Source organism: Rutidosis leptorrhynchoides, chromosome 9 (genome assembly GCF_046630445.1).
Source record: "Rutidosis leptorrhynchoides isolate AG116_Rl617_1_P2 chromosome 9, CSIRO_AGI_Rlap_v1, whole genome shotgun sequence".
In the NCBI taxonomy this organism is placed as follows: Eukaryota; Viridiplantae; Streptophyta; class Magnoliopsida; order Asterales; family Asteraceae; genus Rutidosis; species Rutidosis leptorrhynchoides.
In genome coordinates this window covers 76,399,317-76,471,405 of record NC_092341.1, presented here as the reverse complement: position 1 = coordinate 76,471,405, position 72,089 = coordinate 76,399,317, and the positions used below count along the sequence as shown (strand labels likewise).

At 35.6% G+C, this 72,089-nt stretch overlaps 5 protein-coding genes across 6 annotated transcripts in view; 3 read left to right on the top strand and 2 right to left on the bottom strand.

The window, feature by feature from the left end:
* Window positions 1–18,436: 18,436 nt before the first annotated feature.
* LOC139867025 (DUF21 domain-containing protein At1g47330) lies at window positions 18,437–22,327 on the bottom strand. Of its 2 annotated transcripts, none has more exons than XM_071855337.1 (12): window positions 21,970–22,327; window positions 21,548–21,624; window positions 21,374–21,457; window positions 21,151–21,264; window positions 20,944–21,030; window positions 20,556–20,695; window positions 20,380–20,467; window positions 20,105–20,178; window positions 19,877–20,004; window positions 19,530–19,744; window positions 18,740–18,786; window positions 18,437–18,650 (listed from the first exon to the last, which is right to left on the bottom strand). In XM_071855337.1, the coding sequence occupies exons 1-12, from the start codon at window positions 22,142–22,144 to the stop codon at window positions 18,578–18,580; spliced, it is 1,302 nt and encodes a 433-aa protein (XP_071711438.1). In that variant the 5' UTR covers window positions 22,145–22,327; the 3' UTR covers window positions 18,437–18,577. The 2 variants fall into 2 exon arrangements, with proteins under 2 accessions (XP_071711438.1, XP_071711437.1); XM_071855336.1 differs by having other exon boundaries at window positions 19,530–19,771; window positions 21,970–22,320.
* Window positions 22,328–25,268: 2,941 nt separating this feature from the next.
* LOC139866544 (uncharacterized) lies at window positions 25,269–27,618 on the top strand. The gene is made up of 2 exons (XM_071854799.1): window positions 25,269–25,741; window positions 26,855–27,618. The coding sequence occupies exons 1-2, from the start codon at window positions 25,294–25,296 to the stop codon at window positions 27,496–27,498; spliced, it is 1,092 nt and encodes a 363-aa protein (XP_071710900.1). The 5' UTR covers window positions 25,269–25,293; the 3' UTR covers window positions 27,499–27,618.
* An 18,269-nt stretch (window positions 27,619–45,887) lies between these two features.
* Window positions 45,888–46,646, top strand: LOC139868179 (uncharacterized). Its single transcript, XM_071856510.1, has one exon. It carries the CDS (start codon window positions 45,888–45,890, stop codon window positions 46,644–46,646), a length of 759 nt encoding a protein of 252 aa, XP_071712611.1.
* Window positions 46,647–47,477: 831 nt separating this feature from the next.
* On the top strand, window positions 47,478–50,944 carry LOC139868178 (uncharacterized). Its single transcript, XM_071856509.1, has 5 exons — window positions 47,478–47,742; window positions 47,817–48,016; window positions 48,132–50,202; window positions 50,300–50,520; window positions 50,621–50,944. Exons 1-5 carry the CDS (start codon window positions 47,478–47,480, stop codon window positions 50,882–50,884), a joined length of 3,021 nt encoding a protein of 1,006 aa, XP_071712610.1. The 3' UTR covers window positions 50,885–50,944.
* Window positions 50,945–71,073: 20,129 nt separating this feature from the next.
* The window catches only part of LOC139865954 (probable LRR receptor-like serine/threonine-protein kinase At2g16250), a 3,960-nt gene continuing 2,944 nt past the window's right edge, over window positions 71,074–72,089 (bottom strand). The window contains exon 4 of the mRNA XM_071854075.1: window positions 71,074–72,089. This exon is cut by the window's right edge and continues 166 nt beyond it. Coding sequence (XP_071710176.1) covers window positions 71,666–72,089 — 424 coding nt within the window. The 3' untranslated portion in view covers window positions 71,074–71,665.

Here is a 72,089-nt window from a genome sequence, read left to right as displayed (position 1 = left end):
TCTAACGGTAAACCAAATGAGTTTAATATCATATTAACTCATTAAATCCATGATTATATCTGAAGAAAATATATATGTATATATGTTTTTATAAAGATTGTAATTAAAAATTCTTTTGTACACACTGTTAATGATGAAAATATTTTAACGGGTAGGTAATACCCGAGGAATATTTAAGATTTCACATTAATAAGTTACACTGTACATTTTTCGAATCTGATTCGATGGTCATTTACTATCCTACTTACATCCACAGATATACGAATCTGTTAACCGCAGAATAACCATTTTCATTCAATTTCATGATTGGATTTTGACCTATCAAAATCCAACAAGTGGCATAATGAAGAAAACATTAGAAAAATAAAATTTGTTAGAAATAAACAATTTAACTATGAAAAGAATTTTGTTAAGAATCCACGCTAACTGTTCCTAGCTAACTGGTTACATTTTATTTATCGCAATTTAATTATCGCAATTTACATTCTCGCAATTTACATTCTCGCAATTTTATTTATTGTCATTTAATTTCTGTATTTATTTTACGCACTTTAAATATCGGGACACGTATACAAGGTTTTGACATATCATATCGACGCATATATATATATATATATATATTATTTGGAATAACCATAGACACTCTATATGCAGTAATGATCGAGTTCTCTATACAGGGTTGAGGTTGATTCTATAATAATATATATACTTTGAGTTGTGATCGAGTCTGGGACATGTACACTGGTCACGATACGTATTAATTAATTCGAATATTATATATTAAATTATATATGAATTATTGGACTGTCAACTGTGGACTATCGACTGTGGATTAATAACATTGGACAATTAAAATGAATTAAAATATTGAATATAACATATGAAAATAAACATTTCTTCAAGTTTGCCACTTGACTTCATCTTAAACTTCATTTGTATCTTGACGATTACAATATGCTTTCAAACCTTTCACGAATCTTGAAAACACCTCAATCGAGAGGATGATCCAACTACACGTATCTGTGTCAGATCTTTAACATTGTTATTATCGAAAATAACTTTGCAATCCCTTCCCAAATTAGCCAATTTTGTCACAACTCCAACAAGTCAACTTCGACTTTTCATTCGAAACAATCTTATTATCACCTTAATATATATGTGTGTTCTTTTATTGTTATCGGAGAAACCTTTTATATTCCACCATATTACCAACAGATGTACCAACAACCTCATTGCTCTTCGTCTTAAATCTCTCTGATAAATCACTATATCTATTCATTGAAACCCTGATATATAATTTGCCTTTCGTCATCGATACCGAAAAACCGTTTATATCTCACTACATTAGCAGTAAACTTACCAGCAACATCATTGATCTTTGACTTTATGAAAAGTTATTATATTCATTGAATTCCTATCATCTACTCATCTGCATCTGATAACGAGAATTGCCGTACCAAACACCGAGAATCAGCAAGCAATATTTTGAAATCTCGCAGCATGTCTACATCAACAGTTATATGTAAACATATAACATTTATCTCTTAGAATTACGATCTTCCATTCTGAAATTCTGAAGAAAAAAAAAACACCCAGTCTACAAATCAATACCACAAATTCTGAAAAAAGCTGAATACAGCAGCAAAAACTGTACACGACCTTAACCGTCGAAAGTTTGATGATAAAGGATGGAGTATTGGAAACATTCATTAGAAAATTTAGTACCGAGAAGCGGATTATGCGAAACTATGAAGGAAGCCGTGGACAAAACACAAAGAATAAGTTTGACTTCAAAGAATCCAAATGATTCAATGTCTGCTAAAGTCTTTAGGGAATATCTTGCTCTTTACTCTAAACCCTTGCGGAAAATAGTTTCTATCATCCTCTAATCTTAGATATTCCGAGATATTATCGTATCTTTCATTACAAATATCCTCGATATTTCTGAATATATTTTCATAACTAATCTTATCTGAAATCATTAATCTCTTCGTGCTATCAGTGTTACATCATATAGAAACTGTTAGTTTCTATATCCTGTAAACTTTCGAGCTTAAAATATAAATGTTATTGAAGTAATGTTGGGAACTGAAGCATGAGTTAGTATAATATAATGACACTTGATCAACGTGATTATATTACAGTAAGTCATGCTGAGTTTCTAAATGGAACATGATGATTCACAGATTATAACGTCATCATGTGTCATGTTACATAACTCTTTCATTCTGCTTAACTTCTGAACACATCAAGATAGTATATTCTTGATAGTTCTATTCTCAGTAATTCTGGTAATTTGACAAATCAAACCGTGCCATTACATTCTTTATTGATTGGAACATTAAGTTCATTCGAAGCCCCATACTTACGAATCCTGGACCGTTACTCGCTTTACTAGAGATCGAGAAGATAATATGAAGGCAAAGAGTTCCAAAATATAAGAGAAAATATAAAGCCCAATAACAACATGGAGGTTATAAACCGTGGATATTAATACGAATAGCAATATAAAGACACGGTACAATTAAGAATAGTATCACCCCAAGGTAATAGCAGAAGTAAACAGATTTTCTGGTGGAAGATTTAAAAGAAGGATGACAGAAGTGATAATTAGAAAAATATTAAGGATTAGAACGGGATTAAGCATTTTCAAAAATCTTTTGGATGTATGAACTAAGAAAGAAAGTATAGGAATGGTGAGAATAATGGAACGGAAGAGTTTAATTTATAATGAAAATATCAGACATGGTAATCGAGACAGATCATCGTATTTAATTATAGAGATCTTAACTTCCTTACTCGACAAAGAATCAAATCTTTTAGATTTTGAAGATTTCCTTTAAATCCATTGAATTTCGGAATTCAACCAAGACAACCTCAAAAGTTAAGACGAAACTTTATTTCTTCAATTCCCTCTTTTGTGAAAACTTCACTCATACGCTTCGAATAATAGGATTGTTTTATCTGTATTACTCAATAACGATAAAACTCTGTTTATCAATTAATATTCGTCATGAAAACATTGTTATTGTTAGTTATGACGACTCCACCCAAATTTCGGGACGAAATTTCTTTAACGGGTAGGTACTGTGACGACCCGAGAATTTCCGACCAAATTTAAACTTAATCTTTATTAGATCTCGACATGATAAGCAAAGTCTGTAAAACTGAGTCTCAAAAATTTTAGAATAGATTACATGAATGTATTTAACCTTCGACTGCTCTCGATGATTCACGAACAATTGTGTATAAATAAATATGTAAATAAATATGTATTATTAATATTATTACATAATATTGGTAATTATAATTATAAGAGTAATAATATTAATAATAATAATATTAATCATGATAACCACTATCATCAAACAATCATCATCAAACAATCATCATTTCTTCTGCCTCATTTTGTTTTCTTAAGTTCACCAACACAACCGAAAACCCACAAGCTTGATTTTTCTGTTTCTTGGTCGATCTAGTTTATACAACCATAACCGCCACCTTTTGGCAATACTAAAACTACTTCCAAAAACCATTGTTGTCACCCTACATCACCACAATCACCATAATCAAAACCCTTTACCCATCATGGGCACCATTGATTGTAGCCCATCGAACTACTTAATATTCATAATTCCTTTCTTTAATTAAACAACCCTAATCATCACCCACAACCAGGAAACTAGAAACCCTCGTTCATTTTTATTTCTCAAGTTAGTTTCCTTTATCATTATATATAATCATATATAATACTCCTTTCTCTTCTTATTGGACCAAAAACTATACAAACCGAACCCACTATGGAAAATTGCTACTACTTTATTTTTCTTGGTGGTTTGTAGGGCCAAATTTTAATACACTCTTTATAGAAAAAGGATTTGCGGAACTATGTGATTGATAATCAAGGTGAAACAGACATCGTGTCCCTACATTGTTGTTGTTGTTGTTCTTCATAGCCGACATAACCCATTTCCAGCTGGGATTCACAAAAGCATAGATCAAATCAAAAACCAAAACCCTTTTGTTGTTTTCTTTTTTCGTGACTCAATACCCACCCCTTTCCTGTCAATTTCAGAAACCCCACAAATCCCTTTTATTCATTAGTGGGTTTTGTAAAGATTAAATATCTTATACAGCCAATCCTAAAGACAAATGTTAGTGTATGTGGGGCACTGTAAAGATTTATGGTCAACAAAAGGAATCCTTTTAAATAAAATGGTACACGATCATCATCAACACATTCCTTGCTTATCCATTCGGGCTCAACTTAAACCAAACATGCCACTTTTCTTTTGGATTTGTTAAGTACTAACGGACTTGATTTTGTTTCTGATGGGCTGTTATTGGGCCAACACCCTCATCTGATCGTGGTTGCTGCTATACACCCTTTCTGTTGAAGCCTTATTCGCTTTTTATATTACAGCCGTAAATTTCTGTTTCTTGTAACTTTGAACGAATACATGATGATAATAAAACACAATGATGTGAAGGAGTTGAAGATCACGTGAAGTATGGTGATGATAGAAGAAAATGAAGACGATGAACGATGATAATGATATGTTGGTGAATTCGGTTTATATGTTTATGATGATAAAATGAAAGGATTAAGTAAATTCCATAATGATCGCATGATAATTTACCTACTAATGATAACGTTAAAATGAAAATGAAAATAATAGAAGACGTTAATCATGATGAAGATGATTCGTGATTTTATGAGATGATCAAGATGATGTATGTTGAAACCAAGATTTTAATATTGATTGTTATTGATGAAGAAGAAAGGGGAAACAGAAATGTCAGATTATATAGTTTTAGATAGGAATTACTTCAGCAAAACACACATGGAGTAATGGTTTAGGAGTGTTGGTTTAACCGAGAGGTCTCGGCTTCGAGTCCGGTCTGGGGCATTTATTTTTGGGAAAACTCCTTAAGGTAGTATTACTTTTCTTAATATTATTATTATTATTATTATTATTATTATTATTATTATTATTATTATTATTATTATTATTATTATTATTATTATTATTACTATTATTATTATTATTATTATTATTATTATTATTATTAAGTATTATTACTATAAATAAATATTATGATTATTATAATTATTATGATTATTAACATGTCAATAATATAAACACATTTATTTTATGAAATTAATAAAAGATGAGATGGTAAAGATTATGGAAAAAGATTACAATTATGTTAATACGTGCGATTATGATTATGATTATGAGTTAAAAGCTTAGAAGTTATAATTATAAGTTTAGGAATTTAACACGGAGATTATTATGACTATTAATGTTATTATTAGTATTATCATTAACAGTATTATTAAAAATTATCATTTTTAAAAGTATCATTTTACTATTACTATTATTATTATTAATATTACTATAATTATTATTATTATTATCACTATTATTATTATTATTATTATTATTATGATTATTAATATTTCATATATATATTTTATATAAAAACACATTACAATCATATTGATATTACATATTACTATATTTTATCAATAGAATATCATTAATTAAACTATAATAAAATTTAATATGATAAATATTAATTATATACAATATATGAATTAAATATATTAAATTTATCTATATAACATATAATACAACAAGTATATTATTAATAATAAACTTGTTTGATTACGACTATGTGTGTTAATATATATACTTGATATAGGTTCGTGAATCCGAGGCCAACCTTGCATTGTTCAGTTCCGTCGTATGCATATTTTTACTACAAAATATCGTATTGTGAGTTTATTTGCTCCCTTTTACTCTTTATATTTTTGGGACTGAGAATACATGCGCTGTTTTTACAACTGCTTTATTAAATGCTTTTGAAATATATTTTAAACTGCGAATACATGAAATGCTTTTATAAATGTTTGACGAGATAGACACAAGCAAAACATTCCTCGAATGAATTATTATGCAGACAGAAGTTCTGCGGATTATTATTGAATTATGTGGACATGATAATTGCCACCAGTGAATTATGTGGACATGATAATTGCCACCATTGAATTATGTGGACATGATAATTACCACCAGTTGATGTGAATGTTATATATCTAGAGAATGATTTTATACACAGGTTATGTGTATGTTATTTTTGTGCTCAAGATATGTGTACGGTTACTATGATTTATGAAAATAATTTCGTACACGAGAAAGATGTAATGTATTTAAAAGATATAGCATGTACATTACAGGTGGGTATAGGATTCGGGCCCATTTGTACCATGCATCATTTAAATTTTGTAGTCTATCAAAATGATGAATTTTATTGTTTTAAGATAAACCTATGAACTCACCAACCTTTTGTTTGACACTTGAAAGCATGTTTATTCTCAGGTATGAAAGAAATCTTCCGCTGTGCATTTGCTCATTTTAAGGACATTACTTGGAGTCGATCATCGCTCTGGGATCAAATGTTGATGACTTCGTCCAGATGGATTAGGACGGGGCATTTCAGAAATTGCCCGAATCAGGGGAATACTAATGGGCAGGGTCGCGGAAGAGTTTTCAATATTAATACGGCAGAAGCGCAGGAAGACCCGGAGCTTGTTACGGGTACGTTTCTTATTGACAATAAATCTGCTTATGTTTTATTTGATTCGGGTGCGGATAGAAGCTATATGATTAGAGATTTTTGTGCTAAACTAAGTTGCCTACCGACGCCCTTGGATAATAAATTTTTTACTCGAATTAGCAAACGGTAAATTAATTACAGCAGATAATATATGTCGGAATCGAGAAATTAAATTGGTTAGCGAAATATTTAAGATTGACTTGATACCAGTAGAGTTAGGGAGTTTTGATGTGATAATCGGTATGGACTGGTTAAAAGAAGTGAAAGCAGAGATTGTTTGTTACAAAAATGCAATTCGCATTATACGAGAAAAAGGAAAACCCTTAATGGTGTACGGAGAAAAGAGCAACGTGAAGTTAAATATTATTAGTAACCTGAAGGCACAAAAACTAATAAGAAAAGGTTGCTATGCTGTGCTAGCACACGTCGAGAAAGTCAATTCAGAAGAAAAGAACATCAATGATGTTCCCGTCACAAAAGAATTTCCCGATGTATTTCCGAAAGAATTACCGGGACTACCTCCACACCGATCCGTTGAATTTCAAATAGACCTTGTACCGAGAGCTGCACCAATAGCTCGTGCTCCATACTGACTCGCACCCAGCAAAATGAAGGAACTTCATAGCCAATTACAAGAACTTTTAGAGCATGGTTTCATTCGACCAAGCACATCACCGTGGGGAGCTCCTGTTTTGTTTGTCAAAAAGAAAGATGGTACATTTAGATTATGTATCGACTATAGAGAGTTGAACAAACTTACCATCAAGAACCGTTATCCACTACCGAGAATTGACGATTTATTTGATCAGTTGCAAGGTTCGTCAGTGTACTCGAAGATTGATTTACGTTCTGGATATCATCAAATGCGGGTGAAGGAGGATGACATTCCAAAAACTGCTTTTAGGACGCGTTACGGTCATTACGAGTTTATGGTTATGCCGTTTGGTTTGACTAACGCACCAGCTGTGTTCATGGACCTTATGAATCGAGTGTGTGGACCATACCTTGACAAGTTTGTCATTGTTTTCATCGATGACATGCTTATTTACTCAAAGAATGATCAAGAACACGAAGAACATTTGAGAAAAGTGCGAGATTTGTTGAGGAAAGAAAAATTGTACGCTAAGTTTTCAAAGTGTGCATTTTGGTTGGAAGAAGTTCAATTCCTCGGACACATAGAGAACAAAGAAGGTATTCAGGTGGATCCAGCAAAGATTGAAACCGTTGAAAAGTGGGAAACCCCAAAAACACTGAAGCATATACGCCAATTTTTGGGACTGGCTGGTTACTACAGAAGGTTCATCCAAGATTTTTCCAAAATAGCAAAACCTTTGGCTGCATTAACGCATAAAGGGAAGAAATTTGAATGGAAGGATGAGCAGGAGAAATTGTTGAAGAAAAAGTTAACTACGGCACCTATATTGTCATTTCCTGAAGGGAATGATGATTTTGTGATATATTGTGACGCCTCAAAGTAAGGTCTCGGCTGTGTATTAATGCAACGAATGAAGGTAATTGCTTATGCGTCCAGACAATTGAACATTCACGAGCAAAATTATACGACTCACGATTTGGAATTGGGCGCTGTTGTTTTTGCATTAAAGACTTGGAGGCACTACTTATATGGGGTCAAAAGTATTATATATACCGACCACAAAATTCTCCAACATATATTTAATCAGAAACAACTGAACATGAGACAACGTAGGTGGATTGAACTGTTGAATGATTACGACTTTGAGATTCGTTACCACCCGGGGAAGGCAAATGTGGTAGCCGACGCCTTGAGCAGAAAGGATTGAGAACCTATACGAGTAAAAGCTATGAATATAATTATTCATACTAACCTTACTACTCAAATAAAGGAGGCGCAACAGGGAGTTTTAAGAGAGGAAAATTTGAAGAATGAAATACCCAAAGGATCGAAGAAATATCTTAATATTCGGAAAGATGGAACCCGATATAGGGCTGAAAGAATTTGGGTACCAAAGTTTGGAGATGTGAGAGAAATGGTACTTAAGGAAGCACATAAAACTAGATACTCAATACATCTCAGAGTGGGAAAGATGTACAAAGATCTCAAAAAGCACTTTTGGTGGCCGGGTATGAAAGCCGATATTGCTAGATATGTGGAAGAATGTTTGACGTGTTCTATGGTCAAAGTAGAACATCAAAAACCATCAGGTCTACTTCAACAACCTGAAATTCCGGAATGGAAATGGGAAAACATTACCATGGATTTTATTACTAAATTGCCAAGGACTGCAAGTGGTTATGATACTATTTGGGTAATAGTCGATCGTCTCACCAAGTCAGCACACTTTCTGCCAATGAGAGAAGATGATAAAATGGAGAAGTTGGCGAGATTATACTTGAAGGAAGTTGTCTCTAGACATGGAATACCAATCTCTATTATCTCTGATAGAGATGGCAGATTTGTTTCAAGGTTTTGGCAGACATTACAACAAGCATTGAGAACTCGTCTAGACATGAGTACTGCATATCATTCACAAACCGATGGGCAGAGCGAAAGGAAGATACAGACTCTTGAAGACATGCTACGAGCATGTGTTATTGATTTTGGAAACGGTTGGGATCGACATCTACCATTAGCAGAATTTTTCTACAACAACAGTTACCACTCGAGTATCGAAATGGCACCGTTCGAAGCACTTTATGGTAGAAAGTGCAGATCTCCAATTTGTTGGAATGAACTGGGGGATAGATAGATTACGGGTCCGAAGATAATCCAAGAAACTACAGAGAAAATCATCCAAATTCAACAACGGTTGAAAACCGCTCAGAGTCGACAAAAGAGCTACGCGGACCTTAAAAGGAAAGATATAGAATTTGAAATTGGAGAGATGGTCATGCTTAAGGTTTTGCCTTGGAAAGGTGTTGTTCGATTTGGTAAACGGGGGAAATTAAATCTAAGATACATTGGACCATTCAAGAATTTAGATCGTGTCGGACCAGTAGCCTACCGACTTGAATTACCTCAACAACTCGCCAATGTACATAATATCTTTCACATCTCGAATCTAAAGAAGTGCTTAGCTAAATAAGATCTCACTATTCCTTTAGACGAAATTAAAATCAATGAAAAACTACAATTCATTGAAGAACCCGCCGAGATAATGGATCGTGATGTTAAAAGGCTCAAGCAAAACAAGATACCAATCGTCAAGGTTCGATGGAATGCTCGTAGGGGACCCGAGTTCACCTGGGAGCGTGAAGATCAAATGAAGTTGAAATACCCGTACCTATTTCCAGAAGATTCGTCAACACCTTCAACAGCTTAAAATTTCGGGACGAAATTTATTTAACGGGTAGGTACTGTAGCAACCCGAAATTTTCCATGTTTATATATATATAATGAAATTGGTATATTTACATGATTAAATGTTTTCAACATGTTAAGCAATCAAACTTGTTAAGACTTGATTATTTGAAATGAGTTTCATGTAGACAATTGACCACCCAAGTTGACCGGCGATTCACGAACGTTAAAACTTGTAAAAGCTATATGTTGATATATATATATATATATATATATATATATATATATATATATATATATATATATATATATATATATATATATATATATATATATATATATATGGACATATATATATAGTTAACATGATTTTATGATAGGTAAGTATCTCACTAGGTATATTAACAATGAGTTATATACATAAAATGAGACTATTATATTAAGAAACTCGAAACGGTATATATAACGATTATCGTTATGACAACGTCTTACCAAGTACATATGTATCATATTAAGATATTGTTACACTATATTTAACATGATAAAATGAAAATTATTTATATCATTAAGTATTTTAACAATCAACTACATATGTAAAATAATACTACTAACTTAAGGATTTCAAAACGAGTTATATATATAACGATTATCGTTGTAACGACATTTTAATATATATCGTATTAAGATATATTCATACACCATGTTATCATGATAATATGATAATTTAACATCTCACTAAATATAATAAACAATGGGTTAACTACATTAAATAAGATCGTTATCTTAAAGGTTTCAAAAACAACACTTACATGTAACGACTAACGATGACTTAACGACTCAGTTAAAATGTATATACATGTAGTGTATTAAGATGTATTAATACACTTTTGGAAGACTTCAAGACACATATCAAAACACTCATACTTATCAAAGTTGGTCACAATTACACTCTCATTCGTTTTCATCAACAATTCTACTCGTATGCACCTGTATTCGTACTCGTACAATATACAGCTTCTAAATGTATTTACTATTGGTATATACACTCCAATGATCAGCTCTTAACAGCCCTTGTGAGTCACCAACACATGTAGGAACCATCATTTGACAACTAGCATGACTTATGAGCAAGGAAACAAAACAAGAACTCCTTTTAACCCCACTCACCCTTCACCACTCACCACCCACTCCATTTCACTTCCAATTCTCTTTCTAAATCTCTCTCAACACCTACACACACTTATGAAGGAATTTTTCCAGTAACTAATCATCATCTTCATCAAAAATTACTTCAAGAATCAAGCTATAATCATCATAGGAAGAACACTTCAAGAACACTTCAAAAATCCTTTCAAGTTTACTAGTTTACTTCCAAGCTTTCTAATCCATTCCAAGTAATCATCTAAGAACAAGAAACCTTTGTTATTTACAGTAGGTTATCTTTCTTATTCAAGAATATTCATATTCAAACTTTGATTCGATTTCTATAACTATAAACTATCTTAATTCGAGTAAAAATCTTACTTGAACTTGTTTTTGTGTCATGATCCTACTTCAAGAACTTTCAAGCCATCCAAGATCCTTTGAAGCTAGATCATTTCTTGTCACTTCCAGTAGGTTTACCTACTAAACTTGAGGTAGTAACGATGTTCATAACATCATTCGATTCATATATATATATATATATATATATATATATATATATATATATATATATATATATATATATATATATATATATATATATATATATATAACTATCTTATTCGAAGATTTAAACTTGTAATTACTAGAACATAGTTTAGTATATTCTAAACTTGTTCGCAAACAAAGTTAATCCTTCTAACTTAAATTTTAAAATCAACTAAACACATGTTCTATATCTATATGATATGCTAACTTAATGATTTAAAACCTGAAAACACGAAGAACATCGTAAAACCGGATATACGCCGTCGTAGTAAAATCGGGGGCTGTTTTGGTTTGGATAATTAAAAACTATGATAAACTTTGATTTAAAAGCTATTCTTCTGGGAGAATGATTTTTCTTGTGAACATGAAACTATATCCAACAATCATGATTAAACTCAAAGTGGAAGTATGTTTTCCAAAATGGTCATCTAGACGTCGTTCTTTCGACTGAAATGACTACCTTTACAAAAACAACTTGTAACTTGTATTTCCGACTATAAACTTATACTTTTTCTATTTAGATTCATAAAATTAAGTTCAATATGAAACCATAGCAACTTGAATAACTCAAAACGGATTTAAAACGAAGAAGTTATAGGTAAAACAAGATTGGATAATTTTGCTTGTTGTAGCTACGTGAAAATTGTAACAAATCTATACAAATCATAACTTAATTAACTTGTATTGTATTATACATGTATTCTAACATATATTATGTAATCTTGAGATACCATAGACACGAATACAATGTTTTGACATATCATATCGACCCATATATATATATTATTTGGAACAACCATAGACACTCTATATGCAGTAATGCTGGAGTTAGCTATACATGGTTGAGGTTGATTCCAAATTAATATATATACTTTGAGTTGTGATCGAGTCTGAGACTTGTAGACACTGGGTCGTGGATTGATTCGAGATAATATATATTGCTTTATTTCTGTACATCTAACTGTGGACAACTAGTTGTAGGTTACTAACGAGGACTGCTGACTTAACAAACTCAAATCATTAAAATGCAATAAAAATGTTGTAAATATATTTTGATCATACTTTGATATATATGTACATATTTGTTATAGGTTCGTGAATCAACCCGTGGTCAAGTCTTACTTCCCGACAAAGTAAAAATCTGTGAAAGTGAGTTATAGTCCCACTTTTAAAATCTAATATTTTTGTGATGAGAATACATGCAGCTTTATAAATGTTTTACAAAATAGACACAAGTACATGAAACTACTTTCTATGGTTGAATGATCGAAGCCGAATATGCCCCTTTTTGCTTGGTAACCTAAGAATTAGTAAACCAGTCTACTAATTGACGCGAATCCTAAAGATAGATCTATTGGGCCTAACAAACCCCATCCGTTGTAGCGGATGCTTTAGTACTTCGAGTTTTTATATCATGTCCGATGGATGTCCCGGAATGATGGGGATATTCTTATATGCATCTTGTTAATGTCGGTTACCAAGTGTTCACCATATGAATGATTTTTATCTCTATGTATGGGATGATGTTTACGAAAAATGGAAATATGAAATCTTGTGGTCTATTATTACGATTGATAAATATATATGTTAAACCTATAACTCACCAACATTTTTGTTGACGTTATAAGCATGTTTATTCTCGGGTAATTGTTAAGAGCTTCCGCTGTTGCATACTACATTAAGGACAAGATTTGGAGTCCATGCTTGTATAATATTGTTTGAAAACTGCATTCGAAGACATATATTGTTGTGTAATATTATTGTAAACCATTATGTAATGGTCGTGTGTGAACGCTATATTTTGATTATCATTATTTGATAATCGTCGTAATATTTTAAACCTTTATCGATAAAATAAAGATTATGGGTGTTTTAAAAATCGAATGCAGTCTTTGAAAAACGTCTCATATAGAGGTCAAAACCTCGCAACGAAATCAATTAATATGGAACGTTTATTATCAATATGAACGGGGCATTTCACTTTCTATTACTTCCTTTTTTCCTTCTATATTTCCTTCCTTTTTTACCGTTTAATTATCCGGCCGTTAACCTTTTTTTAGACGTTAAATTAATCGACCTTTAAACGACAAAAATAACCCTGCAACGAAGCTTAGGTAATAATACCTCGTTTATATTCTACTAGTGAAATGACCCGTGAAATCACGGGTTTGTTTAAACGAAACAATTTGATGACATATTTTACGTATTAAGTGACTGTAAATGCTAACGTCATTTATTTTAATGACCCGTTTGACTAAGAAATTTGACGTTGTTTTTACAAATATATAGAGAAATGTATTTTCGCATACATATGTAACGTAATTAATTTCGTAAAAGGAATCCATATTTGAATATTAATAATATAATAATTATAATTATAATTACTATATTAAAAGTAAATAATAATAATAAAGTTCACTCAAAGTTGAGTATTTTTATTTTTAATAATAATAATTATTATTATTAATAATAAATGTCTTTTAAAGTTTTTTAGAAAACTAAAATTACAATTTAGGAGAGATTAGTATTTCTTTTTATAAAAGATTTCGCATTATTTTTTTTAATTAAATTAATATATAATTATGATATCATCATTATGAAAATTAAAGGGTAATTACCTTAATGATGACATCATCATTTTAGAGCTTTATATGACTATATAGAAGAAGATAGATATATAGATAGATAGATAAATTCTATTTTTTAATGAAAGAAAAAAAAAAAAGATGTTTTGGATAATGCGGAGTATCACATGCGAATTTGTTGGGCAACGGTATTTTTGGTGTAGATAACAGAACAAGTGGGACTGGCGAATGTAAAAGTTAACCAAAGAAACAAATAATAAAATCAGACTTAATTCGGTATGGTGAACATAGTACAAACTAGTTCGGACCGGCCCGTGCGTTGCGGCGGGGGCTTTCGGCCTGCGTATTCATATTTAATATAGCGTTGTGTATTTACAGAGGGAAAATGGGTCATGTATTAAGCGCCGTTGTGGTCTTCGGTGTTTTTTAAAAAGTATCCGTTTCTAACGTAGTTAGTTTCGTTGATAAAATTATTTCGAGTATAACGGTGCTGTCGGAAAAATTTAACTCGCGTCGAGGAGGAAGATACGGGATGTCGTTGTGTTTAGCGTTTTTTAAAAAGTGCCTGTTTCGAACGTGGTTAGTTTCGTTTTGTTCATAAAATTATTTCGAGTCTGGCGCTGCCGTCAAAAAAATTTAACTCGTGCCGAGCGGGAAGATACGGACTGTCGTTGTGTTTAGCATTTTTTTGAGAAGTGGCCGTTTCGCGTATAGTTAGTCCCGTTGGGTTCGTAAGATTTTTTCGAGTTGAACGGTGGTCTCTGAAAAATTTAACTCGCACCCAGCGAGAAGATAGAGCCCGTTATAAATTCGGGTGGAATTAGTGTCTTATATTTTAATTAAATTATATATTTACACTTTTAACCCCTAAAAAGGTGTAAACTTGAGGAATCGTTGCGAAAATATAGGCGAAGTTGATGGACCGTTTGTAATTTGAACGCAAAGGAAAAACTACAATTAAATAGAGCTAAAACTACAACATTTTGCACCACTTTTAGCATATAAGGTTAAGGTTAATAATTAATAATTAATAATAATGTACACTTATGCAATTGTAGTTGTTGTTTTTTTTTTTTTTTTTTTTTTGGCAAAAATAACGAATACTATATAAATGGAATCTTCATCGAAAGATGAAGATCCAAACCAATACAATGAAGGATAAAAACCGAATGGCTCGAAACAAGTAATCAAATACAGTAAAGGAATGTGTAATAAATAAATAAATGAATGTATAAATTTGTTGCAATGCAACTAAAAAAAATGCATATACGAGTATATAGATGAATTGATTATATCATGTTCATAAAATGGCGAGCCGTCTCAACAATTTAGAAGGTCCTGGACGTAAATAAAAATGAGCCTTTATGCACCTTAAATTTTTTAATATAGATAAAAGAGGAATATTTAAAATGAATTCAACTTTTAAGTTGAGATTCAAGGACCAATCAGAGTTCGACATGTGGCGCGACAATAACATGTGATTGAAAAAAACTTTTTTTTTTTTTTTTTGCAAAAAATATTTTTTTTCCCGAAAACTTTTTTTTTCAATTTTTTTATGTGATTGAATTTAACATGCAGTAAATCACATGTGATTCTGAATGTCAATCACATTGATTGTAAAACTCAATCATATGTGATTGCAAAAAAAAAAAAAAAATTTGAAATTTTTTTTTTTTAAATGAAATTTTTTTTTTTCAATTACATGTGATTGAATTTGACATGTAGAATCACATATGATTGAGTTTTACAATCACATGTGATTAGATTTGACATGCTAAAATATAAAAAAATTAAAAATAATATTTTTTTTTAATATATATATTTTTTCAATCACATATGATTGTCGCGCTCTGATTAGTCCGTTGAATTTCAAACAAATTGTTGGATTCAAAGGATTACAACTCAGAAAAGATTACACTAAATTTGATCAATACGAAAAAAGTTTTTAAGACTACTGCATCAAATTGTTTATTATCATATATTTATTCGACAATTTTTTATTTCATTTACGTAACTGTTCATCAATTGTTTATTATCAAATAAAAATTCAAAATCTTGAGCCTTTTTAAATTTTTGGACCTGTGCGGTTGCGTATGTTACCTATACTCGAAGACGCCTCTGTAAAACGGAAAAGGGTTTTCATAATCAGACTACCCATCAAAATATACTTCGTATTTTACTAGTGAGGTAAACTTGAGATCTCTTTTGAATAAATATCAAGACCCCAACCCCAACCCCCAAGATATCTTGTTCATATCATCCTTTTACATACAAATCACTTTACTTTTCAAATGCTTTAGTTTAAGACGTTCCAAGAATATTATTGTTGTTATATCTCAAAATCAAACCTCACTAGCAATACATCTTGAAATGCTAAAAAAAAGTTGGTCAAGGATTAACCAATTAAGACGTATAAATTTGAGTACATAACTCTTCTCGAATAACATGTGAACATGGATACATCCGTTTTTACCCATATAAAAGACCATTAACTTAATAGTAGGTAAATAGCTTATCAAATTGGGCGTGCTTGGTTGAAGAGGGGAATGGGAATGGTAATGACTAATGAGAAAGAGAATGATAATGGGAATGAAATGAGCATTCCCATTGAATTGTTATTGCCTGTTTAATGCTTTATTATAATACTAGTGAAATGACCCGTGAAAATACGGATTTGTTTGAACGAAACAGTTTAATGATATGTTTTATGTATTAAGTGAATATAAATGTTAAATTCATTTAGTTTATTGCCCCGTGGAACCACGGATTCCGACTAAGAAACTTGTCGTTGATTTTACAAACATAAAGTTTGCTCAAAGTTGAATATTTATATTTATATTTTTAATAATAATAATAATTATTATTATTATTATTAATAAATGCCTTTTATATTTTTTTGGAAAAATAAAATTACAATTTAGGAGAGATTAATATTTCCTTTTATAAAAGATTTTGTATTATTATTTTTAATTAAATTAATATATAATTATGACATCATCATTATGAAAATTAAAGGATATTTAACTTAATGATGATGTCATCATTTTAGAGGTTTATTAGACTATATATATATAGATAAATAATAATAATGATAAGTTGTAATTTAGATAATGATAATAATATTAATAAAAGTAATATAAAAATAATAATAAGAATATGAATTAAAACACCATGGTTAGAAGAATGAAATTTTATAAAAGTTAGTAACATTATTTGAAATGCTATAATTAATCTTGACGTAATATCCTTTTAAACTAGTTTACGTATACCACCATTGTTAATTTATAGAATAATAATATATTTATGATTAAAATTATACAATTACAATAAAATATGTAAAGCATGGAAGTTATAGAACTACATGGAAGTTATAAAATTACGTCCGTAAATTTAGGATTTAAGTTAGATACATAATGATTACCATTCCTTAATTAGTTTAAGGTAATGCCAATTCCTATTATAAATTAACAAGCACCTTCAATCATTATCATACTCATTCCTTATGGTCCAATACCCCCAACCAAGCATGCCCTTAGACTCAAACCTTGTGGAAGGTGAATAGATATAATGTGTGTGTGTGTGTGTGTCTATATATATATATATATATATATATATATATACACACACACACACACGTGAGGGGGTTTTACCGTCCATGCCCCGTATGGGATTGGTGCGGGTTTCTTCCTGGTCACGCAGTTGGGGGGCAGGTATAACTGTGTAGGAGATGAACGCGTGGGTGGTTAAGTCCTCCCTAGGTGATCCTAACAGCTGTCCCAAAAAAAAAAAAAAAAAAAAAAAAAAACACGTTGTAGGTTTGTCTTTCTTTGAAAGAAGAAAAACAATAAAAAAATCTGTATCAGAAGTGGTCTACTTCTGTTTAATGAATATTTATATTTATATGTATGTATTTCTATCCAAACTAGAATAAGCTGCATAGGGTCCTATCCAGTCGGGTCTAACCAGTAGTTTTCCATATTTGGAGTAGATCGAGCCATTATCCGATGCAATGTGAACCAACCACATCGCACAAATTTGTCAACTTACAACGAGCGAACCAAGGTTACAAACTTGCAATATATATATATTTTTAATATGAAGAAAGAATTCAACCTCCAAACGAGTTCAATACTAAACAATATACAGTAATAGACATCTAGACTTGTACAGTATATATATATATATATAAATATATATATATATATATATATATATATATATATATATATATATATATATATATATATATATATATATATATATATATATATATATATATATATATACTCAGCTCTTATTGCATAAAGTACAATTTAATAGATTCTGTAGAAGGATTTACCTAAACGAAAACTCATTCAACTGAGCATAGAAGATGTATGTAGAGCTACAGACCTTGTTATTTTGCTGTACCACCTGAACTATAGGGATCAAGAAGGTTCTCTTGTGAGGCATTCATGTTGATCCTTATTCTACATAAACGACATACTTTTAATGTTGGTCAAGAAGCAAACAAATATAATTTTAAAGGCTATTTCCAATACGAAACATGTGATCTAACCTGTTGTGGATGTTTACATATTCATCGGTTTCGTCCAATATCTCCTCCTGAAAGTTGAGTACGTTAAATTCAATATTATATATGTATACATGTTTGTATATATAATTTGTATTTCAACAGTAGGGGTCTCCTTTTTTGTCTCTCTTCTGGCGAAAGTTGCCGGCTTCTTAGGAGGTATATATGTATATTGTTGTCTGCAGATGTAAATGGGCATGGACAATGATATAGCAAACAATAACCAAATGCAGTTTAGGCCAACTACCCCTATAACTATAAGATTGATTCGATAAAACGTTCAATAATAAATCATCATTATATTTGCGCAAATAAAGTGAACCTATTACGCGTGAAAACTTTATAACAAAATCCATATTTAGTTTATAAGTTATATATGGGGGTGTTTGGATTTGCGTTTTGAAAATTGATTATGTGTTTTACATAATTATAAATCAAATAATCACGTCTAATCATGCTTGGTAATCCCTTACTGCTTGGCATGATTATCGCGTTTTGCTGCAGTAAGGGATTACCTGCTTTTTAATTTTCACGTTTTGAGTCTCTCAAATCACAATTAATTGATGATTTTTATGCTTCGCTTGCCAAGCATGATTAACTAGTTATTTACGGTTTGAAAATGTGATAATCAAACAATCTAACTCTAAACGCTAAGACAAACACCCCATATAATCAAACTCAAAAGAAAAAAAGAAAAAAAAAGCTGACTCTTCTTTTCGAATGGCTTTTGAGTTTTAATGAGCACAGTGATAGAAGTATTTGACGTTTTGTATACCTGAAGAAGCTCTTCAATTACATCTTCCATAGTAATCACCCCAACAACGATTTCATTCGACGGATATTTAGGAATAGGATTGTTGTCCAAATCCAGTATACAGAAGGAGCAACCTCTATGCCTCTTCTTGAAAGCAGGAGTTGAAGGTGGACTTCTTTTTGCCTGTTGATCTCCTTCACTCTTCATATCATTATCATTATCAGTGTCATGCAAATCTGATTTGTTTTCTACATCATGAGTATCTAAACATAATAAAAGTCAATAAAATGCGAATGCCACTTTCGATATAAAATATGTACGAACTAATTTAATATAGTCAGAGATGTCAAGGTAATAACGTCTCTTACTCTCGCTATCCTTGGACTTTTTCAGAGGATCGCTCTTTTTATTCAGATCTTTGTACACAACAGCGATATGACTATGCCCTTTCTGGAATTCATTTAGGATATCATAAAGGGGCATGCTGTCCCTGACCCTGAAAAATTAGATTAACACAGTTTAGCATACTTTCAGACATTGGTCCACAATTATCTCTTGCTACATTAACGAATAAAATGAGATTTTAGAATCTGTACCTAGGAACCTTCCTTAATAACATCTTCCTGAGAGGAACTGCATCGTCTGGGTCAACTGCTAACAGATTCTTAACCTGCATGTAATAATCATAGACAAAAGCTCAAACAGTAGCAATGTTATGCAAATTAATTACCCTTGTTAATATTTGAAATACATAATTCTAAAATTCATATATAGTTGGTTTGATAAATGTCTCCAAGTCAGCACATGAATTCAAATTATTGTGATAGTACGGAACATGGGATCCATCTCACTAATTAAATAACATATATACCAGGATAATTCCAATAATATTTGTGCGGTCTCCAGAATAAACAGGAATTCTGCTATGACCCATTGTCATAATTGCATTTAAAGTGTCCCTGTGCAACGCATAAGAAAATTGAGTTAATGCACAAAGAATGTGCGTCAACCAAACATTATAATATAATCATCAGGAAATAAACCTACAAAGTAAGAGTTCCATCCAGATCAAGGGAAAACGCCTTCGATATAGGGGTCATGGCATCTTTTGCTGTTTTTTCAGTTAACTCGAGCGCTCCGGCAATTATAGTAGTCTCATCATGGGTCAGATCTCCTCCTTTTCCAGCCTAAACAACAAAAAAGCAGAAAATAACTATTTTCCTGGAGTAATTTTTTAAGAATTTTTCTAAAGACAGCCCTTAGGTTGTCGTTAACATGCATATATGTATTGTACATAGCGGTTAATATTGAGTTTTAGGCGACAGTTATTCAAATGTACAAGATATTTAAGCATCTTAAAGACAGCCCTGAGGGCTATCGTTAGAAAAAATTCATGATTTCTTAATAGTTCACTAGTTGTTAAGACTTGGACTACCTCATTGCCATGAAAATCGACAAAAGTTTTTAGCTCTGCTCTCCTCAGAAGGGCGGCATGTCCCTTACCCAACATCCAATCGAGTACCTACACAAAAGGACAAAAACATGTTCATAAAAAAAAGGAGAAAAACATGTATCGCATTATTAGTAGAAATAGAATGATGGTATAACTACACACAACTACTCGATAACAGAATAGAACTACCTTGCTGATAGGGTAAGCAATAGGGAAGAAAAACCATAAAAGGAGACGGACAAAAGGTGCCACTGTTGCTCCAACAGTCAAACCATAACGCGTACAAACTGCTTGTGGTAATATCTGTTGAAAGAAAGTTGCATTCAAGCATATTCATTCAATTAAGGTGCAACACAAAATCAAATCTCATTAAGAAACAACATAACTCTATTAAATCTCAAATATTGTCAACCTCTCCAAACATCAAGATCAGAGTTACAGATATCAGAACCGCAGCCCATGGTGGAACAAGTTTATCCAAAAATATCGGAAGAGACTACATTAAACACAAACAAAATCATCAAGATTATTCAGTCAAAGCAAATAATAAACACTATCAAGAAACTGAAAAACAAGCTTCACACACCTCCATTGCTAACGCGTTGCCAATCAAAAGCGTACATAGTAGTAGATGTTGATTCTTTACCACAGGGAATATTTTAGCTGCCACCAACATATTTCATCAACCACTAATCCAGTATATCAGTATACAACAAAAATCATACACAACATATAGATATTATTTTCATAAGTTCAATGAAGTACACAGTTCAATTACGCAAGGTTCGATTAACTGATCATTTAAACTTCTATTCATAAGTTCAATTGAGCTTCAGCAGTGATCTACACTTTCAAGCATCATTTTCTCAAAATTGACAAATTCAATCACACATACATATACAAATACATACATACAGATATTCAATTGATGAGCAGAAAGCAGTAATCAGCTGAACTGACGTAATTAAACCTAAATTTGAAACGAAATTGAAATGAAACAAAACTTACAAGCATGAATGCGATCTTTAGGGCGGCCAGACTGAATTAGGACTTCGAGGTCAACAAGCCCTAGCGACATGAGTCCAAGCGTAAGACCTGCCATTAAACCTGCAAATACTACTAGACCTACGATTACTAACAGATACAGAAAAAAATTCGATTCACAGCACGTCACATCAGGCATCTTTGATTAAATCAATATAACTATATATCTGTATGTATATGAATTGAGTAAGGGGATAGAGTTTGTGTGTAATCTATGGAAGTAATTTGTGGTTTGTTAAAAAGCCGTTAATTTGACGGAAATAAATAATGGAAAGGGGAGTTTATTGCTTTGGAGTAGAGAGGCAACTTTCAACAAGAATATTTGTAGAAAATACTCGTTGTTTTCGAGAAAAAGATTTTATGATTGTGCAGATTAAAAATAATATAATAAAAATAATGTAATCTCCACTTCGAAACAAAAGTATTAAAATGACTTCAAACAATGTCCAACTTCAATAATAATTATATATTAGTTGTACTCATTGTTTGAATCAGATTTTCATCTCACTTGATTGAATTTTACATTTACATGTGATTGTCATGAAAAATCACATGTGATTAAATTGCACGTGTGATTGACTTTTACAATCACGTGTGATTATCATCAGCTTCTTCTTCTTCGTCTGATTACACAGCAGATGATGAACACAACTTTTATCAAAACTTAGACTCGATCAAATTAACAATTAAAATCGATTGAAACATCTTCTATAAGCAGCGATTTACACAATTCTCGACCAATCTTCAAGCAAACCGCAACATAATTCAAAATCAGATGAAGAACTGATGAGTATTTCACCACAAACACTTGAAAATCAAACTTGCAATCTATTGTGTTTTAGAGGATGAAATCTTCATGAAATGTACTCCAAATTCTTTATCAAATGCTCGAAAATCATCAAATCAATATGAATCATAACATAGATCTCGAATTTAATGATAAACAATTATGTTGACTTTTTATTACGAATATTGACCACGAAATTCATGCTCAATTCTTCATATTTGGATCTGAAAATTTGCAGGTAGCTTCACGAGATGAAATGCAACGCTTCTACAATTTTACTTTTCCTCAAATCATTCTGAAATGATCCAGAGGCAAAAACAGTTCATGTTTTCAAACAACGAAGAACACGAGACCGATCTTCCTAAATATGTTGTTGTTAATTCGAGCTGAGCAATCATGAAGCTTAGGATTCGTATATAGAACATATTTCTGAGCAATCACATGAGAAGAATTCACAGTTTGAAGAATTCACAATTTGAAGATGATGAAGAAAACATGAAGGACTGTTGAATATATTGAATTATGTAAATCTAAGATGGCTGTGATTTATCCCTTAGATCTCAACTTAAATAAAGAATGTACATGAATATATAAAATATTTTTTAATATATATACTAGTTTTACGAGCTCGTGCGTTATAATTATATAAATTAGTCTCGATAACGTTAGTATTAATACTGATCAAAATGTATTTATAATTGATAACAATAGTACTAATGAAAAAACCTTCCATAGTTAGTTTTATAGTTTTAGGGATGTGATCTTTTACACTATCTCATTTTTCCATACATCAGTAATCTTATTTTTTGATCATGTTACCCTTGATGAAATAATTTACTTCATGAAAATAGTTTTATAGTAAGTGTAAATGGTCCATAAAGTTATTTTGATGTATGACAAAAGGGAGATAGCCAGATAGGTATAAAAATTCTCTCATACAACAACAACAACAATACCCAATCCCACATAAGTATGGTATGGGGAAGGTAGGGTGTAGACAATCATTCCTCGTACCCTAGATTAGAAGGAAGTCACTACTCCGCCCTCGGGTATAGAACCCGCGACTAGATCAGGTCTTCCCTCCCTCTACTCTAGAAGCAAAAGAGATTGCTTCCTAAAGGACCTCCGGCCAGAAATGCTCATACAAACAAAAAGTGAGGGCAAATGATACGTACCTGTAAGAGTTAAGTTCGCCTAGGAAGATGCAACCATACAAAGTAGCCATAAAAAGAGGATACATATAGCAAGTAAAGCATAACAATAGAACAAATAGCATAGATAATATAGTGCGTAGAGCCATGTAAAAATACTCTCATACCTTTAATGTTATTTCATTCTCTCTTTTTTTTCCACGAGTATTTCAACGAGCCCATAATAGACCATGCCCAAGGCCCATCTATTTCATATTTCTTCAATCTATCCAGGATATTTTACCTTGATAGGCTCTGATTTGTTTAACGTTCCTGTCCACATTAAATTCAAGTAGAAGTCCATCCCATCTTAACAACCACCTGAATCTCTGCCCACACATGGTTCGAACCATGCCAAAAAGGCTGGCTTTATGCCATCGCTACCCAAAAAAACAAAACAGTACTTGGTGGTCTACAATGACTAACCCCCCAATGCAAACGTCACCTCCATCCAAGTACAGCATTTAATTTCATCCTTAATTCTTGAAAAATCTCATAATTAATTTGCTCTATACAAATATTATCCATCAACTATATCACCTTATGGAAACTTATATTGGTCAGGGAAAAATATCGAAAACGATAACAGGATACTCAGATAACTTGTATACATTTACATGGATAAAAAATACTTTCTTTAATTTTGAACTGAAAAATCTTACGTGTTTACCCGTTTTTACTTATCAACGCGGGTCATGTAAAACTTTCTTTCATCTATCTCGAATTTCTTATCGACATTGTCGATTGTAAACATACTATTACAAATAATTGTTTATTCAATGTATCAAAATTCAACACGTAATTAGTAATACGAGTTGGTAGATAAAGGGTCAAAAATCTCACGTAATAATAATATCCTAGTTAGGCTGCGTACATCTGAATAATAATAGTCACCCTCCCCAAGTATGTACAATTTTCTTAATAAACCTATAATAATTCCTACATGTACATCGTGCATAAAGAGTTGTACTTTATTAAACTCAAAATGAAACACTAATGATAACCATAATACACAAACTTATATTTAAAAGTTTATAGTTGTGTACCAATGCTTAAATGGGATTGTAACATGGGTCCACCCTTTTGTCACCTCAAGAAGAATAGCAAAAGGTAGCAGAACATATGAAAGCAAATTGGGTGGCAGTCGTGGACTCGTTCACAACCCTATGCAAAGAACATGGATACGATTTAACAACATTTTTATGAGACGTTGGTTTTGTGTGTGGTTCTCTTTACCCTTATCCCTTAACAATAAACTTATAATAATTTCATACAAAAAAAAAAAAATAAACCCCACTTTATTTCATTTCAATGCATTGCTCTCTTCCTTCAAGTACTCCTTCAATTTACTCCTTTAAAACCCAACCAAATATTAGCATCCACGTCACCCTAACCATGGAAAATGGCGGTTTACCTGATCACCAAAACTGGCCACAACCAGGGTTGCTATATAGTGACGCGATCAGGGAGCTTCATGCTACGATCGAAAGTGATTGGGATTCGGTTAAGCAATCGGCTTGTCAGACTGCAGCTGGAAGAGCATTATGGAAACATGTGGTACATGATCCGTTAGCTGAGTTGTTTGCAGGTGAATCGTATTTGAAAAATCTTTATGAGAAGATCAGGAAAGATCGGTTGAACAATGCGAGAGAAGTTTCAGGGGTGATTCTTGCGGTTAGGACTTTGTGGTTCGAATCGAAGCTCGAAGCTGCGGTTAAGTCGTTTGGTGGTGGAGCTCAAGTGGTTCTTCTTGGTGCAGGTTGGTGATCCAATTTGTTGTGTAGTATAAATTGCATTAGAATTGATAATCTAGCTCATTACCAGAACAAACCAGGGTAAATTTATGAGAATGTATGCAAATTAACCAATTTTCTATCGTGTTGGCGTATTTGTGGTGACCTGACTTTCTATTAGAGAGGTCAGGATCGACTCCCATGAGATGCAAAAAATATTTCACTTGTGGTTACTCCCTCTTTCATGTGCCTCAAAGGTCTCGGATGTCTATGCGTTCGAGTCTCACCCGAAAGAGTTTACCACACGCGATGACCGTCTGGATTCGTCGTGGGGTTTCCTCCTGAGAGGCGGTAGTATTGTAATGATTCCTCAAGAAAATGATCGGATGAGAGGGTTCTGAAATCACGTTCGAACTTCGTCAATAACATTTAACCAACATTAAAAAAAAAAGACCATTTTTCTATTGTATGTATCCGGTGATTTATTACAAAGACCGGATTTTTTAAGGAAGTGGCAGTCATATATCACACGTATCAGTGGTGATTATAGGGAGTTTTAGTGGGGTCATGGGACCCACCAAACATGTATAGAGTAATAGTTTGGAATTTTTTTCTTTTCAGCTTAAATCAAAATAATTTGTGCACTAAATATGTATAAATCGGGATTTTTATAGTATTGGACCCTATTAGATATTGATCTAGATTCGGCGGTAGACACCATATAATCATGTTTACATGTTTTAGGAGGTAAAATACATATACGATAGCAAATTGTTATCTAATCGTACAAAATACTACTCACTTGGTCTCAATTTAATTGCTCATAGAAAAAAAAAAAAAAAACACATAAATTTAATGAGAATTTCATTATTATCTATAATGTTGTCTTACCTGCGTAAATTAAGAGTATAAAAAATTTAACTCTTTATTTATTTTTATCTATTTATATGGAATATGAAATTTGAGACAATCTAAAAGTAATATTAGACTATAAATATGGAATGGAGGGAGTATAAAACTTGCTTTAGTAACTTTGTACAATAAGAAAGTTAAGTTAGTTAGATAGGTACATTATGGGCAAAAATCCGTTGGTAAACGAGTGTGGTTTCTATGTGCATAAAGAGTTTGTTTACTTGCAGGAATGGATACAAGGGCATATAGGTTGGAGTGCTTAAAAGATAGTGATGTTTATGAGATAGATTTTCCAGAAGTTATGCAAATGAAAGACACATTACTTCAAGCCGCAATTGACTCGTTAAACGAACCTAGTCAACTAACGCTGACAGCAAAATCACTTAGACGAATCGCAGCAGATATTCGAGACGACGACTGGTTCAAGAAGCTTCAAGGGTCAGGGTTCATACGCGAAAAGGACACAGTGTGGATTCTTGAAGGAATCATCTATTATCTACCTCATTCACAAGCCATGGGTGTTTTGAAGACAATAGCCGATAACTGCAACGTTACGCAGACAGTTTTATTGGCTGATTTCATGAATAAACAGTCAACGACACTGTCGAAATCGAATTTCCATTTCTATAGTGATTGGCCTGATCATTTGCTTCCGTCGCTTGGGTTTTCGGATGTGAAACTTTCACAAATTGGTGATCCGGATGCGGATTATGGTCTGTTACATGATCCGCTTAATCTGTTTAATAAGCTGCGTGGTTTGCCGAGGTCGGTTCAAACGCACCCGGATGATGGAACGCCGTGTTGTCGGTTGTATTTGGTGCAGGCTTCTGGTGCACCCAATCAAACTATTTCGAGAATTGGTTCTTCATGAGGAGAAATAACTTTTATTATACAGTCAATTATATGTAGGTTTGTTGGCATTAATATTGATATTTGATATGATTCTTTAAAGAAGCTATAAAAATAAGAATATATAGTACTATCACAAGCAATACACAAGTCAATTACTTTACTGCACAATTATATCAAAAGAAAAGGTCAAACAGATAGAGAACATTTGCTTTCAACTTTGTTAGATCCTTGTCATCATACAATGAAGCTGCAGTTTTTTAAACAAACTTGAATGTGCAAACTTGGAAGTTAATATAATCTAGACAGGCCAATGTAATACAATGCATTGTGCTGCAAAAATCAATTTATGCATATAAGTAAATGATCTATTTGCCATAACTACACTTGAAAATCAAGCACTTAGCAAGCACTGTCGGAGATAATCGGTTAATAGTTGCAAATATTGTCCCACATCAGAAGTTGAAGGAAACAAATGTATGCTTATAAGCATATAAGGATCTCTTTTTACTGTCAATTGATTTTAGCTTAGTAAAGTTCTAAAGTTCTTATATGTAATAAATGTTGTTGGGCCTAAAATGCATGATTCACTCTTCCAAATCCTACTCTACTTCACATTTATGAAATCGCTTTAACCTCAATCGTAAACCGTAATCGAATATGATGAATTGTTTTTGCGAAAGACGAGTCGTACTTCCAACATTCGGACATCTAAAACCCAGGTCGAGAGTCGTACTTCCAACATTCGGACATCTAAAACCCAGGTCGTTGTTTTATGGGTGTTCAAATAAGGTACCTATTTTCAAGGTTGTCGATTGAAATTAATTTAGTTTGTCCGTAATTATCTTTAAATTTGGAAGTTTTTTTTTTTTTTTTTTTTTTTTTTTTAAGGCTGTCGATTATAGATTTTCTAATGGATAGATCCACCAATTTATGCTCATTTAGTAAATAGCGATGATCTAGGATGGATGATGACGAAGACTATCCTTGAAGATAAAGTTCGAATAGCTAAATTAAAAGTCAGGAAATTCAAGCTGAATGCTGAGTTGGGTTACATTTGTTTTGTATCATTATGTATTTTAGTTTTGATGGATTTGTTATATTATGAGACCGGTTTGTGATGTCAACTTTTATCAATGAAAATTGAATCTTGTTTTATGAAACTTGTTTTACAGAGTTGTTCTAAAGAGTGATTTGTAATGTCAATATTATCAAGTGCAATTGTAAGTGGTAAAGTGAACCCAAAACGTGGGTTAAAGCAGTCAAATGAAACTAACATGTGTATTGCCTATTATGAAACCTAAAACAGTCAAATGAATATGTGTGAATGCAACAATCACTTGAAATCAAGCAAAATCATATTCAAATGACGAAAATAACCTCACATGACTCGCACATGTTGTGAATTGGCGTTAAAAGTTAACAGACGTTAGTGAAAAGTACCGTCAACGCCAAAACTGAATGGACTGTTGGCGCAATTTTGTCGTAAATTAGTTCACGGTGGTTGTTAACGCAATTTTATCTTAAACTAGTAAAGAGGTCCGCGCTACGCCGCGGATCGCAAATTTTTTTGTTTGTAATTTCAAATTATTTATGCATTTTATAATAGTGTACACAATTTCAAATAATGAAAATACAATATCAATATGAAATTTTAAATAATAACAATGCAATTTTATATAATAACAATGCAATTTCGAATATGTAACGACCCTGGATTTTCCAACGTTTATTTATTAATAATTATTATTATTAATACTTGTGATTAAACGAATGTATGTTATTACATTTACTTGATGCCATGATTAACCGTACTTGACTTTAATTGCCCGAAACGTCTTTGTGACACCCGAAACTTACACGAATAATATTTTCAGATATTATTTACATTCATGATTAGTTTTATTAATCATTTTAATTAACTAAGGTTATTAGTTAGTTACATGGGCTTTAAATGGATTAATTTGTTAATTAATTGAACTTGGGCCTTGTTAATGTTAATGGACTCTTGAATGAGGACTTATAAGCCCAACCTACTTCTTAATGGACCTTTTAGCCCAACCTACCATGTGTAAGTATTACTTGTAAATGGAAACTAGTTAGTTAAGAACATTGGAATCTAGTTAACATATAATCCCCATGTAAACTCATCTTTTATCCACACTTTTAAGGCTTTACATACAAAGAACCATTGAACTCTTGCCTCCCTCTTTTTTTTCTGCTGCAGCCGTGGGCTTCCAAGGAGTAGAGGGAGTTCAAATTCTTTTTTTTTTTTGTATTACTTCTACTTGCATTTTGCTCTCTTTTTCTCACACACAAAACACTCTCATACTTGCAACTCTTTTACTCTCTTTTTCTCTCTATACTTAGTAAGTAACTTGAACTTTCTTTCTTTCTTCTTTTCTTGTTAAAGCCGAAATCAAGAACACCCTTAATCATCATCATTCTTTGTTTGTTTCAATCTTTTGTTACTTGTGTTGATTACTAGTAGTTGTTTGTTACTTACTTACTTGGTTTCAAGAATCAAACTTACTAGTTTCATTCTTCTTTTATCTTGTTTTTACAAGAACACTCAAGAACATAAACTTACTAGTTTATGTTCTACACTTAATGTATCAAAAGATTGTAAGTTCATAGTTGTTAAACTCATACTTGTAATTCATGTTAGTAAACTTTAAAGTTTACTTTCTTAAAGATCAAACTTTGGTTTGAATCTTTAAAGTATGAACAACAATGAACTAGTTACTTGTTTACTTAGTTTATGTCTTCATTTTATGCACTTTAATTTTGTGATTTTGATTGTTGTTGGTCAAGTACTACAAGTTAGTCTTGATCTCATTTCTCTTGAACTAAAAGTTAACTTTACTAGTTCAAGAACATGTAAATGAAACTTTTTAATTATAACTTTGTACACTTATGTTTGATCTAGACTTTTGAGTCTTGGATCTTCAAGATCAAACTAAGAACTATGTTCTACAACTCAAGATCTTGATTTCATAAGTTTACTTTCAAGTTTGTAACTTATTACTAGTTTTAAAGTTCATGTATGTGTTAGATCTAAGACCTTGATGTAACTTTGGCTCATCAAACTTCATACAACTCTTAAGTGAGTTATGCTACATGTCTTAGACCTACACTTGTGTCATAATAGTCAAAACTTGGTTAATATTACTTTTACATTTCATGTATGTGTTGAATCTAAGACTTTGATGTAACTTTGGTTCATCAAAACACTTGCAACACTTAAGTGAGTTGTGCTTCATGTCTTAGACTTACACTTGGGTTATGATGGTCAAACCTTGGTGAAAATGATGCAAACACATCAACGAGTTGTACACTTGAAGCTATATGCATCAAGGATGAGAACCATGATAAGCATCGAGCACCAAGACCACCGGAACCCACTATTTTTCTGTTTTCTGTCTTCTGCCTACTGTTTTCTGGTTTCTGTAACAGACCAGTACACCTGGGCTACTGTAACCTTGTTTTCAGATGGATCTTTTTGAGTATATAATTATTCATATAGGACTCGTCTTAATCCGAGTTACGGTTTAGGATTTATGGCCCTCCGATCGTCACTATGTCCTTTTAACGTTGTGCAGAAATTTCTGACCTACTCGCACTTAGACCGTCGCCAAGGTCAAACGAAGACGAGTTTGCTTCTGTAAATTTTACCACACTTAAAGGACTCATATACGGAGCCATGGCCACTGGTCTCACCTTAATTCAGTAAGGGTAGAGGCCGTGGTGACTGATAGAAGTCAGCCTTTGTTTTAAACTACTTTCATGAACGAAACTTACTTTACGCCTTTTGTTTGATGATGAATGATGATGACCCTTAAGACCTTATTTACATACTTTTAAACCTATTCGGACAATTTACTGACTTAGTACTATTTGACTTAGGTTGAGGACCCGTTTGGACAACCTTCATTACTTGCTTACTTTCCGAGTCATACTTTACCGCTACTTTATCATTGTGAGTTATAGCATTCCCTTTTTTACTTTAACTTATTTTGAGAACTGAGAATACATGCGGATTTTATGTTTTACATACTAGGAACGAGTACTTAAACTTATATATGTGTGGGTTATATAACGGCAGAAACATTCCCTTTAGCTCGGTAACGTTTAGTCATTGGTTTTTGAACCGGTGAACGCGAATCTTAGATATGGATCCATAGGGTTTGACATCCCCACTCGGGCTAGTAGCGCTAGCATTTAACGAGTGTTTAATACTTCGTAGACATACGCGCTTGCCAAGTGTACTTTCAGGGGGTATAAAAGTTAAGTTAGTTACCAAGCGCCCACGGTTAACATATACTTTATCATACTGTTTTGAAACGCTCTTTGTAGCACTGAAATCTCGTGGCCTACCTTACATACTGTTATAATTAAACTATAGCTCACCAACCTTTGTGTTGACGTTTTTAAGCATGTTTTTCTCAGGTGCTTAAGGTTATTTGCTTCCGCTGTCGTGCTAGTCTTGCCGTAGACACCCGCTGCTCTAGTGTTATCAACGCATGAACTGTTTACCTTGCATTCAAACTTTAATACATTTGAAACTATGTTTTATAATGACCTAAGGGTCACATACATTTATTCATGCTTGCTATTCGTAGAAGCATACTATTGGTGTAAAACAATTGACGTCGGTTATGACGTCATCTTTTTATCGTGAATGCAACTTCTTTTATTACAGCATATAGTACTTAACCTTGTAATGATCCTGTTGTTGATGATTCGTACACGATGGTTTTGTATGGGGCATCACATTTGGTATCAGAGCATTGGTTGTAGGGAATTAGGTTGCATTAGTGAGTCTAAGACCGACCCGAGTAGGATTCACTAATAGGACTAATCTACAACTTGCTAGTTTACTTGTTTCCGCTGACTTACTGCATGCTGCTGCTTACTTTTACTGCTATATGCCATATGCTACTACATGATTTCACTATTGTATGATATTACTTGCTTTCAATTGCATGCTACTTCTGTACGATTCGTTATTATTGCCATGCTACTTGTTGTTATACATGATTTAAACTGTTGGCCTAATACGTGCTTGCTTTATGACTTACTGACATGGAAAAATTTATTTTTCCTTGTTCAGATGTCGGATACTCCACCTGCTATCATTTTGGGCAGTCCACACTCGTCAGCCACCCCACCTGCTGCTGCTGCCGACCCACCGATCCCGATACGCACCAGTGGCCCCGGCGCTTCGTCTTCCAGAGCTAGTAGTAGTGCGCCGGCACCAGTGGCTACTATTGACGGACACGTGGATCCTACGGAGATTCCAGCTCCATCTGCTCCCGGACCCTCGGAGCCACAGCCTCGCATCGGTGGTGTTGTGATTCCCGCGGAGTTCGGGGAAGGGCCATTCCGTAACCATATGCGCATGCCGTGCCGACGCGCTCCTAATGGACGTTTAGTGACGATTCCGCCAGGCAGATACAGACAGATGATGGCCGCCCACGGACGGCCAGTTCAGCCACCCGTACAGCCACCACATGATTCGGATGACCCGTCATCTACTGATGCTTCATCCGACGACACCTCCTCAGATGACTCCAACGAGGAGGACCCCGATGCACCTGTTCAGCCACCCTCCACCCCGCCGAAGAAGCGGTATCGCTTCGACGGTACCATCATTCCGGGGATCAACGGAGGTCATGCCTTCACTGACGCGTTTGGTCGACGTCGTAGGGTTACTGCTCGTAAGCGGCTTGTGTCGTACCCTGCCGACCCACAAGTGCGTAAGACACCCCGTTACATACTAACTATTTCTGGAGCTGGAACGTCTGCACCCCGTTTCGTACGGTCTGCACCACCGGCACCACCCGCACCACCTGCACCGCCTGCCCCACCATCTCCCTCTAACGAGGAACTGAGGAGGGATGTGGGAATCCTCCGAGCTCGGGTTACTGAGCTCGAGGAGCAGTTGGCTCAGGTTTTAGACATCCTACACCCACCTTCACCGTAGGACCTTTTGTATTAGATTTCATGATGTAATCTAGTTGTAGTTTCATATTTCACTTATGTATTGTATGAATCTATCATGATGTATGAAACTTATTATTAATGAATGGAAACTTTGTGATGTTACTTTTTGCACAAGTGTTCTATTTACGTTACTGTATGGAGTTTTGCGGTACTTGTATCAACTTGCGTTACTTAATTAACATGTGTTGTGTTGTTTACATGTTGGTTGTTATATACTATATTATCATATATTGAATTCTGGATTTTGACTTGAGTCAAAATGTTTGTATAGAACACCATGGCTAACGGTCGATCCACACCTACTGCTGCTCAAATTGAAGAGATGATCCAAGAACGTGTAGCCGCAGCCATTGCGGAAATGCAACCCCATGCCCCACCGCCACTGCCACCACCATCGGTTATTCAACCCGTTCGAAATGGGTGTACTTACAAGGAATTCCAGAGCTGTAAACCACATAACTTCAGCGGCACTGAGGGACCGGTTGGTCTCACCAGATGGTTCAAGAAACTTGAATCAGTATTCAGAGTTAGCAACTGTTCGGAGGATAACAAAACCAAATTTGCTTCTTGCACACTGACTGACGGCGCGCTCACGTGGTGGAACACAATGGCACAGGCACAAGGCATTGATGAGGCGTATGCTACGCCATGGGAGGAATTTAAGTGTGCCATGATTGAGGAGTATTGTCCGAGAACTGAAATCCAAAAGATGGAAATGGAATTCATGCAGTTAAAGGCCGTTGGGAACAACCTTGATGGTTACAACAGGAGATTTTTGGAACTAGCCGTGATGTGTCCGACAATGGTCACCCCAGAATTCAAACGAATGGAGAGGTACTTCTGGGGACTCCCTAAGAGCATTAAGGGAAATGTTACCTCGTCCAAGCCGCCGAATGTTCCCGAAGCAATGCGCATGGCGCATACTTTGATGAATCAAATAACCATCGATGAACCGGAGAAAACTAAATCTCAAGCGGGTACTAGTGAGAAGCGCAAATGGGATAATCACAACAGCAACAACAACAGGGGAAGAAACTATGAACAGAACCCGGCGAAACGACATGAGGGTTTCAGAGGAAACAACAACGGTGGAAACCCCAACCCCAACAACAACACCAACTCCAACCCGAACTACAAGGGAACCCTACCTCAATGCAAGAGGTGTTACAAACACCACACTGGGTATTGCAATGTTGTCTGCGAGAAGTGCCAACGGCCTGGGCATGTTGGAAAAGACTGCAAGGTCACCACTTTGAATGGGAAGCCGAACACCAACGGGCCGAAGAAATGTTATGAATGCGGGCAGACGGGCCATTTCAGAAATGCGTGTCCAAATAAGCGAAAAGATGGCGGACCACCGCGCGCTAGAGCTTTCAATGTTAATGCAAGGGACGCACGCGAAAACCCCGACTTGGTGACAGGTATATTCAAAATCAACAATCTTTTAGCTTCTGTCTTGTTTGATACTGGTGCGGATAGAAGTTATGTATGTAGACATTTTTGCGATAAGATTAATTGGTCGTTAGTCCCGTTAAAAGAGAGTATGCTTGTCGAGGTCGCCAATGGAAAACTTGAAAAGGTTGACCATATTAGTCGTGGAGCTATTATCAACATAGCTGGTGCAGACTTCGAAATCGATTTGATACCCATCAAACTGGGAAGTTTTGACGTGATCATCGGTATGGATTGGTTGAGCAAGATAAGGGCCGATATTATCTGTGGAGATAAAGCTCTTCGTATACCACAAGGAGATGGCGAGCCACTGGTTATCTATGGAGAGAGATGTACCTCGAAGTTGAACCTCATTAGTTGCGTGAAAGCGCAAAAGATTATGAAGAAGGGATGTCTTGCTGTCCTAGCGCATGTGAAAACGGTAGAAACTAAGGTGAAGAGCGTGAACGACGTTCGAATTGTGAACGAATTTTCCGATGTCTTCCCTGAAGAATTGCCGGGATTGCCGCCGCAGAGAGCAGTAGAGTTTCAAATTGACTTAGTGCCAGGAGCTGCACCTGTAGCCCGCGCACCTTATAGACTCGCACCTTCCGAGATGCAAGAATTACAGAGCCAACTACAAGAGCTGTTAGACCGTCGATTTATCCAACCAAGTTTCTCACCTTGGGGCGCACCTGTGTTGTTTGTGAAGAAGAAGGATGGATCCTTCCGTATGTGTATCGACTACCATGAACTTAACAATTTGACTATCAAGAATCGGTATCCTCTTCCACGAATTGATGATCTTTTTGATCAACTACAAGGATCGAGCATTTACTCAAAGATCGATTTATGATCTGGTTATCACCAGTTGAGGGTGAAGGAAAGTGACGTGATGAAAACTGCATTTAGAACTCGTTATGGTCATTATGAGTTTCTCGTGATGCCATTCGGATTAACCAATGCACCTGCCGTGTTCATGGATCTCATGAATCGTGTCTGCAAGCCGTACTTGGATAAGTTTGTTATCGTCTTCATAGATGATATCCTCATCTACTCTAAGAGCGAAGAAGAGCATGAACAACACCTCCGACTAGTACTTGAACTCTTGAGACAAGAGCAACTTTACGCCAAATTCTCCAAGTGTGAATTTTGGTTGAAGGAAGTTCAATTTCTGGGTCATGTTGTGAGCGACCAGGGTATCAAAGTTGATCCCGCCAAGATTGAAGCCATCAGCAAGTGGGAGACCCCCACTACTCCGACTCATATTCGCCAATTCCTAGGTCTCGCCGGTTACTACCGAAGGTTCATTGAAGGATTTTCTCTGATTGCGCGTCCTTTGACCTCGCTGACTCACAAGGGCAAGAAGTTCATTTGGGAACCCACGCATGAATCAGCATTTCAGACTTTGAAGAAGAAGTTAACCACCGCACCTATCCTATCGCTTCCTGAGGGCAGTGACGACTTTATTGTTTATTGTGATGCATCGAAAAGTGGTTTTGGTTGCGTGTTGATGCAACGATCAAAGGTTATCGCTTATGCCTCCCGATAACTGAAGATTCATGAGCGGAATTACACTACTCACGATCTTGAACTTGGAGCCGTTGTCTTTGCGCTCAAATTGTGGAGACACTATTTGTATGGAACTAAGAGTACTATTTTCATCGACCACAAGAGTCTCCAGCACGTCTTCGATCAGAAGCAATTGAATATGAGACAGCGTCGATGGATCGAGACGCTCAACGACTACGATTGTGAACTTCACTATCATCCTGGCAAGGCCAATGTTGTAGCTGACGCTTTGAGCCAAAAGGAGAGGACGGCACCTCTTCGTGTTAGGGCTCTGAACATCACCATCCATTCGAACCTCAACAGCCAGATCAGAGTAGCCCAAGATGAGGCTCTCAAGGAGGAGAATATAACTCACGAACATTTGAACATACTTGTCTCTCGATTCGAGGTTAGGGAGTCTGGACTCCGATGTTATGCCGGAAGAATTTGAGTACCTCTTTATGGAGATCTACGGAACCTTATACTTGATGAAGCACACAAATCGAGATATTCGATTCATCCTGGAGCGATCAAAATGTACCACGACCTTAAAGAACAGTATTGGTGGCCGAATCTTAAGAAGGACGTTGCGAATTATGTTGGTAAGTGTTTGACTTGCTCGAAGGTTAAAGCCGAGCATCAGAGACCTTCTGGTTTACTTCAACAACTGGAAATCCCACAATGGAAGTGGGAAAGGATAACGATGGATTTTATCACCAAGCTACCAAAGACGGTGGCCGGATACGATACCATCTGGGTTATCGTTGACCGTCTTACCAAATCTGCACACTTTCTAGCGATGAAGGAAACGGATACAATGGAAAGACTTGCTCATCTATACGTCAAGGAGGTTGTATCTCGTCATGGTGTACCTTTATCGATCATCTCAGATCGCGATCCCCGTTTTGCTTCTAGATTCTGGCGTTCTTTGCAAGAAGCCATGGGAACTCGTCTTGACATGAGTACTGCTTATCACCCTCATACTGACGGGCAAAGTGAACGAACGATTCAGACCTTGGAGGACATGTTGCGTGCATGTGTCATCGATTTCGGAAAGTCCTGGGAAAGGCATTTGCCACTCGCCGAATTTTTTTACAACAACAGTTATCACTCGAGCATTAATGCTGCACCTTTTGAAGCATTGTATGGCCGTAAGTGCCGATCTCCTATTTGTTGGGCCGAAGTAGGCGAAAAGCAAATCACCGGACCCGAGGTAGTCTACGAAACGACGGAGAAGATTGATCAGATTCAAGCTAGACTTAAGACTGCCCGCGATCGTCAAAAGAGTTATGCAGACCTCAAACGTAAAGACTTTAAATTCAACGTTGGTGATCGTGTAATGTTGAAGGTTGCACCTTGAAAAGGTGTGATCCGTTTTGGAAAACGTGGAAAGTTAAACCCACGATACATTGGTCCTTTTGAAATCTTGGAACGTGTTGGACCCGTTGCTTACCGTTTGGATCTACCAGCACAATTGAGCTCAGTTCATCCTACCTTCCACGTGTCAAACTTGAAGAAGTGCCTTGCGGCACCGAAACTTATCATACCACTGGAAGAACTTACGATTGACGACAAACTTCACTTTGTGGAAGAACCTGTTGAAATCATGGATCGTGAGATCAAAACTTTGAAACGCAACAAGATTCCGATCGTCCGAGTACGATGGAATGCCAAACGAGGACCTGAGTTTACTTGGGAGCGAGAGGATCAAATGATGCGGAAGTATCCTCACCTTTTCCCGACTCCTCCATCTACCTCAGCTTAAATTTCGGGACAAAATTTTCTTTAACAGGTGGGTAATGTAACGACCCTGGATTTTCCAACGTTTATTTATTAATAATTATTATTATTAATACTTGTGATTAAACGAATGTATGTTATTACATTTACTTGATGCCATGATTAACCGTACTTGACTTTAATTGCCCGAAACATCTTTGTGACACCCGAAACTTATACGAATAATATTTTCAGATATTATTTACATTCATGATTAGTTTTATTAATCATTTTAATTAACTAAGGTTATTAGTTAGTTACATGGGCTTTAAATGGATTAATTTGTTAATTAATTGAACTTGGGCCTTGTTAATGTTAATGGACTCTTGAATGAGGACTTATAAGCCCAACCTACTTCTTAATGGACCTTTTAGCCCAACCTACCATGTGTAAGTATTACTTGTAAATGGAAACTAGTTAGTTAAGAACATTGGAATCTAGTTAACATATAATCTCCATGTAAACCCATCTTTTATCCTCACTTTTAAGGCTTTACATACAAGGAACCATTGAACTCTTGCCTCCCTCTTTTTTTTCTGCTGCAGCCGTGGGCTTCCAAGGAGTGGAGGGAGTTCAAATTCTTTTTTTTTTGTATTACTTCTACTTGCATTTTGCTCTCTTTTTCTCACACACAAAACACTCTCATACTTGCAACTCTTTTACTCTCTTTTTCTCTCTATACTTAGTAAGTAACTTGAACTTTCTTTCTTTCTTCTTTTCTTGTTAAAACCGAAATCAAGAACACCCTTAATCATCATCATTCTTTGTTTGTTTCAATCTTTTGTTACTTGTGTTGATTACTAGTAGTTGTTTGTTACTTACTTACTTGGTTTCAAGAATCAAACTTACTAGTTTCATTCTTCTTTTATCTTGTTTTTACAAGAACACTCAAGAACATAAACTTACTAGTTTATGTTCTACACTTAATGTATCAAAAGATTGTAAGTTCATAGTTGTTAAACTCATACTTGTAATTCATGTTAGTAAACTTTAAAGTTTACTTTCTTAAAGATCAAACTTTGGTTTGAATCTTTAAAGTATGAACAACAATGAACTAGTTACTTGTTTATGTAACAACCCAAACCAAACCACGACAATTCCCGTTAAATTTTACAACAAAAAAAAAAAATTCTGGTGCAGTTCAATTGCGCGGCGCGCCAGGTGGGTGCGCGGCGCGCCAAACCACCTGGACAGCCCGCTGTCCCCGGAAGTCAATTTAACGAAAATGTTCGACTAGTTCCCGACATTTTTAGCCAAAACGCTTTCAGCCATGGTTTTATATATATAAAACTAGCACGTTTAATTAATAAAATTAAGTTTACGGAGTGGGTCCGACATCGACCCATATTACCACCTTAAGTACCAAAAATACAATTTTCGACTTTAAGATTTTAATACAAAACAAAGCCGAGCATGGCGATCGGGAATACACTACCCAATCCTAAACAATCCAAAAGCAAGTCACTAAAGCAACTATGCAAGTCTTCTAGTCCTCGCGCTTACCCGAGCCACCATCCGCATGCAATCTATAAAAAGAGTCAACAACGAGAGGGTAAGCTAATGCTTAGTGAATGATAATATACTACATACATATATATGTATAAAATGAATACGCCACACAAAACAAATACCGCATACCGAAGCATCCAAGTATAAAGCATCTACACTAAGCATACCGTACGATCTAAGCAACGAGCTAAAGATACAACACAAAAGATAGTCCACCAACGACAAAGTAAACATCGCCAAATAGCTACACCCGGAGGGTTAGCTACAACACAACAACACATTAATATAATACAATAATAATAATACACAAGGTTAACCCCTTAACCTCAATCACACGAACATTGGCCGAACAACCCGAGCCTTGTGAATTCGCACAACCCGAAATTCACTTCTCAACCATAAGATGACCGAACAACCCGAGTCATCGTGAATCCGCACTACCCGAGATCCACTACCTCAATAAGGTGACCGAACAACCCGAGTCACCATGAATCCGCACTACCCGAGATTCATTTCTCATTACTAAAGCCCACGGTCACGGGATTATAAAATCCACCACATCGGGGTCATCCACAACACAACCATATCAACCATTCGCCATTAGGGTTATAACAACCAAATCACAACCATGTGTGATAATGTGCACACAAAATGTGCACCTCGCCAAAGATGGTCAACCAAAACGCACAACCGTGCCAATTGGACTTATACACAAGTCCATCAAGTCCACCTATATGTGAAGTGAGATCTATAACCGAGAATCACTTCACCCGACCCGCACCCATCCTACACATACATATGCACATAGGATATTATCACTCACCTTGAAGTCTTGAAGAAAGCTTCCAAGTAAACCGCAACTCGCCAATGGAAAATACCTATTCCATTATCACAAATACCACAACACAATTAGATTGGATTCACAAATTAACCCAATTCGTCACTTAGTGCCATTTCGACCCAAATGCACTTCCAAGCACAAACCGTACCCAAACCAACCAATAATCACTAACACAAGTGAGAATGGTCATAATATGCCAATTAAACCCGAACTCAAGTGTTAAACACGTGTCATACCCATTTTGACACTTAAACCCTAATTTTGACCCATAAAGGCCAAAATCTCATCCTTTACAAGTTTTGACACCAAAACACATTTAACTCGGTTCTATACTTCAACTTAATCCATTTTAAGTTTATAAACCTCATTAAATCGCCAATCGGGTCATAGTCACCACCAAACCCTAATTTGACCCAAAGTCAAAGTTAGTCAACCAAACAACCTCCAATGGGTTCCAATACTTCCATAATCGCTAACTAAAGTGATTAAACTCCAAACCAAAGCCTAATCAAGGCCAAAACGTCATCCAACCCAAAACCCGCCAAGTGACAAGAATAACTAGTCACCATAAACCCATTTCATCACCTAAGTGGGTTACTCAACAAATTAACTCAAAACCCTAAATTGAATATCAAGTTAAACAAATGAAATTCGGAGTTTGAGCTTACCAATACTACCACCACGTAGCTAGGAACGAGGAGAACAACTTTAAAACCCGAGACTTTGAACGATTCGAGCTTCTTCCTCACCAAAACCTTCAATCTCTCTCTAAGCCTCTCTCTCTCTCTCTCTCTCTCTCTAAGAATGGATGAAGATGATAAGTGGATGTGAAATGATCCAAAGTTGGATCTAAACCAACTGATAATGCCCACAAATCTGGCCCCATGTGAAATTACCCAAATACCCTTCATTAAAATAAATAAAACAAGATAGGTTCTGTCAGCGCGTTTGCGCGGCGCGCGGCCGCTTTGCGCGGCGCGCAGATTGACAGATTCAGCTCTTTTCCAATTTTAATATATATAAATATTCAACGAAGCCCGATCTCATATGCCTTTAATAAACAAGTATACAAAATAAATATTCGGGTCTTACAGTTTACTTAGTTTATGTCTTCATTTTATGCACTTTAATTTTGTGATTTTGATTGTTGTTGGTCAAGTACTACAAGTTAGTCTTGATCTCATTTCTCTTGAACTAAAAGTTAACTTTACTAGTTCAAGAACATGTAAATGAAACTTTTTAATTATAACTTTGTACACTTATGTTTGATCTAGACTTTTGAGTCTTGGATCTTCAAGATCAAACTAAGAACTATGTTCTACAACTCAAGATCTTGATTTCATAAGTTTACTTTCAAGTTTGTAACTTATTACTAGTTTTAAAGTTCATGTATGTGTTAGATCTAAGACCTTGATGTAACTTTGGTTCATCAAACTTCATACAACTCTTAAGTGAGTTGTGCTACATGTCTTAGACCTACACTTGTGTCATAATAGTCAAAACTTGGTTAATATTACTTTTACATTTCATGTATGTATTGAATCTAAGACTTTGATGTAACTTTGGTTCATCAAAACACTTGCAACACTTAAGTGAGTTGTGCTTCATGTCTTAGACTTACACTTAGGTTATTATGGTCAAACCTTGGTGAAAATGATGCAAACACATCAACGAGTTGTACACTTGAAGCTATATGCATCAAGGATGAGCACCAAGACCACCGGAACCCACTATTTTTCTGTTTTCTGTCTTCTGCCTACTGTTTTCTGGTTTCTGTAACAGACCAGTACACCTGGACCACTGTAACCTTGATTTTCAGATAGATCTTTTCGAGTAGATAATTATTCATATAGGACTCGTCTTAATCCGAGTTACGTTTTAGGATTTATGGCCCTCCGATCGTCACTATGTCCTTTTAACGTTGTGCAGAAATTTCTGACCTACTCGCACTTAGACCGTCGCCACGGTCAAACGAAGACGAGTTTGCTTCTGTAAATTTTACCACACTTAAAGGACTCATATACGGATCCATGGCCACTGGTCTCACCTTAATTCAGTAAGGATAGAGGCCGTGGTGACTGATCGAAGTCAGCCTTTGTTTTAAACTACTTTCATGAACGAAACTTACTTTACGCCTTTTGTTTGATGATGAATGATGATGACCCTTAAGACCTTATTTACATACTTTTAAACCTATTTGGACGATTTACTGACTTAGTACTATTTGACTTAGGTTGAGGACCCGTTTGGACAACCTTCATTACTTGCTTACTTTCCGTGTCATACTTTACCGCTACTTTATCATTGTGAGTTATAGCATTCCCTTTTTACTTTAACTTATTTTGGGAACTGAGAATACATGCGGATTTTATGTTTTACATACTAGGCACGAGTACTTAAACTTATATATGTGTGGGTTATATAACGGCAGAAACATTCCCTTTAGCTCGGTAACGTTTAGTCATTGGTTTTTGAACCGGTGAACGCGAATCTTAGATATGGATCCATAGGGTTTGACATCCCCACTCGGGCTAGTAGCGCTATCATTTAATGAGTGTTTAATACTTCGTAGACATACGCACTTGCCAAGTGTACTTTCAGGGGGTATAAACGTTAAGTTAGTTACCAAGTGCCCACGGTTAACATATACTTTATCATACTATTTTGAAACGCTCTTTGTAGCACTGAAATCTCGTGGCCTACCTTACATACTGTTATACTTAAACTATAGCTCACCAACCTTTGTGTTGACGTTTTTAAGCATGTTTTTCTCAGGTGCTTAAGGTTATTTGCTTCCGCTATCGTGCTAGTCTTGCCGTAGACACCCGCTGCTCTAGTGTTATCACCGCATGAACTGTTTACCTTGCATTCAAACTTTAATACATTTGAAACTATGTTTTGTAACGACCTAAGGGTCACATACATTTATTCATGCTTGCTATTCGTAGAAGCATACTATTGGTGTAAAACAATTGACGTCGGTTATGACGTCATCTTTTTATCGTGAATGCAACTTCTTTTATTACAGCATATAGTACTTAACCTTGTAATGATCCTGTTGTTGATAATTCGTACACGATGGTTTTGTACGGGGCATCACAGAATAGTAGCTATGAAACTTGAAATATTGATAATGCAATTTCGATTTATATCGATATCATTAAAATTGCGTTGCTATTATTTGGAATTTCATAACCGTTATTCATATTCAAATTTACATAGCCGTTATTTGAAATTATAAAGTAATTATTAAAAAATGTATAACTATAATTTGAAATTAATTCATAAAAGTTATATGTTATATGTTCTTATTCGGAATGATGCGCATATTATATTCAGGATTAGGATTAGGATTAATTATTATAGTATTCTTTGGTAATAAAATTCAAAGAGGGTGGAGAGCATGACATTTTGATATTTTTATAACAATATAATTTTTTTACTATACGATGTAATCTTTCTTATAGTTATATTGATATAATAATAAGAATAATAATAATAATACTTAGTAATAATAATGATAAACCGGGGTAATAATAATATAATAGTGAACTTGCCAACCTTCACACCCCCTCTCTTCTTCTACCGCCGGATACTTCGACCCGCCGTTGATGTTGCCGTTGCCGGACATCCTCTTTCCCCTGTCGTCATTCCCTTGTTCATCATCAACATCAGAACGCCCTTCTACTTCTCCACTCAAACTGATGACCACCCTTCTCGTTCATCGTTTAAACCGCCACGGTTTTCTTTTATTTTCTTTTGAAAATCGTTACCTAATTTGTTGAGATTCGTGTTGTTCAAAAATTTACACAATGTTAGTGTTCAGATATTTGTATGAATTAATAGACGGTGACAGTGGCGATGGTGGTGAAGTGGCGGTGATGGGATGTAGATGATGGAAGAGTTGGTGAAGAAATTAGGTGGAGGAGATCTCTGGAAGGAAGGGGAAAAAAACACACACACACAAAAAAAAAAAAAAAAAAAGGAAAAAACCCCTACAGTAGCCGCTACAGTATAAAAGTGAATATTAGTAATTTTAGCCAATAGGAATGCAACATACTTACGCCAATTAGTATTTCTTTCAGATCTTGGTGCTATTGTTAGATGAGAATCGTTGGTGGTTGATGCGGTGAATTAGATTGTTTGTTAATTCTTCATGATCTTGTTATTTTTTGTTTTTTATTTAAATGAAGATGTTATTTTTTAGTTATCCGATGAGATGATTTGTTATCAAGTTAGTGTTGATGTGTTTGTAATTTAGTTTCTGCTGTTGCAAAAAAAAAAAAAAAAAAAAAAAAAAAAAAAAAAAAAAAAAAAGATGCTACAGTAAATTGCTACAGTATAACAGTGTTTTTTGGGTAGGTGGCGAGATGTGATTGGTAGTCAGTGCCCATATTTAGTATACAGTATAAAAGTTAATATTAGTAATTTTAGCCAATAGGAATGCAATATACTTACGCCAATTAGTATTTCTTTCAGATCTTGGTGCTATTGTTAGATGAGAATCGTTGGTGGTTGATGCGGTGAATTAGATTGTTTGTTAATTCTTCACGATCTTGTTATTTTTTGTTTTTTATGTAAATGAAGATGTTATTTTTTTAGTTATCCGATGAGATGATTTGTTATCAAGTTAGTGTTGATGTGTTTGTAATTTAGTTTCTGCTGTTGCAAAAAAAAAAAAAAAAATGCTACAGTAAATTGCTACAGTATAACAGTGTTTTTTGGGTAGGTGGCGAGATGTGGTTGGTAGTCAGTGTCCATATTTAGTTGGTAGTCAGTGTTCATATTTAGTTGGTAGTATAATATAATATAATGTAAAGTAAAGATTAAGTTAAAAACAAACTTTTTCCCCTCATCAAAGAATAAGTTTTTTCCCCTCAAGGTTAAATTTGAAAAAGAAAAAAAAAAAAAAATGAAGTGAGATAAAATAAATGGAAATGAGATCATTTTATAAATTTGAAAAAATATGCTACGATAATTCATTCACTTTATTTTATTTTCTTAAAACTCCGGTACACAGATTATTTTTAATTTACTTTCACTTTCTTTACTCTCTTCAAAACAAAATTCGGTAACAAAATCCTAAGTATATTAGTCACTATATCACTATAAATAAATACTCAAATCAAATATCAAATATTGTGAATAATAAAATAGGTTATACTTGAGAGTTTATGGTTTTTCTTAAATGAATATAGTAAATAGTAATAGTAATAATATACACGAGAAGCACTCCTTTATGCCAAACATTTGCTAGATTGTTCCACCTTGAAAACTCAAAAGATGTGTTAGTAATGGATCGGTTAATTAAAAATAGTGAAAACGAGAATTGGTGTGCATTTTGGCAATGGTCCAGGATTCCTTCAGGTAGAACAAACGATGAACTAGTAGCACTTGAAGCAGCCGTTCGAGATTTCAGGTTCTCTGATTACCATAGCGACGTGTGGAATTGGAACCTAAACAACAACGGACGATTCATTACTTCGGTTCTAAATAAATTGATCGATACCAAGATACTGTCAGGGTCTAATGGATCCTTAGCAACCATGCGCAACAATCTAGTTCCACAAAAACTTGGCATCTTCATTTGGCGTTCCAAGCTTAATAGGTTACCGGTTCTTAGTGAGTTAGACAAACGAGGAGTGGACCTAGATTCGGTGCTTTGTCCAATTTGCAGCAGTCACATTGAAACCTCAGAACACATACTGTTTCAATGCACTTTCGCGGTCGATATTTGGTCTCGTGTTTCAAGATGGTGGTCCTCTAATCCTTCTTCTACTTCGAATTACAGTGCCTTGTTTTCGGGTACCACTAGCTCGTCAAATCCAAACAACTACTCCAAACTTTGGCAAGCAATCGAGTGGATCACCGGCTACCTATTATGGAAAAATAGAAACAACATGGTCTTTAAAAAGAAAAAAGGTAACGGTCCCTTGTTGCTAAGTGAAATTCAAATCAAATCTTTCGAATGGATCTCAAATCGTTCTAGAAAACTTTCGTTAACTTGGCTGCAATGGTTGACAAATCCGAGCTCATTCAACGATATAGGATAAATGTTCAGTCTTTAGTTTGCATATTTCTATCGTTCTCTAGTTTTTTCTGCATCTGTTTTAAATGGCATTATCTAATATGCCAAGTTGTATCTCTTTCTATTTTATTAAAATTTCTATTGGACTTTAAAAAAAAATATATATACATGTACGCCAACGAAGCACTGCTTCAATGGCATCTCCTTCATCTCGTGTGTTGGGGCTGGGGGTTAGGTCATGGGTTCGAGCCTCGCTCTGCCCATCCTATTAATTAATCTCCCTGAAATATGGATATCCAGATTGACCCCAGGGGGTTTTCTCCCGGATCTATTCAGGAATCAAATCCGGTCCGCCTGCCCCTCGGGATGTTCCTGTAATGCGATTCGGGTTTCCTCCCGAACGCGTATGTGTGTGCAATCACTTTACTAGGGTTTTTTTATTCAAGAATTTTGGTAACAAGACGCTCATTAGTGTCTTTTAAAGTTCCGTACCGAGCGATTACTTACTAACTTAAAAGCGATAATTTTAAAATTGTATAAGTAATTATTCACATTAACGACAATTCATTAGTGATATCGTTAGCAAAATCTCATTTCAATGGTAAAATTACATTACATTTTAGAGTATTGTTGGATAAAAATTAAAATTTCATGTAAACTATCCTCTCTTTTTGAATTTCAAAATACTCTGTCCGTAAACCATCTCCGCATTTATGCTTAAAAATCTAACGGTAGTCTTTTATTATAATTCCAAAATTACTAAAACCCCAAATCTTCATCTTCTTCATTCCATAAACACACACACACACACACACACTTCTTGATTTCAATTCAAAACACACACACAAACACATCAATGGAGGATAACAACAAATCTCAAAAACTATTAACAGAAATACCAGTTTTCACTGTGCTAAAAAACAATTCCACCCTCAAGAACATATTCCTCTTTCACAAACAACAATCATCAAATAATCAAGACTTTGATGAACAGATACTGCTTGTTGGACGCCATCCTAATTGCTACATTGTTCTTGAACACCCTAGCATCAGTAGATACCATCTCCGTATCCACTCGAATCCGTCTAAACATTCGGTCTCCGTATTCGATCTATCATCAGGTAAAATTCAGAATTATATATTTATTTATTCAATTAGGGGAAATGATTAGTTATTTGATGATTTAAATTTGTAGTTCATGGAACATGGGTGTCTGGGAAGAGGATTGAACCAGGGGTTCTTGTGGATTTAAAAGAGGGAGATGAAGTTAAGTTGGGTGGTTCGAGTAGGGTTTATGAGTTGCATTGGTTTCCTATTACTCGAGCTTATGATAGTGATGGAAAGTTTATGTCTACGATTTATACGATTAAAGAACAAGAAGAAGAAACGAATCAGGTGATTATGAATTTCTTTTAGTTTCGTTACTTTTTACATTTGGGTGATTTTTTGTGCACATAAGGTGTTCGATGGAATGTCTATTCACATTTGAAGTTTTCTTTGATTGTTGTAGGATGAGAAAGTTGAATTGCATATGTCCCGTGATGAGTTCAAGTGTTCAGGTTTGTCATTTTCGCCTGTGAAGAAAATGGACATGATGACTTTGTCTGATCTTGACTGTTTGACTTCTTCATGTGATGATATTGAGGCTGAATGCTCGAGTCAATTTAAAGCAGGCAATGGAACGGTATATGGAATAGAAGATTCTGATGGTCTGAATGCATCAAAGAATCAATCGAATTGGTCGAGTGATGAAGTGGGCGATTCATTAAAAATGCTCAATCGTGAAGGTGGTAAAGATGGCCCATTATCCTGTGATGACACTAATTCATTTCAGGCTACACTTGCTGTCTCAGAAACTGTATCTAAATTTGAAGATTCAGTTGGTCTAACCAAATGTGAAGATGAGTTGAATTGGTTGAAGGATAATTTGATCAATGAACTTGAGCTGCAAGATGATGGAATCGTTGAAGAAATTCCATTTTCTGTGCCAAAATGCTGGTTATCTGAATCCGCAGATGGCATGAATTGGTTGAGGGATAATTTTAGCAATGAATTTGAGCTGCAAAATCATGAAATGATCAACAAAAGTCCGGATATGCGTATGAAGAAACCGAATCTGTTGACAGCATCTGATCCGAACTGTTTGACTTCTTCATGTGATGATACCGAGGTTGAATGCTTGAGTCCATCTAAAACGGGTGAAGGAGTTATAACAGGAATAGAAGATTCTGATGGTCCGAACACATCTGAGAATCAGTCATATTTTTCAGGTGATAATATAAGCGATGAACTAAAGATGGCCAATCATGAACTAAAGTCATCCTGTGCTGATACTGCGTTGTTTCAGTCTCTGCTTGTCGCATCAGAAACTATACCAGCAACACAAGATTCTGTTAGCGTAAACTTCTCAGAAGACGAGCTGAATTGGGTGATGGATAACTTGAGCAATGAATTTGAGCTGCAAAAAGGTGAAAGCATCAAAGAAGATACAATATTCGCGCTAAACTTCCCGTTATCTGGATCAGAAGATGGGTTGGATTGGGTGAGAGATAATTTGAGCGATGAATCTGATATGGAAAATCACAATATCATCAACAAAGATCCGTTTTCTGTGACGAACTGCTCCGAATCTTTGTGTGATGATACTGATATTGAAACCTTTGCCACTGTTCAGGTTGGTTTTTCAGAAACTATATATGCAATTGAAGATTCCATTGGCCTAAATGATTCAAATTCTCGTTTGAATTTGTTGGAAGACATTTCAAACGATGATTTTAAGCTGATACATGATGTGTTTTCTTTGCCAATGTGCTCACAATCTTCTTGTTATGAAGATGAACCAGTAAATCAGCAGACAATTAACAAAGTTTCAGTTAATGTGGCCCATTCCGATGATGTAAACGTAGATGAAGACGGGTGTTTTATGCCCGATACAGCAGAAAGCAAAGAGAATATTATAGACTCTGAGTATGATCAGATGAATCATATAACAATGTCTAATGAATCAGAAGTCTCATCGGTTCTTATTGATGGAGCAGATATGGGAAACAACTTAGAATCTGTTGATCATGAGATAATGAAGAAAGAATCAGTCTTTATAGCTTTGGATCAAGAACAGAGTTATACTCCGGACATATCAAGAGCTAAAGACATCCGTATGAATCAAGAAGTATTGAAGAGTGTGTCAGTTTCGATGAATCTTTCTGATACCATTAATGGAAATGAACTGGAGATGTTTACTCCAGACAAAGAGAACAAGAATCCCAATACTTTTTCTGTGAAATCTTTGAAAAAAGGTTGGATGGAAGATGTTCGTAGTCCTACTGTTAACGAGAAAAAAGATGATATACCTATTTTACAAGAGTCATTAACCTTGAATGATGTAGATAAGGTTGATCCTGTTGTCTGCGATGAAGAAGCGTTGTTTTCGTTATCAGAAAAAGAGACTAAATCAAGACAATCAGAAAACAAAAGATGGACCATGGTTGTGGATACTAGCAGTCTTCTACATGCGCAGTCGTCGAAGCATTTGAAGCTTCTGGAAGGCCTCAAAGGGACTCAGATTGTCATACCCAAAACTGGTAATAAACCTGGCTTTTCTTTTAACTAAACCGAACATAAAAAGTTTACTACTTTCATCATGGCTGACAGTTTCCGTTAATATTTGATTAATAACAGTCATAAGGGAACTCATGTACATAAAGAGCCAAGGTAATATCGTTGCAAGAAACACTGAAAGGGTCTCTTTAGCTTTGAAATGGATTGACGAATGTATAGCGAATACAGAACTAGAATTTGAAGTCGTCGAAACTGCTCTTCATTTACGTAAAGAAGTTACAGACCGAAAGATCATCATTCTTAGCAATGATCTCACGCTGAAGATCAAAGCCATGGCAGAAGTACGTCTCCCGTTCTCCATGAATTATCATTTGTTTATTCATAATTTTCTTGCAAAAATTACACTATTTTTTTTATTTTTTTTGTAAAAATTTTTTGTAGGGAATTATGTGTGAAGAAGCAGAAGAGTTTCATAAGAGTTTAGTGAATCCTTTTTCGGAGAGGTTTATGTGGGTTGGGAGCTCAGCTATAGGACTAACTTGGTCCTGTGTAAATGATGATGATATTCTGAAGCAAAAATACCAGGGGTGCGATGCAAATGGGTCGCAGGGGTTGAAGGGTTTGAAGCTATTGGCACACGATGCAACTTTTCGTCAAGAGGTTAAGTCACCTTGTCTACTTAGCTTGTTAATGATGTTAGTGTGAATCATGTTTAGTACTTGAAACTAGTATCATCAGTTTCCACTTAAACAATGGTGTTATATCAAAGCCCTTTTTTTGTATAAGTTTCAGATTGTTCTATGAAAAAGATTAGTTCAAAGTTGAGTAATTTCAGTTACAAATGTCAGTCTGATAAATTCAACACAACTTTGATATTGAACCCATATATATTGATTTTGGACATAATGTTAGCACACCTAATTAACTAAAATAACTTTACACTTAAGCATATGTTTAATGTTGAATGGGTCTTCAATGCACCGTTATTTTGGGATGGGTAATAACAAATACACCTTTTATTTATAATTCGACAAAAATTGTGAATTATTTATATTTTATATGTACAAATACAAGTTTTATTGCATAATATTGATAGAATTGTCAAAAACAATGGTATATTTATCATCATTTGGGAATGAAACAGATAGAAAGTGTTAAACTTGTACAGTTGTACCTAAAAATGTCACATTGTTCCCAACTTTAACAGTATAACAGCCTCACAATAAGAGACTTTTTTTGATGATTGATAATACAGTTGTCACACCACTTGCAAACCAATTGGAAGGGTCAATGTGAGAAAATGAGCGTCTTTTTTTGGAAAACTTTATGTAAAAAAATCTAGAGTCCGAAAAACTTGTTAAAATCGGCTCTATTGTGATAAAATTGGATAAATAAAACAGATACTTAGTTTTAAGATCTGTGAAAATACGGGTTTATTAAATCAACAAAATAAAAAGATGTGTGAAATTTACCGGTTTTAAATAAAAGAACGATCATCTAATATAATATGGTATAACAATAGAATTTTGTAGTATTTAGTAAAAGAAAAGCCTTCGGCTGCATTAGATAATGAGAATAAAAGTGGATTATTATACATTTGAATATGAACTTTATATGAAATAACATATTTATATTTCATAACTTTTCATAACCACATAATTTAATCACACTAAAGATCATAATTAGCAAATAGCTAAGGTGTAAATCTTTTAGGAAACAAAACTCATCATCCAATCTCTTTAGTCCTTATTAACCTTTTCAATTAGCAAATGTACCTTTGACTCTTAAGCAACTTGATCGTTGCACGAAAGCACGTAAAGCATTTTTCGTAATTTTGTTCAGATTACACAAAGCATGGATAATTGTCATCTAATTACATGAAGCTTTACCTTACAAAGTACAGAAATTTCTATTTTAACTCAAACTTGATTAAGTACAAAAGAATATTGATATCAATAAACGTTAAATCTAAGTGTTGATTAGCCAGAAAACATCATATTTCTCTATGAATATATGAAATGAAACAAAGAACATATGGTATGAGCAAGACCAAAATCTGAAACCACACTTGGCTTTCAATTAACTAACCCATGTGACCCACTCAATTTATCATCTGTACTAACAAAACACATAAATATGAACATTTGATTAGTGACCAATGCCTAGTAACATAAAAAAGGCTCACAAAATAAGAAACATTATGTTATAATATATAAATATATATATATAAATGGATAGTCAATTATTGATACACAAAAGTAATATTATTGTATTACCTAAACTTGTGATATTTTTGCTATAAATAGCCATGAATGCAAGCATTAAACTTGCACCATTTCTCACACTTACAAAGTGTTTCTTTCTTTCTCTCCATTATCATCTTTGTTCTTACACTTCATTATTAGTATTCTTAATCAAGAATCAAATCACTAAAGGTAGTTATAAGCCTACTGAATTATAACATCAAGAATCAAACCACTAAAGGTAGTTATAAGCCTACTGAATTATAACACGTTATCAGCACGATAATCTTAATACTAATTATGGTTGGCTCTGCCACCTAAATGATATATGGTCGGTTATACCACCTGAATAATATATGGTCGACACTGTGACGCCCCGTACTAAATCATCATGTACGGACCATCAACAACAGGATCATTACAAGGTTAAGTACTATATGCGTTTTCAAAACAGAGTTTACATTCATAAATAAAAGTGACGTCATAACATACGTCAATTGTTTTACAAATCAAAAGTATGCTTCACTAAGTAGAAGCATTAAATAAGTGTACGTGACCATAATGGTCGTTACATAACATAAGTTCATAAGAAAAAGTTTGAATGCAACATAAGTAGTCATGCGATAACAACTCTAGGCAGCGGGTTCTACAGCACGACTAGTAAGATAGCGGAAGCGACTTCAAGCACCTGAGAAAATACATGCTTAAAAAGGTCAACACAAAGGTTGGTGAGCTATAGTTTAAGTATAACAGTAATGTAAGTAGGCCACGAGATTTCAGTGCTACAACGAGCGTTTCCAAAAGTATGTAAAAGTATATGCTTAACCGTGGGCACCCGGTAACTAACTTAACGTTTAATGTACCCCCTTAAAGTGCACTTGGCAAGTGCGTATAACCTCGAAGTATTAAACACTCGTTAAATGCTAGCGCTACTAGCCCGAGTGGGGATGTCAAACCCTATGGATCCATATCTAAGATTCGCGTTCATGGTTCAAAAACCGATGATTAAACGTTACCGAGCTAAAGGGAATGTTTCTGCCGTTATATAACCCACACATATATATAGTTTAAGTACTCGTGCCTAGTATGTAAAACATAAAATCCGCATGTATTCTCAGTTCCCAAAATAAGTTAAAGTAAAAAGGGAATGCTATAACTCACAATGATTAGTAGTAATGGTAAGGTAGTAGTCGGAAAGTGGTGTGCAAGTAACGGTCCAAACGTCCTCAACCTAAGTCAAATAGCACTAAGTCAATAAGTCGTCTCAAAAGGTTTACAAGTACGTAATTAAGGTCATAAGGGTCATCATCAATCATCATTAAACAAAAGGTAACAAGTAAGACTCGTTTATGAAAGTCGTTTAAAACAAAGGCTGACTTCGGTCAGTCACCACGGCCTCTACCCTTACTGAATTAAGGTGAGACCAGTGGTCATGGCTCCGTCTATGAGTCCCTTAAGTGTGGTAAAATTTACAGAAGCAAACTCGTCTTGGTTTGACCGTGGCGACGGTCTAAGTGCGAGTAGGTCAGAAATTTCTGCAGAACGTTAAAGGACATGGTAACGATCGGAGGGCCATAAATCCTAAACCGTAACTCGGATTAAGACGAGTCCTATATGAAAAGTTATCTACTCGAAAAGTTCTATCTAAAAATCAAGGTTAGAACAGCCCAGGTCTACTGGTCTGTTCCAGAAGCAGTAGGTCAGAAACTTTTGGACAGAATGCAGTGGGTTTTCAAGGGTTCCGGTGATCTTGGCGTTTGATGTTCATCACGGTTCTCATCCTTGATGCGTATAGCTTCAAGTGTACAACTCGTTGATGTGTTAACATCATTTTGACCAAGGTTTGTCCATCATAACTCAAGTGCAAGTGTTGTAAGTGTTTGATGAACCAAGGTTCCATGTAAGTTTATGAACAAGTTCATGAACACTAAGAAAGATCACAACCAAGTGTTGGATCCATGATACTTGCACCAAAGTGTAAGCTCTTGTTGGTTTCATGTCCTTGTTCAAATGTGTAGTAAGCAACTAACAATAAGAAATAAAGAAAATGAATGATAAGCCTAAACCAACCATGAAGGTGGTATTCTAGTAACATACAACAAACAAGAACACAAGTAACAAAAATTAAAGATTATAAACTTTAAATCTTTGAAATAAATAAAGTAGAAAGTTAACTAAACAAGAAGATGATTCATAGTTGCTCTCACTTTTAAAGATTCAACCCAAGTTGATCTTTAAGTGAAGTAACTTCAAAGTTACTTCAAGAACTACAAGTAAAGAGTTTATACAACTATGAACTTTAATTCTTTGAAACAAAATATGTAGAACATAACTAGAGAGATTATGTTCTTGATGTTCTTGTTAGATACAAGATATAAATGAAGAAATCAAACTATTAAGTTTGCTTCTTGAAAGCTAGAAAGTAAGTAACAACTAACAAGAAATCAACACATGTAAACAAGGATTAAAAACAACAAAGCATGTTGATGATTAATGTGTCTTATGGTTCGGTTTTGTTAAGCAAAGAAGGAGAGAAAAAGTCTTCAACTTACTTGCAAGAACTAGAGAAAGTTGAGAGAAAGTTTGAGAGGATTTCAAGTATGTGTTTTGAGAGAATGAAACAAGAGTGAAGTAAGTGAGCAAGTGAGTGAAAAAAAAAGATTTTGAACCCATTTACTCCATGGGGGCCGTAGGTTCAGCAGCTCACCAAGGATGGGTGAGTTGTTTGTTGGTCACTAGGGTGTTAAAGCTTCAAAAGGTGGTTAATGAAGGGCCATGCATGGGGATAGCAAGTCAACTAGATTCCAATTGAACAAACTAACTAGTTAACCTACAAACTAATACTTACAAGTGCTAACATGGGCTAGTTAATCCATAATATAAGTAGGGTGGGCTCTCATAAGTCCATGTACATGTATAAAGCCCAAGTTGTATGCAAGTAACATGTAAGTCCACTAAAAGTCCAAGTTAAGCCCAAGTAACTAACTAACCATTATAGTTAACCTAAATGATTAATAAAATTAATCATGAATGTAAATAATACTTGAAAATATTATTCGTGCAAGTTCCGGGTGTCACCAAGACGTTTCGGGCCCTTAAAAGTCAAGTACGGGCAATCAAAGCAACATGTAAATGTAATAACATACATTCGTTTAATCAAGCGTATTAATAATAATAATTATTAATAAATAACGTTGGTAAAACCAGGGTCGTTACATTACCCACCTGTTAAAGAAAATTTCGTCCCGAAATTTTAAGCTGAAGTAGATGGAGGAGTTGGGAAAAGATGAGGATATTTCCGCATCATTTGATCCTCTCGTTCCCAAGTAAACTCAGGTCCTCGTTTGGCATTCCATCGTACTCGTACAATCGGAATCTTGTTGCGTTTCAAAGTTTTGATCTCACGATCCATAATCTCAACAGGTTCCTCCACAAAGTGGAGTTTGTCATCAATAGTAAGTTCTTCCAAAGGTATGATGAGTTCGGGTGCAGCAAGACACTTCTTCAAGTTTGACACATGGAAGGTAGGATGAACTGAGCTCAATTGTGCTGGTAGATCCAGACGGTATGCAACTGGTCCAACACGTTCCAAGATCTCGAAAGGACCAATGTATCGTGGGTTCAACTTTCCACGTTTTCCAAAACGGATCACACCTTTCCAAGGTGCAACCTTCAACATTACACGATCACCAACATTAAATTCAAAGTCTTTCCGTTTAAGATCGGCATAGCTCTTTTGGCGATCACGGGCAGTCTTAAGTCTAGCTTGGATCTGAGCAATCTTCTCCGTGGTTTCGTGGACTACCTCGGGTCCGGTGATTTGCTTTTCGCCTACTTCGGCCCAACAAATAGGAGATCGGCACTTACGACCATACAATGCTTCAAAAGGTGCAGCATTAATGCTTGAGTGATAACTGTTATTGTACGAGAATTCGGCGAGTGGCAAATGCCTTTCCCAGGCCTTTCCAAAATCAATGACACATGCACGCAGCATGTCCTCCAAGGTCTGAATCGTTCGTTCACTTTGCCCGTCAGTCTGAGGATGATAAGCAGTACTCATGTCAAGACGAGTTCCCATGGCTTCTTGCAAAGAACGCCAAAATCTGGAAGCAAAACGGGGATCGCGATCGGAGATGATTGATAAAGGTACACCATGACGAGATACAACCTCTTTGATATACAGCTGAGCAAGTCTTTCCATTGTATCAGTTTCCTTCATCGCTAGGAAGTGTGCAGATTTGGTGAGGCGGTCAACAATAACCCAAATAGTATCGCATCCGCCCACCGTCTTCGGCAGCTTAGTAATGAAATCCATTGTGATCCTTTCCCACTTCCATTGTGGGATTTCCGGCTGTTGAAGTAACCCAGAAGGTCTCTGATGCTCGGCTTTAACCTTCGAGCAAGTCAAACACTTACCAACATAAGTCGCAACGTCCTTCTTAAGATTCGGCCACCAATACTGTTCTTTAAGGTCGTGGTACATCTTACCTGCACCGGGGTGAATCGAATATCTCGATTTGTGTGCTTCATCAAGTATCAGGCTTCGTAGATCTCCATAGTAAGGTACCCAAATTCTTCCGGCATAACATCGGAGTCCAGACTCTCTAACCTCGAATCGAGAGACAAGTATGTTCAAATGCTCGTGAGATATGTTCTCCTCCTTGAGAGCCTCAACTTGGGCTACTCTGATCTGGCTGTTGAGGTTCGAATGGATGGTGATGTTCAGAGCCCTAACACGGAGAGGTGCCGTCCTCTCCTTTCGGCTTAAAGCGTCAGCTACAACATTGGCCTTGCCAGGGTGATAACGGAGTTCACAATCGTAGTCGTTGAGCGTCTCGATCCATCGACGCTGTCTCATATTCAATTGCTTCTGATCGAAGATGTGCTGGAGACTCTTGTGATCGGTGAAGATAGTGCTCTTAGTTCCATACAAATAATGTCTCCACAATTTGAGTGCAAAGACAACGGCTCCAAGTTCAAGATCATGTGTAGTGTAGTTCCGCTCGTGAATCTTCAATTGGCGGGAGGCATAGGCAATAACCTTTGATCGTTGCATCAGTACACAACCAAAACCACTCTTCGATGCATCGCAATAAACAACAAAGTCGTCACTGCCTTCAGGAAGTGATAGGATAGGTGCGGAGGTTAACTTCTTCTTCAAAGTTTGGAATGCTGATTCGTGTGTGGGCTCCCAAATGAACTTCTTGCCCTTGTGAGTCAGTGCGGTCAAAGGACGCGCAATCAGAGAAAATCCTTCGATAAACCTTCGATAATAACCGGCGAGACCTAGAAATTGGCGAATATGCGTTGGAGTAGTGGGGGTCTCCCACTTGCTGATGGCTTCAATCTTGGCGGGATCAACTTTGATACCCTGGTCGCTCACAACATGACCCAAAAACTGTACTTCCTTCAACCAAAATTCGCACTTGGAGAATTTGGCGTAAAGTTGCTCTTGTCTTAAGAGTTCAAGCACTAGCCGAAGGTGTTGCTCATGTTCTTCTTCGCCCTTAGAGTAGATGAGGATATCATCTATGAAGACGATAACAAACTTATCCAAGTAAGGCTTGCAGACACGATTCATGAGATCCATGAACACGGCAGGTGCATTTGTCAAACCGAATGGCATCACGAGGAACTCATAATGACCATAACGGGTCCTGAATGCAGTTTTCATCACGTCACTTTCCTTCACCCTCAGCTGGTGATATCCGGATCGCAAATCGATCTTTGAATAAACGCTCGATCCTTGTAGTTGATCAAAAAGATCATCAATTCGTGGAAGAGGATATCGATTCTTGATAGTCAATTTGTTGAGTTCACGGTAGTCGATACACATACGGAAGGATCCATCCTTCTTCTTTACAAATAACACAGGTGCGCCCCAAGGCGAAAAGCTTGGTTGGATAAACCCTCGATCTAATAGCTCTTGTAGTTGACTCTGTAATTCTTGCATCTCGGAAGGTGCGAGTCTATAAGGTGCGCGAGCTACAGGTGCAGCTCCTGGCACTAAGTCAATCTGAAACTCTACTGCCCTCGGTGGCGGTAATCCAGGCAGTTCTTCGGGAAAGACATCGGAAAACTCGTTCACAATACGCACATCGTTCACGTTCTTCACCTCAGTTTCTACTGCTTTCACATGTGCTAGGACAGCAAAGCGTCCCTTCTTCATAATCTTTTGCGCTTTCACGCAACTAATGAGGTTCAACTTCGAGGTACATCTCTCTCCATAGATAACCAGTGGTTCGCCATCTCCTTGAGGTATGCGAAGTGCTTTATCTCCACAGATAACATCGGCCTTTATCTTGCTCAACCAATCCATACCGACGATTGCGTCAAAACTTCCCAGTTTGATAGGTATCAAATCAATTTCGAAATCTGCACCAGCTATGTTGATAATAGCTCCACGACTAATATGGTCAACCTTTTCAAGTTTTCCATTGGCGACCTCGACAAGCATACCTTCCTTCAAAGGAACTAACGACCAATCTAACTTATCACAAAAATGTCTACACACATAGCTTCTATCGGCACCAGTATCAAATAGGACAGAAGCTAAAAGATTGTTGATCTTGAATATACCTGTCACCAAGTCGGGGTTGTCGCGAGCGTCCCTTGCATTAACATTGAAGGCTCTAGCACGTGGTGGTCCGCCATCCTTACGCTTGTTAGGACACTCGTTTCTGAAATGGCCCGTCTTCCCACATTCATAACACTTCTTAGGCCCATTGTTGTTGTGGTTTGGCTTCACGTTCAAAGTGGTAACCTTGCAATCCTTGCCAACATGTCCAGATCGTTGGCACTTCTCACAGATAACATTGCAATACCCAGTGTGGTGCTTGTAGCACCTATTGCATTGTGGTAGGGTTCCTTTGTAGTTCGGATTGGTGCGGTTGTTGTTGTTGGGGTTGGTGTTGTTGTTGTGCATGTTGTTGTTTTGCCTAAACCCTTCATGTCGCTTTGCCGGGTTTTGATCATAGTTCCTACCCCTGTTGTTGTTGTGGTTGTTGTCCCATTTCCTCTTTTCACCACTAACAGTTTCAAACTTAGCCTTCTCCGGCTCGTCCAGGATGATTTGATTCAAGAGAGTATGCGCCATGCGCATTGCTTCGGGAACACTTGGTGGTTTGGATGAGGTAACATTACCCTTGATGGACTTAGGAAGTCCCGAGAAGTATTTCTCCAAACGCTTAAATTCGGGGGTGACCATGGTTGGACACATAAGAGCCAATTCCAAAAACCTACGGTTGTAGCTGTTAAGGTCGTTCCCTACGGTCTTCAATTGCATAAATTCGATTTCCATCTTTTGAATCTCGGTTCTCGGACAGTATTCCTCGATCATAGCACATTTAAATTCTTCCCAAGGCGTAGCATACGCCTCATCAATTCCTTTCGCTTGGGCCATGGTATTCCACCATGTGAGCGCGCCATCAGACAGCGTGCAAGATGCAAATTTCGTTTTGTTAGCCTCAGAACAATTGCTAACCCTGAATACCGATTCCAACTTTTCGAACCATCTGGTGAGACCGACGGGTCCCTCAGTGCCACTGAAGTAGTGTGGCTTGCAGTTTTGGAATTCCTTGTAAGTACACCCATCTCGGACGACAGGTGGATTGACAGGCGGTGGTGGTGGAACTTGGGGTTGTCTGTCAGCTAGTGCAGCAGCGACTCGCTCGTTAATCATTTCTTCAATTTGTGCCGCGGTGGGGATAGATCTCCCGTTGGCCATGATGTTCTATACAAACATTTTGACTCAAGTCAAAATCCATTATGCAAATAATAATAATATAGTATATAACAATCAACATGAAAACAGCACAACACATGTTGATTAAGTAATGCAAGCATATTTAAGTACCACAAAATCATGATATGATAACGTAAATAGAACACTTGCGCACAAAGTAACAACACAAATTCCATTCATTAATGATAATAAGTTCATACATTACAATAAGTTCGTACGTTACATAAGTGAAATATGAAATTACAAAAGAGATTACAATACAGAATCTAGTACAAAGTCCTACGGCGATGGTGGGTACAAGATGTCCAAAACATGAGTCATCTGCTCCTCGAGCTCAGTAACTCGAGTCTGGAGAATCTCAATCTCCCGCCTCATTTCCTCATTAGAGGAAGATGATGGGGCAGGTGGTGCTGGCGGTGCAGGTGGAGCCGGTGGTGCTGAAGTGGATGGTCCGGCTCTGGGTGGAGACGGTAAGATCAGTGGGTCGGCGGGGTACGGCACCAGCCGTTTACGAGCAGTGATCCTACGACGCCGACCATAAGCGTCAGTGACAGTACGACCAGGAATTATGCCAGCGAAGCGATACCGCTTCTTCGGCGGGGTAGAAGGTGCCTGAATCGGTCGGTCAGCGGGATCCTCCTCATCACTGGAGTCGTCAGATGAGGTGTCGTCTGAAGAAGCATCGGTGGAAGAACCGTCGTCTGAATCATGCGGTGGTGGCGCGGGTGGCTCAACGTATCCGAAAGCGGCCAACATCTGTCGGTGCCGGCCTGGCGTAATCACGGCTAAGCGGCCGTCGGCAGTGCGTCGGCAAGGTGTGCGCCAGTGGTTACGGAAGGGTCCTTCCCCGAACTCCGCGGGGATCTCCATGCCGCCAATGCGAGCCAGTTGCCTCAGGGGTCTGGAAGAAGACGCCGGGATAGGCACACTAGAGCTAGCTCCAGAACTAGAGGCGCCGGGGTCGCCAGTGGGTGTCGGGGCCGGAATGTCAGCAGCAGCAGCAGTAGCAGCAACAGGTGCAGCAGTGGGAGGAACAACGGGGCCTGAGCCGCTCGGGATGTCAGTAGGTGGAACGTCCGACATCTGAACAAGGAAAAATAAATTTTCCATGTCAGTATGTCATAAAGCAAGCAAATAATAGGCCAACAGTTTAATTCATGTATAACAATAAGTAGCATGGCAATATCAGTAATCGTACGAAACTAGCATGCAATCGAAAGCAAGTAATAGCATGCAGTAGTGAAATCACGTACTAGCATACGGCATATAGCAGTAACAGTAAGCAGCAGCATGTAGTAAGTTCAGCGGAAACAAGTAAACTAACAAGTTGTAGATTAGCCCTATTAGTGAATCCTACTCGGGTCGGTCTTAGACTCACTAATGCATCCTAATTCCCTACAACCAATGCTCTGATACCAAATGTGACGCCCCGTACTAAATCATCATGTACGGACCATCAACAACAGGATCATTACAAGGTTAAGTACTATATGCGTTTTCAAAACAGAGTTTACATTCATAAATAAAAGTGACGTCATAACATACGTCAATTGTTTTACAAATCAAAAGTATGCTTCACTAAGTAGAAGCATTAAATAAGTGTACGTGACCATAATGGTCGTTACATAACATAAGTTCATAAGAAAAAGTTTGAATGCAACATAAGTAGTCATGCGATAACAACTCTAGGCAGCGGGTTCTACAGCACGACTAGTAAGATAGCGGAAGCGACTTCAAGCACCTGAGAAAATACATGCTTAAAAAGGTCAACACAAAGGTTGGTGAGCTATAGTTTAAGTATAACAGTAATGTAAGTAGGCCACGAGATTTCAGTGCTACAACGAGCGTTTCCAAAAGTATGTAAAAGTATATGCTTAACCGTGGGCACCCGGTAACTAACTTAACGTTTAATGTACCCCCTTAAAGTGCACTTGGCAAGTGCGTATAACCTCGAAGTATTAAACACTCGTTAAATGCTAGCGCTACTAGCCCGAGTGGGGATGTCAAACCCTATGGATCCATATCTAAGATTCGCGTTCATGGTTCAAAAACCGATGATTAAACGTTACCGAGCTAAAGGGAATGTTTCTGCCGTTATATAACCCACACATATATATAGTTTAAGTACTCGTGCCTAGTATGTAAAACATAAAATCCGCATGTATTCTCAGTTCCCAAAATAAGTTAAAGTAAAAAGGGAATGCTATAACTCACAATGATTAGTAGTAATGGTAAGGTAGTAGTCGGAAAGTGGTGTGCAAGTAACGGTCCAAACGTCCTCAACCTAAGTCAAATAGCACTAAGTCAATAAGTCGTCTCAAAAGGTTTACAAGTACGTAATTAAGGTCATAAGGGTCATCATCAATCATCATTAAACAAAAGGTAACAAGTAAGACTCGTTTATGAAAGTCGTTTAAAACAAAGGCTGACTTCGGTCAGTCACCACGGCCTCTACCCTTACTGAATTAAGGTGAGACCAGTGGTCATGGCTCCGTCTATGAGTCCCTTAAGTGTGGTAAAATTTACAGAAGCAAACTCGTCTTGGTTTGACCGTGGCGACGGTCTAAGTGCGAGTAGGTCAGAAATTTCTGCAGAACGTTAAAGGACATGGTAACGATCGGAGGGCCATAAATCCTAAACCGTAACTCGGATTAAGACGAGTCCTATATGAAAAGTTATCTACTCGAAAAGTTCTATCTAAAAATCAAGGTTAGAACAGCCCAGGTCTACTGGTCTGTTCCAGAAGCAGTAGGTCAGAAACTTTTGGACAGAATGCAGTGGGTTTTCAAGGGTTCCGGTGATCTTGGCGTTTGATGTTCATCACGGTTCTCATCCTTGATGCGTATAGCTTCAAGTGTACAACTCGTTGATGTGTTAACATCATTTTGACCAAGGTTTGTCCATCATAACTCAAGTGCAAGTGTTGTAAGTGTTTGATGAACCAAGGTTCCATGTAAGTTTATGAACAAGTTCATGAACACTAAGAAAGATCACAACCAAGTGTTGGATCCATGATACTTGCACCAAAGTGTAAGCTCTTGTTGGTTTCATGTCCTTGTTCAAATGTGTAGTAAGCAACTAACAATAAGAAATAAAGAAAATGAATGATAAGCCTAAACCAACCATGAAGGTGGTATTCTAGTAACATACAACAAACAAGAACACAAGTAACAAAAATTAAAGATTATAAACTTTAAATCTTTGAAATAAATAAAGTAGAAAGTTAACTAAACAAGAAGATGATTCATAGTTGCTCTCACTTTTAAAGATTCAACCCAAGTTGATCTTTAAGTGAAGTAACTTCAAAGTTACTTCAAGAACTACAAGTAAAGAGTTTATACAACTATGAACTTTAATTCTTTGAAACAAAATATGTAGAACATAACTAGAGAGATTATGTTCTTGATGTTCTTGTTAGATACAAGATATAAATGAAGAAATCAAACTATTAAGTTTGCTTCTTGAAAGCTAGAAAGTAAGTAACAACTAACAAGAAATCAACACATGTAAACAAGGATTAAAAACAACAAAGCATGTTGATGATTAATGTGTCTTATGGTTCGGTTTTGTTAAGCAAAGAAGGAGAGAAAAAGTCTTCAACTTACTTGCAAGAACTAGAGAAAGTTGAGAGAAAGTTTGAGAGGATTTCAAGTATGTGTTTTGAGAGAATGAAACAAGAGTGAAGTAAGTGAGCAAGTGAGTGAAAAAAAAAGATTTTGAACCCATTTACTCCATGGGGGCCGTAGGTTCAGCAGCTCACCAAGGATGGGTGAGTTGTTTGTTGGTCACTAGGGTGTTAAAGCTTCAAAAGGTGGTTAATGAAGGGCCATGCATGGGGATAGCAAGTCAACTAGATTCCAATTGAACAAACTAACTAGTTAACCTACAAACTAATACTTACAAGTGCTAACATGGGCTAGTTAATCCATAATATAAGTAGGGTGGGCTCTCATAAGTCCATGTACATGTATAAAGCCCAAGTTGTATGCAAGTAACATGTAAGTCCACTAAAAGTCCAAGTTAAGCCCAAGTAACTAACTAACCATTATAGTTAACCTAAATGATTAATAAAATTAATCATGAATGTAAATAATACTTGAAAATATTATTCGTGCAAGTTTCGGGTGTCACCAAGACGTTTCGGGCCCTTAAAAGTCAAGTACGGGCAATCAAAGCAACATGTAAATGTAATAACATACATTCGTTTAATCAAGCGTATTAATAATAATAATTATTAATAAATAACGTTGGTAAAACCAGGGTCGTTACAGACACTGTCGTCTAATTATCATTTATGTTACTAACATTTATATTTCAATTATCTAACATTTATATGGCCGACACTGTCGCCTAATTATCATTTATGTTACTAACATTTATATTTCTATTATCTAACATTTATATGGCAGACACTGTCGCCTAATTATCATTTATGTTTACTAATATTTATATTTATGTTATATAACATTTATTAATGATTGCTTATATATGGTCGACACTGTCACCTACTTATCATTTATGTTATATTAAATTTATGTCTAATGTTTATATACTTATGAATATAAAGTGACTATAATTTATCATGTTGTTTGTTTTAATAGAAAATGTCGAATCTGGAAAAGTTTAAATTTACTCCTTTAGAATCAACTGGAAACAACTACATGCCATGGGTTATAAAAGTAAAAATGCATCTTAAATCAATGGGCATTCTTGAAGCCATAAATGAAAACAACACTTGTTCTGAAAAAGAACAAGCAACGGCATGTTGCTTTATTCATCAACATATTGATGAATGCTTACAAAATAATTATGTGACTGTAGAAGATCCCCATGTTTTATGGGAAGGTCTCAAAAGCAGATTCAATAATCAAAGAGAAATTTTACTTCCAGCTGCTATGGAACAATGGAGAACATTAAGGTTCCAAGACTTTAAGAAAGTAAATGAATATAGCTCAGCTCTGTATAATACATGTTCACAACTTAAATTCTGTGGACATGAAATAAGTGATGCAGACATGATGGAGAAAACTTTCTCCACAATGAATGCTGCAAACATCACAGTGCAAAGAAATTTGAGAATGCTAAAGTTCAAAACATATCCTGAACTTAATTCATATCTCTTAGTTGCAGAGCAAAATGATGAGCTATTAATGAAAAATCAGCAATCCCGTCCTACTGGTACACTTGCAATCCCTGAAGCAAATACTGCAAATAATTATAAACAGGGACAAGGACGCGGGCAAGGTCGTGGTTATAATAACCATCACCATCATCATGCCAAAAGCCATAACTATGGTAGAAACCATCCTTATGGTAATGGTAATGGGCGAGGACGTGGTCGTGGTCGTGACCGTGGTGGTCAAAGAAATAATAATCCACGAAAATATAAATATCAACCACAAAACAAGCCCACTAAACAAGATGTTGAAGAAAATTCTTCTAAAAATTCTGAAGAATCTTGCTACAGATGTGGTAGAATGGGCCACTGGGCTAATACTTGCCGAACATCTAAACATCTTGTTAAGATGTATCAGGATTCGCTGAAAGATAAAGAAAATGAAGTAAACTTTGTGGATAACGTCGATCCAACAGTCACTGAGAAACCATCTGATTTATATGAAGATTTCTTGAATGTTTAAGTTGTGTGTCTTTCGAAAAATAAACGATTTAATATCGTCTGTCTTTGTCATTATGTTTGCTAAATGTTTCAGTACTATCTATTTGCGTTTAAAATATTGTGTAATATTAATGTACTCACTATTTATTTCTTATATATGAAGTTCAATATGAATTTTGCTGGAATACAACATCAATCAAGTGGTGGAGATCTCTGTATAGCAGACAGTGGAACTACACACACTATACTTAAATTCGAGAAATATTTTATTGATCTAAAACCAACGGAAGGAACTATACATACAATATCAGGACCTGCTAACTTGATAAAAGGGATAGGAAAGGCAAATTTCATACTACCAAATGGTACAAAATTTTTAATAAATGATGCCTTATTTTCTCCCAAGTCAAGCAGAAATTTATTGAGTTTCTCCGACATATACCTTAACGGGTATGATTATCAGTCAGTGACAACAGAAAATGAGAAATATTTAAGTATCACTGACAAGAGTCATGTGGTTGAAAAACTGCCAAGACTTAGTTCTGGATTACATTATACACATATAAATGTACCAGAAATACATATGGTAGTTAACGAAAAATATATTGATCCTGGTGTATTCAGTTTATGGCATAACAGATTAGGCCATCCAGGATCAACAATGATGAAAAGGATTATTGAATGTACTCATGGACATCCACTAAAGGATAGAAAAATCCATCATGATACAATGGTTCCATGTACATCTTGCTCTCTTGGAAAATTGATAACTAGACCCTCACCACTTAAGGTTGAGAAAGAATCACCGATGTTTCTTGAAAGAATTCAAGGTGATATATGTGGACCAATTCATCCACCATGTGGACCATTTAGATATTTCATGATTCTAATAGACGCATCTAGCAGATGGTCTCATGTTTGTCTGTTATCAAGCCGTAATGTGGCATTTGCAAAATTTCTTGCCCAAATTATTAAATTGAGAGCTCATTTTCCTGATTACACCATTAAAAGGGTGAGACTTGATAATGCTGGTGAATTTACATCTCAAGCATTTAATGACTATTGCATGTCTATAGGAATTGTTGTTGAACATTCTGTTGCTCATGTGCATACACAAAATGGTTTAGCCGAGTCATTGATTAAACGTTTACAGTTAATCGCTAGACCATTGATAATGAGAACAAAACTCCCTGTATCTATATGGGGTCATGCAATTTTACATGTTGCTGCATTGATTCGCATCAGACCAAGTGCAAGTCATAAATATTCTCCCCTACAACTTGCTTTTGGTCAAGAGCCAAATATTTCCCATCTTAGAACATTTGGTTGTGCAGTGTATGTTCCAATTGCGACACCACAACGTACAAAAATGGGTCCTCAAAGGAGGTTGGGAATATATGTTGGATATGAAACATCTTCAATATTAAGGTATATTGAACCTATGACAGGTGACGTTTTTACAGCACGTTTTGCTGATTGTCATTTTAATGAAACATTGTTCCCTAGATTAGGGGGAGAAATGAAAAATAAAGAAAATGATGTTTCATGGTGTGAACCTCAATTAAAGTATCTTGATCCTCGCACAAAAGAATGCGAGACAGAAGTTCAAAAGATAATGCATATACAAGAACTTGCAAATCAATTGCCTGATGCATTTACAGATACAAAAACGGTGACAAAATCATATATACCAGCAGTAAATACTCCAGCTCGAATTGAAATTCCAAAAGCTGGCAATAACGTCACTCATGAATCTTTGCCACGTCAGAAACGTGGAAGACCAATTGGTTCAAAGGATAAAAATCCTCGAAAAAGAAAATCAGCTGATAATGAAGTAAAAGAAAGTGTTCAAGAAGAACCACAAATCAGTACTCCTACTGCAGAGGAGATTGATGATGTCAATACAGAAATTGCAATCAATTATGCATATTCAAAAATATTATGGAACCGAAATGAAATGAAAAATCTTGATGAGAAATTTTCATTTAATGTTGCATATGACATCATGAATAATGATGATGATCCAGAACCAACATCTATGGTTGAATGTTAAAATAGACATGATTGGGCTCAATGGAAAGAAGCAATACGAGCTGAATTAGAATCACTCAATAAAAGAAAAGTTTTCGGATCCATCATTCTCACTCCTAAAGATGTGAAACCTGTAGGATACAGATGGATTTTTGTCCGAAAAAGAAATGAGAAAAATGAAGTTACAAGGTATAAAGCTAGACTTGTAGCTCAAGGTTTTTCTCAAAGACCGGGAATTGATTATGAAGAAACTTATTCCCCTGTTATGGATGCAATTACTTTTAGGTACTTAATCAGCCTGGCAGTTTCTAAAAATTTAGAAATGCATCTCATGGATGTTGTGACTGCTTACCTATATGGATCACTTGATAGTGATATATATATGAAGATACCTGAAGGATTTAAGGTACCAGAAGCATCAAATGCAAAACCCAAAGAAATGTATTCGATTAAATTACAAAGATCTTTATATGGGTTAAAACAATCGGGACGTATGTGGTATAACCGATTAAGTGATTACTTGATAAGCAAAGGGTATACAAATAACCTTACTTGCCCTTGTGTTTTCATTAAGAAAACAACATCCGGATATGTGATCATAGCTGTTTATGTTGATGATCTTAACATCATAGGTACAAATAAAGAGATCTATGAAGCCATTCAACTTCTAAAGAAAGAATTTGAAATGAAAGATCTCGGAAAAACGAAGTATTGCCTTGGTTTACAAATTGAGCATATGCCTAATGGTTTACTTGTACATCAAACAACATATACTGAAAAGATTTTGAAACGTTTCAATATGGACAAGGCAAAACCATTAAGTACTCCTATGGTTGTTAGATCACTCAATGTTGAAACTGATCCATTTCGTCCATGTGAAGATCATGAAGATATTCTTGGACCAGAAGTACCATATCTTAGTGCAATTGGAGCTCTTATGTATCTTACAAATTGTACAAGACCTGACATTTCTTTTGCAGTTAATTTGTTGGCAAGGTTCAGCTCTGCTCCTACCAAAAGACACTGGAATGGGATCAAACACATATTTCGATACCTTCGAGGAACTACTGATTTAGGATTATTTTATTCTAACGAATCAAAACAAGATTTGGTTGGTTATGCTGATGCAGGTTATTTATCTGATCCACATAAAGCTAAATCTCAAACTGGATATGTATTCCTAAATGGAGGTACTGCAATATCATGGCGTTCTCAAAAACAAACACTTGTTGCTACATCATCAAATCATGCCGAAGTGATTGCATTACATGAAGCTACTCGGGAATGTTTTTGGTTGAGATCAATGACACAAATCATTACTGATTCTTGTGGACTAGAACGCGATAAAAGTTCAACAATTATCTATGAAGATAATGCAGCTTGCATAGCACAGATGAAAGAAGGGTATATCAAAAGTGACCGAACCAAACACATACCTCATAGATTCTTCTCATACACTCAAAATCTCATTAAGGACAACGAGATTGAAATGAGATATGTTCAATCCAGCAAAAACTCTGCTGATCTTTTCACGAAAGCACTTCCAACTGCTATTTTCAGAACACACGTTCATAACATTGGCATGAGACATGTTCAAAAGATGTAACAACCGAAGCGATGTCTACTTGAGGGGGAGTCAACTCCATGCTGCACTCTTTTTCCCTTAGCTAAAGTTTTTCCCACTGGGTTTTCTTTAGCAAGGTTTTTAACGAGGCAGTAACTTACAGTTGATCTTCAACAAACAAAATTGCTATCCAAGGGGGAGTGTTATAATATATAAATATATATATATATAAATGGATAGTCAATTATTGATACACAAAAGTAATATTATTGTATTACCTAAACTTGTAATATTTTTGCTATAAATAGCCATGAATGCAAGCATTAAACTTGCACCATTTCTCACACTTACAAAGTGTTTCTTTCTTTCTCTCCATTATCATCTTTGTTCTTACACTTCATTATTAGTATTCTTAATCAAGAATCAAATCACTAAAGGTAGTTATAAGCCTACTGAATTATAACATCAAGAATCAAACCACTAAAGGTAGTTATAAGCCTACTGAATTATAACACATTACTTATTATTAGTAGTAGATAACTTGACAACTCTTTTAATTTTAAGTACATATGAAAAATGAAGACAATATATCCCTGCAGATTGATTCATAGACAGTGTTCTAAAAAACCCGATTACTCACCGATTAATCTCCGATTAATCATTATTAAGAGCAATCCGTTCCGATTTCCAAAAATCCGTTTAATTAAACAGTCAACGTCAATTGATGGGTCAAAACCAAATTTGGTAACCAAAATTAGTCAAAGTAAAAAATGGATAACATCTTAACATGATATTTAAACTAAAACTTTATAGTTTTGAAGCAAAATGAACAATTTTAGACAATTATGTTGAAGTTTATTTTTATATTTATGGTTTTTTTCTATATTTACACATATACTTTTTAAAATTTAATATTTAAATGTATACAGTACAATCCGATTAATCCCCGATTAATCCCCAATTAATCCTCGAATTGCCGATTAATCTTTCCAAAGTCCCGACCGATTAATATCCTAATACCGAATTTTGCAACCTTGTTCATAGATATGGACTGACCAAGGAAAATGAGTTATTTGGGTAATGTGTCAAAATGGATTTGGACTAAACAATGAAGTTATCAAATGCATATGTTGTGTCACCAACCTATGAGTGATTTAGGTAATGAGTAAAGTGGATTTGGACTAAAATTGATCAAGTACAAGCACAGCCCAAATAACTCGATTATTATATAATGGGTCAAAATTGTCACCTTCATTAGAAATAAAAGGCATTAAAACTTCACCAAAGATTTTGGTAGCTTCATTTTATATAATACTTCAAAAGTAAGCAATCATTTCAATTTTCATGATGAATTACTTTAAAGTTCAAACCATCTCCAATTAACACTATTTATTTCAGTAGCTTCACTTAATAATATTTTAGTATGACTTCTGAAAATCAAGCTACAACCAAGTAACCAATTAATGTCATAATTCTCTAAAAACACAGTTTGAGCATATTCAGATATTTTCAAGTGTTAATAAACATCAGCTTAAACAAAAATTTAAACTTACATAAAAATGTCACCTTGTTCCTACAACTTTAACAGTATAACAGCCATCACAATAACAGACTTAATTCCAAGTCAAACTTCAATAACTCCATTTTTTATTGATAGTACAGTTCTGTTACACAACTAGCAAACCAACTGTAAGTGTCTATACAAGAAATTGAGCCTCTTTTTTTCTGGAAATATTAAGTAAGAAAAACAAGAATTCGAAAAACATGTTTAAATCGGGTCGATTCCATAAAAATTGGATAAATAAATCTACCATTTCCAATTTTATAGCCATTATTTGAGTATTATATATATATTTTTTCTATACACTCAACAAAAAATCACCACTGTCAAAGTGATATGGGCACATTTAAGTATCATACCTGTTCTTTCTTCTGGGAAATTTAAGGTACAATCATACACTTCACTTGAAAATTATGTGAAATCAATCGTATTAACACGAGACGACAACTTTCAATACAATTTGCTTTCGGTGCATGCTACATTGCAACAATTAATAGCATGTCATGAAGCTTCACCCTTTGCAATTTACAATTAACTTTAAATGGAGGATCTTGATCTATAACCAGCACAACAACAACAAATACATGCTTCTGCAAAATCTCAGAACCATAAAATTTTTCGCCTCACACCAGTTTTCATATAATTCAATCTCATCCCACCGATTCAACCGCCGACCCGCCCATAAAACCACAACTTCCTCCTTCAAACTCAACACATTCGCTGACATCATCGCGTTTCATCTTGCTTTTCTATATCATTAACTTCTACTGGTTCATGGAAAATCTCGCTCGATAATCTTTTGTCGTTTCCACCACTTCCCTGAGAATTATCTCGACCCGTTTGCTTTGGGCCGTTGTTACCATCTTTATTTGTTTGGTTTTGGCTATGTGCACTCCCTGAAAAGCTCTGTCTCCAGCTACCAAACAAAGCAGCACTCCATGACCTCGTTGATGAATTATTTCGTAACCTTCCAGAACTAAAATCTTCTTCTCTTATAACCCTAAAAGGGTTCTCTAATGCTTTTAAGATATGAGCCATTTGAGGACGTTTTCCCGGTTTTGGATTTAAACAAGACTTAGCAACAATGGCTACGGCCCATACCTCATCCATTAAGTCTTCATCTATTACAAGAGATTGATCAATAATCTTA

Bases quoted from the DNA above. Each gene is read 5' to 3' on its own strand.
- LOC139866544 (XM_071854799.1), top strand. From the start codon at position 25,294: ATGCATTGCTCTCTTCCTTCAAGTACTCCTTCAATTTACTCCTTTAAA. The intron at 25,742-26,854 runs GTTGGTGATCCA...GTTTACTTGCAG, and splicing joins AGTGGTTCTTCTTGGTGCAG to GAATGGATACAAGGGCATAT.
- LOC139868178 (XM_071856509.1), top strand. From the start codon at position 47,478: ATGGAGGATAACAACAAATCTCAAAAACTATTAACAGAAATACCAGTT. The intron at 47,743-47,816 runs GTAAAATTCAGA...TTAAATTTGTAG, and splicing joins CGTATTCGATCTATCATCAG to TTCATGGAACATGGGTGTCT. The intron at 48,017-48,131 runs GTGATTATGAAT...TGATTGTTGTAG, and splicing joins AAGAAGAAGAAACGAATCAG to GATGAGAAAGTTGAATTGCA.
- LOC139868179 (XM_071856510.1), top strand. From the start codon at position 45,888: ATGGATCGGTTAATTAAAAATAGTGAAAACGAGAATTGGTGTGCATTT.
- LOC139867025 (XM_071855336.1), bottom strand. From the start codon at position 22,144: ATGCCTGATGTGACGTGCTGTGAATCGAATTTTTTTCTGTATCTGTTA. The intron at 18,787-19,529 runs GTATACAAAACG...CTCAACTTTCAG, and splicing joins TAATTGAAGAGCTTCTTCAG to GAGGAGATATTGGACGAAAC. The intron at 18,651-18,739 runs GTTAGATCACAT...TCGTTTATGTAG, and splicing joins TATGTAAACATCCACAACAG to AATAAGGATCAACATGAATG.